Source organism: Copidosoma floridanum, unplaced genomic scaffold (genome assembly GCF_036245765.1).
Source record: "Copidosoma floridanum isolate Cflo_tuat_1 unplaced genomic scaffold, Cflo_Japanese_pri ptg000029l, whole genome shotgun sequence".
In the NCBI taxonomy this organism is placed as follows: domain Eukaryota; kingdom Metazoa; phylum Arthropoda; class Insecta; order Hymenoptera; family Encyrtidae; genus Copidosoma; species Copidosoma floridanum.
In genome coordinates, this window is record NW_028321906.1 from 8977236 (window position 1) to 9049324 (window position 72089).

The window sequence follows — 72089 nt, forward strand, 5'->3', positions numbered from 1 at the left end:
ATCTGTGGTGCATCAGGGGTACAGACGATGTTTCGATCGCTGTTAGCTTCTATAGTTTTTGTTAGTTATTATTATATTTCGGTCACGGGACTACCTTTCATTTGTTTTTATTAATAAATACGTCAGTAAGTTCAGGTGAAGCGGTGGTAACATGTACACGTGTTATACTGGAATGAAATTAAAAGAAAAGAGTTAAAAGTAGAGTCATTCAAACTCGAAAGAATCTTAAAGTTCGTTGAGATGGAGTCCGTGAGTCTGCCAGACTCCATCAAACGCACCCTCAAAGTGATCATTGAGAAAGTGTGAGATCACTCTAGTGAAAGACTCAAAAAGTCAACACATTTAGTGTTAAAGGAAAAATTTCAATTAAAGAAATTGAAAAAAGAGCAGGGCGTATCGTTAGGGAAACTGGAAAGGGAAGATATGGGCAAACTTTGTAGTAGAGACAGAAACAAGCAGTACTATACCTTGGCAATATAATTAATCGAAAGTTGTGAAAGGGCACAGTAAAGATACGGTTCAAAGAAGAAAATTATTGTATCAAACGAAAATGCGCGCTTGGACCATCGACGCCTATCGAACCATCGGATCCGGTCATGCCACGCGCGATCCAGAGAGCAATGTGTTGTTATCTCCGAAATTCGAAAACATTGGTTGAGCCCTCGCCGTGCGTATGTAATAACAATTTCACCACGCGACGCGTTTCGCTTCGCGCAGTTTTGATATCATTTCCCCCCCCCTTCCACTTCTCCCCCCCCCATGTTTTCGCTTTTCGATGTACCCATCCATACATGCTCATTTTCGGTCAGCGTACCCCGCACCATTGGTCGAAATTAACTGAGCCCGGTCCCTTTTCTCGATTTTGCAAGCGAGCCTCGCGGCTTTTTCAACGCGCTCGCAGCTGTTTGTTTTGACGGGCGCGGATCGTTGGATTATATTGAGCCTTGCCCAGAGCTGCGCGACTGATTGCATTTTTTTTGCTCTACGAAATTAAAAGGTTAACTCGACTTGACGGGTGTACGGGTGTAACGCCAACATTGTCCCAGGGCCCTCTGGCTAACAATATTTTCCCGGCGCCCCAATGGGGGTGAATGTACCTGCGAGTGTTGAATGGATTTTTGACACGTTTTTCAGCTCAAGTCTGGTGGTTTTTTTTAATCTAAGGTTGACTTTTTTCAGAACAATTTTTCCAATTTTCAAAGTTCAACATTGCATTTGAATGCACATGTTTTAATTAGTAAAATATGATTTTTCTTAGGTGATGGTTTATAAAACAATCTTCACTTGTATAAACAACGAGTTATAACCAAATTTTTTTTATTGATTTAGTTTAGTTGCTTGGATATTTTATTACGTATGGTTACCATTAAACTTAAAGTTATACCAGTAGTATTTTTAAAGTTGCAGAGAAACAAACAAAATTAATCATTGAATTATGGAAAACGTAAAACACACGGTAACGAAAGTGCCGACCAGCCCAGAGGGAAAAATCAATCGCACTCATCTCAAACGGTAATAAAAACAAAAACAGCCCTACGGCATTCGCGTGTAGCTCAAAGGGTGACAAAATGAATTTCGTCCCCTTTTAGAGTGACAAGCTGTCCATGTGCCTACATGTACTTTCGTGCCTCCCCCCTTTTTTTCACCATCAGTTCCCACAACAAACCGCGTAAAAAATCACGAGAAGCTGAGAACACGCAGTCCTTGGGCTTCGTCTCTTCCTCTCGTTTTTTCCAATGATTCCCCATGTGCTTGTGTTAGTACACGTGTACCAGTGACTCGTGCGCTTTAAAATCTTCAACCCTAAAAGTGTTTTACGCTCGGCTTCGTCCATTGATCGAATTTAAAAGTAATGTCGGAACGATTGTTGTGACGAGGCCTCGTGAAAGCGGTGTAGCTTTGACACCCGGAAGTCGCCCGGATTTTACAAGCACGCGACGGAAGCGGATCGAAATTTAGGGTTGAAAGCGCCACGCGCTACTCGCGCCAAAAAAAAAAAAAAAAAAAAAAAAAAAAAGAGGAAAGAAATCGTGCGCGAAAGAGTATAAAGAAACAGAGGAGAGGAGGGGCTGGTGGATGTTCAATTCGATTGGCTGCGCAGTGCGAGATTTCCTACATCAAATTCAAGTTTAACCGTGACGAATTTTATTGACGGTTCTTAATGCGCGTGGAGCTTTGTACGACTGTTGTCTATTGTGCCGTGAGCAAACTGATCTCATTCGTACGAAAACATAAAGAGTTGTGAGGTTTACGATTTTTTATGCGTTCGGTTGGAACGACCGATAAAAATTAATTGATTGCAGATAATTTGAATAAACTGAATAAACAAATACTGTGAACATGACGTGTCCCGCGCGAGATGACAATACACTTTAATAGCAATTTCGCGAGAGTAATGATACCATTTCAGTTCAGAAAATCCCTGCCCTCTAACAATTTTTGATTCGCCGAGGTTATTCGCAATAAAAGAAGAAGCCGGCTCGGAGAACGTGTGAGCTATATTTGCACAGCGCGTGCCTAATTTAGAAGATCGAGCATCACGTCTTTATCGGCTCCTTATCTCTTCCCTTTTTTCCTCTCTTTGAATTTTTTTTTCCGGCCTCGGCGAGCCAGCCCTCGTGCGTATTTATACGCTCGCTTTTTCATTTCTTTATTTTACCAGTGGCTCGGCAGTTTCGCTCGTAAAACTCGGGGAGGGGGGAGGGTTGGGGTGAAGGGTTCCCGAAATAAAGAGCCTCATTCGATTTGGCTGGTTCCCGTGTGACTGACAGTGTCGTGAAAAATATTTATTTTTATTAGAAGCTTATCTGACGAGCAAAATTGTTTTGTTTTCGCTCTCATATTCCGAGATGCAATCACGCGTCTGTCAAAATCATGCGATGAATACATCGTTCCTATAGCAATAAAGTTTCTCATCTCTTTTAATTAATAAAATAAAAAATAACAATCGATGATTTTACCATTAAGCGTATGGAATTTCGTCATGAAAAAATTTCAAACCAAAGCGTGATGATTATCTACAAATGTTAGTTTTACGATGACTCTATAGATTATAACAGTATTAAGACTAATTAAAAAATTAAGTGCACATCGGATCGTACCATAAATCAAAATGCTAATTATGACCAACAAACGCGGAGAGAGAGAGGGATGGAGGCAAAGAATAAGGAACGGGAAAGCTCACAACTCACGACAGCATAGGGAAGGGATTAAATAGTCGTAAGAATGAAAAACGCCCGGCTCTTCCTACTGTTTTAAGATATAAGCGGATATGCTCGAGCGCCGCTGTGTGTCGCGGGCGATGGTAATTCCGTCCGTTAATTGCCGGGAGGCCGTTTCTCGCGCCCTATCTCTCTCTCACTCTCTTCGATTCGAGAGCCTCAACCCAACCCGTTAAGGTTAGTGTTTACGAGGAAGAAGCCCAGCTGAAATTATGTACGAGCTGAGGAAGGAAGAAGCGCGCGAGCTTTCGCCGTGCAGTTTGGCGTGGATTAAAATCGTTAATTGTTATTTCCGAGGGACGCCGGAGATTCGCTTTCGTTATATTGCTCGCTGAGTTATAGCTCTCGGGCTCTTGACTCTGCACGACGGGATTCGTGTGTTGTTTGGATTTTAGCGGGAATTAAAAACTTTTTCATGGGGTACTTCAGTGTAACTGGGTAGTTCGTATTGTCGAACTTTATTTTGTCAGGTAGGATGCCTGGCAGGGGTTGTGTTTATCATTGATTTTTTTTTTTTTTTTTTTTTTTTTTTTCGTTAAAGCTGGATATTTTAATGAACAAAACGTGAACTTGTACCATTATTCCATGATAAAAATGATATAGTATTGAGATTCTGTGTATTTTACATGAATTTAAAAAAGCAATACAAGTTATTATAGCTTTGCTCGAGCTTTGCCCACACCAAATTGACATAAAAATAAATGTTCCAGAACCATAACACCGTGGTATTAAAATCTGCTATCCTGAAAAGTTTTTTTTTATTATATTTATTAAGACGTTATCGAGTTGTAATGAAAAATACCTTATATTTAACTTACATTGCGCATGAAAGAATCAAAAATTAAAAACTCGATCACGTGCATGATCTGCAAGTGCTACTTTGGGGCTTCCAAACGATAGATCTTCATTAAAAGCCAGCTTGGTGCATATCCAGTCACGCCTCGGGTGACTGGGTGAGGCGAGGGTGGGCTTAGCTCTATCAGCCATTCTCATTGTTCCTCGTCACGTACATCATCCTCAAAGCCGTGGTGAACTGCAATTGCCCTGCATGACTTGAAATTTTTTCCTCCCGACCGTATAGTGCACTAGCTTTTCTGAATTAAAGTAAGCAAGAGCCTCTCGGTTAATCATCTGTTTGATTGGTTCCATTACATACGTGCTTTGCGTATCATCAAACTAGAGTGTCTCGCAAATGTTTATTTCTAATCTTTATTATAATCAATTGAAGTGTATTGGTTTTTTACATTACATTGCAAGGGCAGGTGTTGCATTACTTTTATAATAAAATTATATATTACGTACAACGTGTGTCCGAAGAAAAGGAAGCTGTATAGAAAAGCCACGTATTTTTGTTAATTAAATTTCATTTGTGTACGGGAAAAAAGGAAGTCCATGAAATACATTTCCTCTCTACTAGAATTTCGAGTTACCAACCCAGCAAAAACAAGATTCGGACAGTTGGTTGTCGTATTTCTCTACTTTTTACGAAACCTTGCAATATCAGTGCTCGAGGGTCCAGTGCGTTTTATGTTTGGAGAAGCCAACAAATTTACATTTCAAGAGAAATTCGCTGTATGAACATGTGGTGGATTTTAATTTCATCATACCAACAGTTTTTATCATGAAAATATTATCAAACTAAAATTTTTTTATTTTTGTTATTTGAACGAATATGAATGTCCCTTTGTCCACATGGAATACATTCACATGTGAAATTATCTTCACATATGAGTTAACAAGTAAAAAGTTTCTTTTAATTGAAAAGTTCCTCGCGAGGAGCCACAACGAGTTACACGCTCTGCTGACTAAACCGAACCAGTCGGTGTCCTTAATTTCATCTGTTTTCTACTTCATTCAGCATCACAATTATCCCAACAATACAACGAAGTATACTTCAGAAATTTTCGAAATACTGCCTCGGTCCCGAGCAAATAGGCTGGATCGGAAGAAAAAAAAATCAGGTGCAGGCATCCGTAAAAACGTTAAGCGAATTAAGGCAAAACGACAGAAATCGAAGGGTTCGGGCGTCCGATCGAATTGCGAAATTGCTTTCGACGCACCAACAGTGGGCTGCATAAAAGTGCTGAGAGTGCAACGCGCGTGCAGAGGGCGGAGTATAAGAGAGAATCAAATTGTCGAGCGAACTCATATAAACCACTTAGTCGAGAAACTGCATTCGACTGCACGTAACTCGTTCTAACACGCACCGGTGCACCAGATGCGACGTCGCGACGTCTACGTGAATAGGTACAATGCTGTTGCACTTGCACGCATGGAAATTCAACCTTTTCCTTTATTATTTTTTTTTCTGTGCAGCGATGCATACAATGCCTTTTGACGTGTACGCGTGCATGCACTTATTTACGTGTAGTTTGGTTAAAAAGAAAGAAAAAAAATGTGATTTCCATTGAGCTTGGTTATCAAAAAGATCAGCTTTTCGAAAGCCTGGAAAATAAGATGAGGTGTTTTTCGCATTTCTTGGTTTTAAACGTTATCTTTAATCGATGGGAAGTTTTTTCTTCCTTCATCTTTGTCATAAGAAGGCGCATGACCTGCGTGTATTATTAGGCTGCGAAGGGTTCAAAATTATGCCTGCGCAAACTCGGGTCCATAAGGGACCGTATACGTAGGATGGGAGATGTGGGCGCGAAAGCGCAGATGGTTCGTGGGGGGTCGTCTGCTTTCGTTCCACACGCGTTGCGTCATATTGTAAGGGGAGAGGCGGGGATTCCCCAGTTGCGAGCTCGCGCTGCTGGAATTCTTCGCGCTTTTTTGTCGCTACATGGGTGTCTTTTTGCACATCTTGATGCACTTGACTTGCAGTAAAGAAAAGGGGTGACAGTTGTCGAGGAAATTAAATGCAGTTGTGATGCAGTTTCGGTGCACTTGCCTTTGTTTCTTTCGCTACTCTGATTTGGCAATTATTCTTGAAACCATAAATCATGTAATCTCCTACTCGTTGACTATTGTTTGTCATATTCAGTGGAACGAGTCTCTGTATAGCAAGGAATCATTTTTAATTGAGGTTCGAGAAATAAACTACAGTTATTATGTATTTCCATTCTTTTTCTCTCATTCGCTAATTGAATATTTATTTTATTATAAATAAAATGTAACTGTATTTGTACTTTCTTTAGACACTCTGTGATTATGGTTGATAGTGATTAATGCTATAAAAATGGTGCATCAATAAAACGATGTCTCTATCGTGGTTTGTATTTGAAGCATATTTTTTGTTTACTGTTATCATTTTACAGATAGTGTAGTAATAATAATAATAATAATAATAATAATAATAATAATAATAATATTAATTGTTCTGGCATTAAAATTATTAAAAAATTCGTGCAGTTCAAAAAATCATTCGTTTCAAGTTAGGCTATTTATTATATTTTATTTTAATAGTGCACGTATCATACTCTTCTTTCATCGACGTTCCGTTGATATTGGGGAAAGAAAAAATGATAGCATTCAGGACAAAAGAGGAATTTACGTGGATATACTCGTCACTATACGCTATGACAGACGTGCATATATCTGTTCGCACATGCGACACAATAGTAAATTCCTGTTCGCTCGCGGGTAGATTTTAATGTCACGTACGAGGTCATCGATCGATCGGGTGTATTGAAACACGCATAGAATATGTGGAAACGCCGCTCGGATATGGAAAAATTTCTCGTCGTATTTGCTGGTTTTAAATGAATTGAATACTTTTTGTATGATGTTGAAAAAAAATTTTACTAAATGAAAAAGTAATTAAACAATACTGTAGTGTTTCAAATTACTTTTGAGTACAAAGCAAAGTAAAACTTGAAGCTGTCATTTACTAAGTTATTAATTTTTATACTATAGAAGTAATATGATATTTCTTTGTAAAAAATAATCATCACTACCAAAAACTATGACAGCATGATCGAATATAAAAGGTATATTTAATAACAAAATTATAGGTAATGCAGCTGGTTATATTAGATCAGAAGATAACATAAATTTGTACACAACGCTTTAGTCACCCGATAACATACGCTGCATGTAACATTTATATATTTATAAAAAATAATAATGCTTCATATTCGTTTAAGCATCTTAAAAATCATTCATTTTTCCAAGTCTTTCTTACGTGCCCTTTGTTTTCTTAGCTTTTTATTGTAAGCTATGTTGATCCCATAGTCACTCAATAACCTTATAAAAATCCTGATGCTACGTATACAGGTATAGCTGCGACATCCCAGGGTGAGAACAGCATGATTTTTGATTATTCATGTTTTCGGAATAATTACTAGCATCAATAATACATTAGGTAGCGAACGAGGCAGAAAAACTGCGAGACGTTGACGGGAAAAAATCGCAAGCATTAAACTGCGTATTCTCGCAGAAATGAGCCCTGTTGGGTTTGATTTATTATCGGTAATCTCATTGATGCAAGCCCACCATTAGGTCGACGAGAGCTCTCAACCATTACGACGGAGATGGCCAACGAGAGTTACCTCGGCGTCCATGCTCCAGCAGACACATACCACGGGTGGAGATGTGGGTTTTTTTGCTGGTTGGGTGTAATCCAATTGAAATTCAGCTCTGCTTCCAGTACCCGTCTTTTTTTCTCTCGAATTCCCCTCCGTCGCTTGAGTCGGAAAATTGTCAAAAAAATCGAGGCTCACAACGCCGGAGGGGAGAGCGCAAAAATTAAATTAGGAGAGGAAACATAATTAGTCCCTCGATGGTGCAGGTGATTCGGTCTACCAGTAGAACAGAGATGAATGTTTGAGAATTAAATAAAAAAAAAAAAAAAAGAAAAATAATAATAGCATGAGCGATAGGAGGCAAAGAGACACCGAGTGGCGCACATGATGGCGTTATAGCCAGGGTGTGGGATGAAATTTTTCGGTTTTAAATTTCGGGGCGATTTGTCTCGTGAAATTACCCTCAATTTTAGAGGACTGGATGCGACTCGTTATACGCGCCTCCGAACCCTCTTCTCTACTTCTCTTTCCCTGCGCCTTTTCGTATACATGAAATTCATCTGTGAACAAATGAGCCATTTTAACTGAAAAATAAATCCATCAGAAGGTTATTATCAATATCAAAAATCTGCTAACTTGTATTTTTATCAATTTTTTTTATTACAAGCATAAATGCGTACTCATCTTTAAATAAAAGTTATAATCCACAGACAAGATTCATCGGACCTAATAAAAAAAAACAGAGCTCAATTTCAATTTTGGTATGTATAAATCTATGTAAAAAGAAATTAAATCGTTTGAATAAAGGGACACTAAGTTACTTGTCTGGTACTTTGAAACTAAATACTTGCCGACAGAAGAGGGCAATATATTTGAAAATTTATATTAATCACAAATCCAACCGAATGCACTATTTTTTGAAATCCTCAGCTGAACAATGGAGCAATGCGTAAAAGGAGTGTGAGAGAAAGAGTGAGACACATGCATACATAGAGTCAGATAGAAGGGAGCACATACCAGAGGCCTATTTGCATCGAAGATAACGCCATCCGGTTGCAGGAACAACTCCATTGTAGGGGCTAGCTACACTTCCTCGGTGCATCAATAGTCATTAAGTTACATGATTATTGAGCCGAGAGAGAGAGAGAGAGAGAGATATATATATATATATATATAATAGAGGATGCTCGCGTTAGACAGAGCATGTGTCTCGTCCGATCGACATCATCCCTTCTCGTTTCATTATCTCGAACATTGGGGATGTATACCTATTCGCCTACCCTCGTACGCGTACGCATTCACGATGAGAATGCCTCCTGAATTTGGATATGTGAGTCGCAATTATTTTCGGGAGCCCGTTTCGTGCCAACAATGAACTCTTTGCAAGGCTGACCCTTTTATTGCGACTCGACGACAAAATTTTTAATTATACCTTGCATGCATTGTTAAGCTTCAATTTGTTTTAATGTTCAGGTGGAATTTATATACCATTTGCATCATTTGAAAAGTACAAAAATTTAAAGCAAATGTAATTTAAATACATGCAATATCCACTTTATTAACGTGACACAATCAAAGATACTCAGGGTCAATTTTTTCCCGAAAATTCCATTAAAAAATATGTTTTCTTAAAATACGATAACATAACAAGCCCGTGGAGAGGAACATCTTCTCGTTATGGGCGCATTTTTCCACTGACGTTGACAAGGCCATTATAATATGAGCGTACATAGCAAGACAAAGTAGGTACAGTCGAAATACGCGCACATGTAGGTAGTGCACGATGATCGATGCATTGTGCGACCGAAAACGCGTCCGTGAGATATGCTCGGATGGCGTTGTCGTGAATAGCCTCGCTTGAACGAATGTTGCAGAAGGAGAGAGGGAGAGAGAGGCTGGTACCCCCCGGCATTTCGCTAACGAGGTATTTCGTTCGTCACGCTAGTGATTAACGAAAAGCTCGAGCGCACGTTGCCACATTTCGATTTCTCTTGGAATTCGATCATCCATTGCTTGTGCAGGTCCACGAACACGTAAAATTAACAAAAAAAGGTCCTTTCACTGTATTGAGTTTGGTTGTTGCGTAGTTGATGGAGCTTTCACATTTTCAGCATTTCGGCTTTTTTATTTCAATTTATTTATGTATTTATTTGTTCCTTTGATTAACAATTTAAATACTCTCTTTATCTGTAGCTTGTGATGAGATTGTGTGTCCTTAATGTTATTCAATTTTCTCAACAAACTGAAAATTTGTTGTTGAGCTTCTTTCAGAATTACGTTAAAAAATATACACATGTTAAGGGATAAAAAGGCTACAGGGAACTAGTATAGGCTATAAGAAAAATGTAGTATAAAAATTATAACGTAGATTGATGAAAAAAAAAAAAAAAGGAAAAAAGAAAAGACACGAGTTCGTGAGAGGAGTGGTCACAGTACAAAGCTAAACATAAAAGTTAACGTTGAACAGAAAGTTGAGAATAACGAACCGCGGGATATAAAGGTAACAATTAACGAGGATGAACACCAACAGAAATGTTCGTGTTCTAACGAAGATGAAGAAACGTTACGAGATTAAGCAGAGCAAAATCGGATTAATAAGCCGCGTAACAGATTGCAAACACTGGCAGAGATAAAGAAATTAGAGATACGTAAAAGAAGGGAAGTCAAGCCCAAGTCAAGCATATCAGCATGACTTGGGGAAAGAAATATTTCACGTCTGTTAAAAGAGAAGGAAAATATCCATTGGATAAAAGAGAATAAGAAATGAAAGTATACCATTTGCCCTTTTCAAGCATAATCTTCTCGCTTTTGTGGATAAGTAGATCGTCGAAACATACATAAATGATTAATTTATCAAGCAGAATCGCCTTCAGGCACTCGCCCAGACCAATACCCTTGAATATTGTATTTACTTCCTTTAGCTAGTCCATGACGCGAGGGAATGATACGCTACGCTTAATCCATGTGATGCAAGTCATCGGATTGATTCAAGTTGCATATGTGGTGGTCATTGAGTGTCGACTTTATCGAGATGATTCTGCACTATTTTTCGTCATCCAGACGAGTACCAAACAGAAAGATCAAAAAATCTTATTTCTTCTCGCATTACTTTCGCAATACTTTTCAAAGAACATTTATAGTTATTATCAAGAAAAACTATTGGGTGGATTTTGCGTACCTGAAGAATACGAAAAGAAAAAAATTATTAGGTATATAATAATATTCGATTGAAGTTAAGTACCATTTCATTCTTGAAAAAAATTTTCGATTATTACAAATAAAGTAAATCTTTTACGTGACGATAAAGACGACGTCCGATAGAAAACTTCGCACATTGAGGTCACACAAAAGACGTGCATAATGATAAAAAAGAGGAATAAGGTGGTAGAAGTAGATATATAGGATACGTAAAACTCTGGCAATGGATATAAGAGGAACCTAATACAATACATATTTTCTATAAAAATATAACAATGTAATATCTAAATGAATACTTGAACAGTAGTGCGATTATAACTACTGTCATAAGCTTGGCTATTTTTGTATAGAAAACAGCACAAAAGAAGCTGACCCTTTTTTATTTTTGAATATTGCACCCAAAGCATATCTGTCAGATACCCTGAGAAATTTATTGATCTGTTCAAAGCCAGCGTCTGCGGGTGGTTCCTTCCCAGTCACCCACGCATTACTGCAAGCGTCAGTTTTATGTGCGTATACCCTGGGGACACGATAAGGCAAAATATACGAAAACTGTGGCGAATTGTGTTATGAGTCTGAATTTTTATATTGGAAGATCGTATCAGTAGACTATTGGAGGGAAAAAAAAGAAGTTGCGCACAATCACCGAAGAAATAATCAAGTTCAAATACTTTTGGTACCTTTGTTACGGTCTTTTGTGAGGCCAAGTCGTATAAATCGCAATGCAAAAGATAACATTACATTTTCGAGAAATATTTAAATCGTCAAACAAATTTTTGTAAGTATTGAGAAGAACGTATTAATGTTTATTTGGTCGTTTTGTTGCCAAGTGTAGAATATATTTTTCTAATCGAAAAATTGGCAAATTAGAATAGTTGGTTCATCGTGGATGTATATTTTTTCTCATAAAAATTTGTTGTATACTCGTAACGGTTAATAATTTTATGATATATTTTATATAATAATCTTAAATACGATACCATCACATTACCTACAAAAAATCTTTCAATGTATTTCTGTACTACTATTTGACCATAAATCACTTTAAATTAAACACTAGATTAAGTTTCTGAAGAACTGGACACTGCAGTTAAGTGTATAAATTATATAAATGTAAAATGCCTCGTATATATATTATAGTGCCGATAAATGTTTATGAATAAAAAATTTTACAACAAATGTGTTCAAAGACAAAGTTACAGTTGATAAAACGTTAGTAATATAAAAATGTAATCTAAAGTATGTACACAAGTACTTTTTAAGTTATAGCGACAACGAAGGTAAAACTAGATAATAATAAAATGCTTACCATAAACTAAATAATCTCAATATTAACTATTTTTTATCCTTCCCTTTCATTTATAATAGTAAATACCAAGACAAACTAATACTTCAAATCGTTTCTCATAGAAAACTACTATTTTTGTTATCACTTTTTATGTTTAGCAATATTTTATTACTGTAAGTACTATTTATATTTGGTATAATGGTAAAGATGTTATATCAAATTTTTACTTATAGGTAGTACTTACATCTTTCGAATTGGTCTTTGAATTCTTAGAAGAGTTTCGATCAGCGCATTAACCCATCTGTAATTGCATGAATGAAGTGGAAATTATAACCATTAAGAACTAGGTGTCATAAGAAACAAGGAACCCTAATAAAATATTATGAAAGAAGCCATGACATATTATAAAAGAATAGTTATTTGACTTTCTACACGCAAGTATATATCTTAAGTAATATCTTACTTTTCTCTTCGCATTGATATGTCAGAATTCTTTTATATTTTATGAAAATTTTTTATTTTTATAGACTCATGTAAAAACCACTGTCTCTGTAAATATAGAGGTAGATTTTGCACTTACCATATTCATTCGTCAGCTATACATATGATTGTGAACAATGATAGATGCTCTATACAATTAGTGATAGTTTTGTGTAATAATTAAAATAATTATTTAGATGTATGTAAATATATTAAGCAAACAAAGAATATTTTTCCAAATATTTGTTAAAATGTAATATTGTTTGTAATTTTAGTATGATAAATATAAGATTTTTGAACATTACTTGCCATTTAAAAAAAAAACTAATGATTACTTATTAATAAGAGTTATTAGTCATGTATAATATGTGTATGAAAAAATGTAATTATCCATAATACACGCTATTACAAATGTAGCTCTTGAAATGATAAACACCTGAATACTTTTCCAATGCCTTTACTTTATAGATATCTCTAAAGCATCCCGCAATGGAAGGCAGCGTGGCCGAGCGGTCTAAGGCGCTGGTTTTAGGCACCAGTCCGAAAGGGCGTGGGTTCGAATCCCACCGCTGTCATAATTTTTTTAGATATTTTTGTATTAACAAATACAAAAAAGGTACAATTCCTAACACTCATTTTTTGCATTTTCAAGACATGAAGGAATAAAATTCAATTTCTATAAATTCTAGTTAAAAGTTGTCTAGTATGTAACATTTTTCTATTAACACGATATTATTGTAAATTTGTATACGTCTTACGCTCTTAAAAGTTACGTGATTCTTTTTCATCTAAATTTTGTCGTTTTTTAATAAAGAATATAATAAAAAAATAATACTGCAATATTTATTCTAGTCTATTAAGTAAATACTGTGTTTGTGAAATTCTATCTACCAACTCATTCTTTACTAGAATTTTAAATCAGGCTATTAAAATTAAATTAATAAAGACATAACACAACAATGAGGTTAAACAAACATTATAGAAGAGTCAATACAAGTCAATATCTTCTAATAGATTTTTTGTACAGTGATTGAAGTTTACTAAAGGATTGTTTAATCATCAATTGTAAGGATATTTTTCTTTCATTTGCCATGAAAATAACATTCCAGAAAAAAAAAGTTATAAATTTTTTAATTAACATAACAATGTGCTAAAATTTTTTAAATGAAGTGTGTAAGTGTAAATATTGAATAATTGTATAGCAAAAACTACATAGGTTTTTTTAGTCTTTCTAAGACACTTAGTAATTTTTAGCAATTTTTTATACTATGTAAAGTATTTCGTCAACTGTTTTAAGCAAACAATCCTAAGTATATTAGTGAAACTAAATTTTAGAATAAGATAGTTATTATTAATGTTATGATTAGTATTATTACTATTATTGTTATTATTACTATTATTATTATTATTATTATTATTATTATTATTATTATTATCATCATTATTCCTTTAGTTTATGTACTTATAATTTCTGTAATATCAAAACTTTCGTTATAAATTGTACGTACGTCATTTTAAATAAATATTACGATTCTGGCATGAACTTTTCCAGTATTTATAAACGTTAAAGATGCAAATTCTTAGATAAACAATTTTAATTTTATCTGTACATTAGTATTAAGATATCCTATAAAATCAATTCATTTTCTTTTCAATGCAAGTTCATTTTGGTGTTTATTTTGCAAAACGTGATTTTAATAAATTGCAATGGTCTACACAATTTTCCATTATCTTAGTATTTATTTTCGTTACCATAAACTGATATTTTAATACATTAATTAAGACAACCTAATATTATACTAAAATGTTCTCCGCAATTTTTTAATTTTTCTCTGTTTACATCACAATGTGGCTAAGTAAGCAATTTGAAGAACGAAGGAAGGATTATACTTCGAAGATGATGATAGCAAATACATTGATGATAAAGAATACTTGTTTATTACTACAATCCTCTAAAACTTCTTCTTTTTCAACCATTTTAAATTAGTGTTAGATTACTGAAAGCATTTCCTGTACTGCGAATTTCACCTTACTTCTGTATGGATACTAATATTTATGGAAATATAATAAAAAAGAAGGTCCCACCGAGATTTGAACTCGGATCGCTGGATTCAGAGTCCAGAGTGCTAACCATTACACCATGGGACCGAACGGGGGTCGCAGATCCCACAAATATTGAGGTTTCGGCGCAGTGGAACAGGTAGCCCACTGGCTTACTACGCAACATTCCTGCGCACGCTCAAGCAGCAGTAGAAATAAGTATTGATAAATCATAATTTAAAAAGTACGTACCTTCTGGTTGTATTTTTTTTACAAACTTAGTCGATACAGCTAAACTTATTCCATCATTAAGTTCATGAAAAATAAAATAATCTAAACTTTTTTTTTTAATAATATCAGCATAAACGACTATCATGGAAAGAGAACAAATTACAATGATATGATGCGTAGAATATATTTCGAAAATTAATGCCATAAGCTGTTGAAAAATGGCTTTCGATGTTACATTAAACGTGCAAATTATTTTTCTAATTATATTTACCTTAAAAAATACTGCTGGTAAAACTCAAAAAAATAATTTTTTTATAAAGATTGTACAAGTATTTTTAACCATAGTTTAGTAAGACATTACTAGCTAATGTTAAACAAGAAGTAAAATAAGTATAAGTAAATACAAAGTAAAGATTCGCCGTATTATTCTCATCCTTTACTTTACTTTCTTTTTCAATGATTATGTGATTACTCTATTCTTGTTTTTTTTTTTATTTTATCCGTACAAAGTGACTTTTACATTTTATTTCTAATCAGTTTCCTCATACAAGAGAACTATATACTGTTTAATAATACAATAAATTGAAGTACTCTACATAAAATTAACCATTTAATCTTATCTTTTTCAAAAATTATAAGTCACGTGATATAGCCCATTCGTTCGAGATTTAATTAGCATGTGCTGATAATGTAATTCATTCATGTGGGCAAATTTACAAGTGTGATTAAGAGTAATGAATGAAATGAATAAAAAGTTCTTAAAATTTTGATTTTTAATCAGAATTAATATAATTCAAAAAATGACACCTATAAAGCAAGTTTAATGTTAATTTTATTATTTAAAATACTAATTAAAATTTTTATAAACGTACAATTTTTAGTAATTAATGCAAAAAAATTTACTAGTGTTTAAGTAGCTCTTTTTTCTTATCATTTATAACTAGTATACTATAAAAGTATACTTATGTGCACACAGAAAATACAAGAAATGCAAAGTCTTTGTACAGTGAAAATAACAAGATGGGTGGAACAGAAAAATACAAGGGAAAAAACACTACACGTCTGTAGATTATACATGTACCTACAGCTAGTAGCTATAGCTGTAAATACGGCTCAAATGCGATGTAGGTATAGTATGAATGTGTAGTCTATACATGCGCACAGTGCACACACTAAAATCTAACGTTTGTTCCTTTTAGTACGTCAGCTGGTCAGCAATCAGCATCAGCTCTAGCTCTAGCATAAATGTGAATGTATGTATATAAATGTACTATTTTACAGTGCTCCTTATACGTGATACAGAATAATATAAAAGTTTTTCTAGTAAAACAATATATGATGCTTCATAAAAATAAGTTCTCAATATAATGCACCCTCATATTTACTGCCTTAGTGTACGTGTATAAAAATACATTTTTGGAAATATCAAGTGTAGTACGTGTGAATCATAGATAATAGTTGTCTAAGACATGGTCCTTCTGATATGAAATATAATGTAATGTTCTTTCTTACTGATATAATTTCTTAACAAATCAAATGAATTTGAAATACAAGAAAATTTGTAGTTGCTGAAAGGTGTATATTTTCTAACCTTAAAATTCGTTGTACAAATGTATCAGTAACTTTATGTAGGAGAGTAAACTTTCAACAAGAATCGGTTGTTTAATGAAAATTTTTTTATAGGTTTTAATATTGATGAACAATGTTACAAAACCCCTTCCAAGCATTCTTTAATTTTAATCTCTCTTAAGGATGATGAGATTTCTACAACAGTACTCCAAAGAATTATTTTATACTACAAAAACAAAAGAACTCTTATTTTATGATGGATACTTATTAGAGGCATTACCATGTAATCATTAAATTCATTACTATGCCATCCTATGATGGATGCATAACAAAACAGAAAAGTGCAAGGGACAAGAAGATTTTTCATTAGTTTACACAGTAAAGATCAGAATTTCTTCAAGTATCACATGAATGTAATTACATTCATTATTAGAGTTAAATTTGTTTCCAAAATAACTTAACCTTCGACGAATTTATAGAAAGATTTAGACTTAGTTAGAAATTTTTGTACTGTATGTACTGTACTAAAAAGAGTGTTATGAAAATGGGCATGGAAAAATTTGAACTCCATACTTAATAGAAGAATTGGAAAATTATTTTTGCAAACGCAGCCTTTTTAAGATTCACAAGATATTTGACAAGCTACATGCTTATTTTCATAAAAATTTTTTTTTATTGATTTACTCATAGATTTTTATTCTACATCTATGTTGATTTTTAAATGTTTTACTGATTTTACTTAATATCTTAACTTAATTACTCCGTAAATTTAATTAGTAGTTTTAATCACTAGTTTTAGTTGGTTTGTCAAACAACTACTTGTACCAAGTTCGTTATTCCATTTCATATACAAATTTACATAATTTATATTATTATTCAAGAAGATTGTCATTCTAATATCAATAAATTTAAAAAATAATACGTTTTATCCATTTATTTTTTGACGTCAAGTTACAATAAAATAAAATAAAAAATATCAACAGCATGTGAGAATTTCAAGCTATTGTATATATAGCTCAATGTTGTTTGACTTTGGTGATTAGACAAGAACCGGTATTTAGTGTAGTACGAACGTTGACGAGGATTCTTTATATTTTAGAGATTGTGAATCGTAAAAAAAAAAAAGTCTTTATTGATTGACTCGTGAAGGACCTAACTTTAAAACATGCTATATCGGGACTCGAGTCGTCAGGGGATGTAGCTCAGTGGTAGAGCGTTCGCTTTGCATGTGAAAGGTCCCGGGTTCGATCCCCGGCATCTCCATTTTTTGGATTGTTTTTACTAATACAACCAATACATTACTATCTCTATCTTCCAGTACACGTTACAGTGTATAATTAGACATTGCATTGAACTTGAGTTACTGGTTATTAGGACTAATGATCGTAAACTAATTATCTGTTTTACAAGTAGTATAAAAGAACTTTTAAACGCAGATAAACATACATCATCAAAGAAAATGTTATTTTTTGGTTATTTTACTCTGACATGTTCTCTATCATTCGATATTTTGTCAAAAATAGTCATAGTTTGTTTAAGTTTACTAATTTTTTCAACATTTGTCTTATTAGTAGCAAGGTTTAAGTGAAACGTACGAACGTGTTACTAAATTTTTAAAAAGTACTGTTGCACGTTACAGCAGAAAATATATATGACATTAGAACATTGCTTACAATTGCTTACAATTGGCGTGGCACTATGATGCGTAGAGCACGCACGTTTGATGTGTTGCCCCACATCACGGCGCTATGTATATATTGTAGCAGCAAGTCTACTATCAAAATGTTGAGAAAAACAAAAATTTTCTAGAATTTTTTGTAAGTATTAACACTATTTTTTGATTTGAAAACTAAAAAAATTATTAAAAATTAATTTTGTAGTTATTATAATTAGTATCTACTCTGAGCAATTAATTCTTTGAATCAAAGAATTTCTTTACCTTTATAACTGTTTAATATTTTTTTTTTAGTTGAATAAAAAAAAATATGTATAACAGTTAAATATTTGTGATTAAAAAAATCAATAAATATTCAATAAAATGTTTTTTTCAATCAACTCAAATATTTTATATTATATTAAAAATTATTTTTTGTCTCATTTTATTTTACTCAATACTTGCTGTGATAAAAAAACGTAGGTAATCTTATTTATTGGTTATCTCTAAGAAATAAATTTTTTTAATTTATAATGAATAGTTATTTATTAAATATTATTAATTAATCGTTTTACAAGAATTTACACTAAGCATAATAATCGCTACAAGACTTCTTCGCTTCTTATCAAAGGCTATGCAGTTATCGACGAAAAAAGTCCTTGGAAATACTGACGGGGTACTATACTTAAACTTTATCAGGGTAAGCATCACGCCAATGAATGAGCCATTAATGACCAATTGTGTAACACAAAACAAAGTGAAAATGTTAAGTTATTGTTTATTCTAAGAAAATCGGTAATTTTATATTTTTATCGAACATACAGAAGTAAACATAATCTTGCTAAAGTTAAACATTAGATCAATAATTACTACGAGTATTTGTATCTAATAAATTTTTGAAAGAAGTTTCTACCAGTTAGTTTAAAGTAGTGTTTTTACTCAATTTTTTTATAAATAAATGAAAGTTCCATTGATTATTTAAATTACTGACAAGTATCATAAAAAGTTTTTTAAATCAATTTTAATACTTAGATAAAGCGACGTGTATTTTCTAATAAAATTTAATGTTAATGTATTTAGCACAAATGCAATTTATTTAATTGAATCATTCATGTCATTGGCATGATTTGCTTTTGTTATTTTTCTCCGAATATTATTGCTCTCTATAGTCATATATGCGCCAGTAGCTTTGGCTCTCTATACGCTTAGACACTAAAGCTGCCCAGAGATTTATGTAAAAAAAATCGTAAATTCGTTCCACGCTTTGGAATCTAATAGAGTCAAGCGCGTGATTCAAGTGAAGCTCGGGAGTAAGGAAAGGAAAAAAAAGGAGTGAGACGTAATAAAGAGGTGGACGAGAAAGATAAAAAACGCGTGTCTTCTCCTATCCCCCTTTCCATCCTCTTGTCAGTCAAGCGTTATAATATCCTGTCCACCGGACATATCCCTATCCTTCTCTTTCTCATATCTTATTTTATTTTAGGTCAAACATTGCCGTGGTACGCGCCAGCGCATAACTTCGTGAAAACAACATAAAAATCTCGGATGTGTTTCGGGGTATTCTGACACTGCGACTTGCGCTTAGTGGTGGTGCGTTACGAAGGGTATGAGAAGAATACAGTCCGAGGCGAATGAAGGGTCAGCACTGGAGCGTGCGACCATTTTCATCGCACCCCAGCCTCGAGAAATTCTTTACTTACGAATATATTCGAAGATTTCGCGAGATTCTTATTTACGCATCGATGCGCGAGTTATATGATGCGAACGGAATTTCTATTGCTGTTTCTTCAAGAAAGCTGACGATTTTACGTGTTTTGCATCTTGGTCACCTCTGTAAGTGTCTGCTCTTGAAAAAAAAAAAAAAAAAAAAAAAAAAAAAAAAAAAATCACAAAGTTGGACACATAGTTAGTTTTCAATGGAAAATTTTTTTTGTAAATTTGAAATTCTCGCGATCTTGGCAGCTCCTCACAAACCAGCTTTTATTAACATCGCGCATTCGCCGAAGCCAAAGGAACAATGACCCTCTATTTTTTGTAAAAAGTATACAAGCACGGCTGCAAGTCCAATTACGGCTTATTTAATCAGCACTCGAGCGCCCTGCTGTTCCGTCAGCAAAAGCCGCGCCAAGAGCTGTGATTAAAAAAGCCGATCAATTATTAACGCGAGGGATCTCCGGTCTAATAAGTCTCGACTCTTCAGAATCCTCGCGGAAATTTTTCTCTCGGCTAATGCCACTGTTGTGCGCGATACACAAGAGCGAAGGAGGTTTGGGGAGGGGTGGCATAAGCATAATTATCCAGGGAAGGAAGCCCCCTTTGTGTTGGTGGCGTTGTGGAGTTCGCGAGGGACGCGCAAAATAAAGAAAAAAAGAAAAAGGGAAATAAAGCAACGAGAGGCATCAGGCCTGCAAGAAAGAGAGCGAGAGAGAGAGTCGCGTGAAAGGTCGGCCGGGACAGTTTTTCCTTCCCTCGGTCCTCCTTGCCAATCGTAAATGTTTAATATCGTGATTAAAGGCGTGGCGTCGGTGCCTCGTTATTATTTCAGTCCGACGACGACATCCCTGATCCTCCTGCGTTTTTCTATTCTCGTTTCTCGTCCTTTTCTGCTCGTTTATGCCCCCCCCCCTTCTTCACTCCGGGATTTCTTTTAAGAGGTAAGAAAAATCTTTCTCTAAAATTAGCTGGCTAAATATTTAACGCTTGTTGCTGTGCGCGCGTGAGATGCATCTTGAATGAAAATTAGATGCAACAAAAGAGCGAGTCGAGCGCTCCCAAGTTGGAACCAAATGCAGAGACTCGCTGTCTGCATATCTTCTCGTTCTATTGTCTATTCTTTTTCCATCTGATGGATTTCAGAGTTGGGTGCTCTTTCTTTTTATGTCGTGGTGTTCGTTTTCGCGCGGTGTTCACCTTAGAGTCGCTACTTCATTGTTGTACCAGAGGAAAACGCTGAATAGGGTGCGCGCAAGGGGAAACGCTGGTTGGGATATTTTGTTTACGATCGTTTGCTTAACGAAAAAAATAGGAGGACAAAAACTCTGTTGGTGGAGAGCAGTGATATTTTTGTGGAAAGACGCAATTTTTTTTTTAATATTCAACTCTTCTATGACATGACTCATGTGAGATATGGAGGGTCGAAATATAAATACTTTGAGTAGAATAAACGAGTCTACTGTTAAGGGAATTGTACGCAGTGCACGGAATTTTTTTTATTTGTGTTTTTTTGTTGATTTCAAAACAACATTTTTATTCGACAAATTTTTGTAGAAAATCATAAAGAAGCTTTTGCTTATGTCAATTTAATGTAGATTTATGCACAGTAAGAAATACAATGATATACAATACAACTAACCGTGTACTGATGATAAAAGCTAACTTTGAAAAATCAACATGTGGGGCGTAATGAGGCATGACTTGATCGATGATTGCGATTAGTCTTTTTTTTCTTGTATTTTCACGAAAAAGCAATCCCGTAATAAGCGAATCAATTTTTTTTGTCAAAAAGACGATTTCCTCGAATAAAAATCGCCTCGCTCGCACCGAGCCGTAATCACTTTCAGCCTCTATCGATCAATATATTTCTCGTATTCATCTTTGACGTTACATGAAATAATATTGAAATTTTCTGGCCCACGATGATGTCACCTTCATGTATCGAGCAAAAAAAGGGGAGCAGTCGTGTCATCTGTAAAAAAATCATTTTTCCATGACCACGAGATCGCATCGTCTGTTGACACTGGCCAAATCGAGAACCAAATTATCGAGGCTAGTAATATCGATGCCAGCCAACGGGGACCGAAATACTCTTCTGTCTCTTTCCTGTCTCCGTTTGTTTTGCCTTTCCAGCAATTTATCATCCATTGTCCGGCGACGTGTAAGCACGCGTGTTAGACTGTCTCTTTCGCTTTATTTGTTTTCCAACCACCCGATCGTTATTTATGACTTCAAGACTTACTGATGAATTTCCTTGGCTCAGCATCTCAAAGCTGCATTTTAAAAACAATTCTTTACACAATTTGCTACCAACAAAACATACGCATTTTTGCCCGTAAAAAATTTCAGATAAAAAAAAACATCTCACCGTTTCAAACAACAAGTATAAATATCTCGATGAATTTATAATCACATGCGTTTCGAAATCAATGAATTCAGCAGGATAGTGGTTAATTATTTTCCTTTACCAACATCCACTGTACTCTGAGAACCCTCGACTTTATGAATTTTCATCGTTTCAGTTTTTTCCCTCCCAATCCTCGTCCGTCCGACTCATCCTTCGTCAACATAGTATCACGACCGGCGATCCTACACACACACACAAATATATATATACGTGTCGAAGGTAGGGGATGGACGAAAATTCAGTAATTCGATAAATCTATCTCAGAGACGTTGTCGACTTTCGCGCGTCACCGTGGAAAATAGTCCGTCCCTGGTCCTTTCCTCTGCGTAAAGTGATTTCCATTTCTTTTTCTTCTTCGCGATGCTAGCTGCTCCCTCCCAGACTCGTGCGAGAAAATCGCATTTGTAATGCTTATGGGTGTTGCAAACATCTTCCGCAACGTGCTGTGAAATCGCTTTACCGAAGAGCAGAGAATAGGATTATTAAATTTGAACCTTCCCCGCGGCTCTGTCTTTTATTTTTGACAAGGACTTTGAGAAATGCGATTTACATTCGGCAAGCGAGCTGCTACGGAGATTTGCGCTGATGAGCCACTTGACTGAGGTGTGGGAGCGAGAATTTGAATTCACGTGTGCGGTAAAGAGATAAGGTCTTTGGAATAAAACCCTCGATATGAAATCATTGACATATCTAGATCATGAAACGTTTAGCTTATAAATTGTATCAATACAGTTACCAAATAATATTCTACTACACTAGACATCCAGTTATTCACATACTTTTTTCGCTATTTACTGAAAATTATCACTCATCAGTCCTTACTTTCAGACATAAATATAACATCATACATCGACTAAATTTATTGTTAGCCTTTCATTTTTCTGATCTTAAATAATATTTAAATAAAAGCAGGGTAGATAACAAAAAATAATAACATTTATAGTGCAAATCAATAAAAAATATACTTTATTTAGACGAAGAGACGATGATGTAAATTAGTGAACTTACGATTTATGTTTATTGTACACGACTTTCGTAACTATCAATTTCATCACCTATCCAATCAATAAAACTAGATACTCTTGTATATACGTCAGGATATCCCATAGCGCAGGGAACACCAAAAGAAACAATGCCTATTTGTTGTCCATCGACGACAAGAGGACCACCTGAGTCACCCTGAAAAATCAAACAGTATTTTTAATTTTCCTCGCCTACAAGTAAAATGTGCCACTTTCTAGTTCTCCAGAGCTAGTAGTGGTTAAGATTTTGTAGACAGATATGATATGTTGAGCGCGTTATCTTATAAGTAAAATGATCCACATAGAATCCAAAAAATTATTTGCTTTTTTTCGCTAAAAATTAATTTTTATAGAAATGAAATTAATTATAATAAAAAACTTACGTTGCATGTGCCTTCTCCGTACTTGTTAAGAGTGCAGACGTGTGATTGCCTTATGACTACCATAGTTTTCAACAAATTTTGACATTTGTTTTGATTGATTACCTTAAGAGAAATCTCTTGTAGAGTGTTAGGACTCTGTGCCCACGACTACTTGAAATAATTTATTTTAGAATACTTTTGAAATCACTTGAAAAACAAGAAAATACTTTATCATTACCGAAAGTCTGCCCCATCCAGTCAAATTAGCTGAACGATTGTCCAAACTAAAATCTTCAGCTAAACTGACATATTGCACTTTGTCATCAAATATGATATCACGATCGACGCGAATCAATCCTATGTCGTTGATTAATAATGTATTGCCATCATAGTATTTGTGATAAACGATGTATTCCGAATTATAAATTTGTTCGTGGCCTCCTTCAAGCAAGTTTGTACCAGCAACAACAGAAATAAATGTACTCCTAAAATATCAGTACAAAGTGCATTGAAATAATACGTGGTTTGTTACTTGCTACAGTCGAATAAAAAAAAAATTTTGAAACCCATTTTTATTTAACATGTGACATGATTGTATGAAATTTTGATTAAAACATATGTATGTAATTATACTGTGTGATTTAATAAATTAATAGTAAAATTTCGGATAGAAAATTAAAAATCTATTAAGAACACGTACCCTACGACACAGTGCGCAGCCGTTAATATCCAGCGCTTATTGATGATCGATCCTCCACATAAGTGATCCATTGTTAGTGGATCCCTTAGAGATACTTGGTATGGATATTTGCCATCGGGAGCATCTGTTCCCCCAACAACTCTTGGAGCAGCTGTAATAAAAGATTCGCCTATTACTTTAGAATAATTTTGACGTTGGTTAATGAAATAGACTTTAAGATGAAATAAGTCAAGTTTGAGTAATTTTTCAGATTTCATTGGAATTTGGCATAAACTTCCAGCATATAAACGCCCTTTCAGTAGCATTATTAAATTTTTGTGACTTTTTTTTTTACTTAAAAATTATTAGTTTTTCAGTTTTAATATTAGCTTAGGTTAACTACTTTGAACTTGAAGAGCGCATCGTGTTGCGACTATATCTCGAAAATGTGTCATGATTTCATAAGTGATTGGCTTATCAAAATTAAAAGTATAAATTAATATATTAACAAATAAACAGCTAATGAAGTACAAAAAATAGACGGATGAATAATTAAATACGAAGAACAAAGTAGTACCCAATCCCGAGACAAGAATGTGGCATGTTAAAATTGAACAAAAATTATTTTGGTAGTTTTGAGCTAATAATTTGACTCACCAAAAGTTGCTGTGGCAAGGCACAGTGTGACTGCAGCAATAATTAGCTTCATTCTTGCTACTGATCCGAAATGGGTTTGATTGAGTAATAAGTCTACTTTAAAATTTGATGCTGATTTATACTTTTTCTATAATCTTGATTACGTAAATATGTCACCAAGACATACTATTGAGAGAATGTTATTCGATAAGAAAGTACGTTAATGTAAATAATCAGATTTTGCTGCAGAGATTTATTGATAACGAGATTAAAATTATGATTTATTTTACGTTGTATTATAAATACATAACCTTAAAGCACTGCTAATATAATATAATATAATAATAGAGATTCTTTTGTCTGTAAGTTTGGTAAAATTTTTGTCGTAAAAATTTAATAATTTTTAGTAATCTTTGTCTTTTCTGCTGTAGTGAAGCTGATCGGATAGTTGAGAAGTATTTTAATTACGTGTAGTGGGTAATTTTTCTAATTTTTGACGCTTTAGCAAAATTCAGTTGAATCCTTGGTGTTTCAGTAAATCGATAAACTTTTTGTATTTAATTATCTGATGATTCGAGAAATAAAGTAAAAGTACGCAAGTCTGTGTACGGTATGCAATGATAACGTTGATTGTATGGATTGATGTGGCTCTATTTTTAAAAATTGAGGAATTGAAATTAAAGCGATCTTTAATTTGAAGCTTAAGCCAAATCGCGATCATAATTGAATTATACGTCAATTACAGTTTGTGCTTTAAAAAAAAATAGACGTTTTACAACTCATTATTAGCTCTTAATAAATATTTCACAATTAATAGAAACACTCTCCCTAATTAATAGTTAAGATTCCTTTGTTTAACATAACTATTGATGGATACCACTCACTTCACAATTTAATCTCATCAAGCATACGAACTTACGAATAACCTAAACATAATTAAAAAATTATAACTTGTGCAAAAAGCACATGCATACGAACTGCTTAGTTTACATAATTTTTGCCATGATACTATAGTATTATACGTTAACAATAAACAAGTTTGCCAGATCTTAACTAATGCGTCGGTTCATTAGGTATTTGTAAATCACGTACTAAAGTGAAGTATCCAACTTATTATTACTATACTACTACTAGCCAAATTCTGGAATTACTTCAATAAAGTAGAAATATGTTATTGTTAGCTAAAGTCTGCCCTATTCAACCAAGTTTGCTAAAAGATTTTTCAGACTGTAATTTCTTTTGGTATTTTAGATTTTGAAAAAATGTAGTCTCAAACTCATGTTGGTGTTAAAATCATGTATTTACTTAACCAAAACTGACGTACCAAACAAAGATAAACTGCAGCGGTTAATATCTTTATTACTGTTAATTTTTCTAATAGTTTGAAACAGATTTCCCCAAATGATACGACTACTGTATGATTTAATACTAATATTTGTACTCGTACAATCTCGACTTCAGAAGCGTGTCGCCAACAAATATTACTGCACAAATAAATTTGATAAAACAGTACGAGAACGAAAGTTATCTGATTTGGTGTAAATATTTATTGATTACGATTTTATTTTACTTTTTTTTCACATGATTGTGTTATTTAAATTAGGGTTGGATATGTACGATAAATACAATATTTTAAATCTAAGGTTTTGTATTTTTCAGTTTTGACAATCATTGCAACACTAACAATACTACATACAGCTAAAATTTTTTTTTTCTTTTGTAAAAACACTTTATTTGTTCTTAATGAAAACTTTGCAATGGAAGTTGCATGAAATTGCATAAGTGTTATACAATTTTTGCACTGAACTGATTACTATTTGCCAATTACAACACAAATAAATGTAATCTTTTAAAATTAATATTGTTTTTTAGGTAGGGTTTCATTATTTTACATTTCAAATTCGTTGCGTAGAAGATAATTATACTAATAATTGCCTTCCCTTAATTCATTATCATTGTATATTTTAAAAAACGATTACTTTATGGTATTGTATAATAATGATTACACCGAGCCAACGAAATGTTGTATAGAAAGATTTTATCAGGTAACCCATTAATCTTTCTAGAAAATAACATTTTATGAATGACTGTACCCAATACAATCAACTCTAAATAATACTCTTATGATCCCTCAAACAACAAGTTTTTTTAAAAGATATGTTATAAATCACTTCACATTAGCATAATTGTCTCGGACAACAATGAGAAAAAAGAGTTAAGTGTAGCGCAAAGTATTAATATTATGTATATGAACGCAAAAGAGGGATAAAACAGGTCCGAAAATAGATGGTGAGAGTATCACTTGAGCGTTGAACAATAATCGAATAAACGCAAATCCCTTAACAGATAGAAAATCAAGTGGCCTTTTGTCTGTCTCTTCTTGAGCGTGAATCTTTGCAGAGTCCGATTAAATATGTATATGTACTACTTGTCAGTTAATCTCACCCCAAACAACCAACTCGTGCCTTGAACTTGCTCTAAACGCACGGAATACAAATCACCCCTCGATCACGGTCGCGTACGACATACACCCATTGTTACCGTAAGTATACATCGTCTCGCCTGCTTGTTAGAAAAAAAAAATCACGCGCACTGCAAGTTTGGCTCCCAAAAGCGCATCCTAGCGTGGTGATTTTCAGCCCTTAGTCTATATTTTTCGACGGCGTACACAGTCGAGGAAAAAGCGATAGTCATTATACGCGGACAGGGCGTGGTGGTAACGTGAGCGCGACAACAGATGCGATCGTAGTGCCAAAGAGTTGCGAGTGTGCACCTATGCTCACCCGACACCGCACCTCTTTTTACCCATCCTCGATAAACTCTTTTCGAAAATAAGGACCATTTCTCTTTTCCCCCCCCCTCTCTCTCTCTCTCCTTTTTTATCCGCACCCTTTTTTTCACCGCCCCTCAGGAAATAAAAGAAAATAAACGCTCCTGCGTAATTCCATTATTGAACGGGTTCTCCTTTTTCTCGCGCTCATACACGCAAGTGACTGTTGCGAAACAATCGGCGTGAACGTCGAGAAAACACGCGCCATACATGTAAGTATTACGGCACTTGACGCTCTGTGAAGAGGGTGCGAAGCGAGCGCGCTTGTCACTGACTTGGCGCAGATGGTGTCGCGAGCTGGTTCCTTTCTTTTTTTTAAAACGATTCTCGCGGCTCGATGAGCCCGCAACAATGTTGACGATGATAATGATTCGGAGGTCGGAGAAGGGGAGGCGCGAGGTGTGATGTTTGCCTGTCGAATTGTCGAGAGCTCGTGTGTATAAATCCGCCTGGCGATTACTAGCTGGTGCCATTGGAACTCGAGTGAGTTTAAGCTTTCGGGTAAATATACTACTGTGCGTTATTAGGCAGCGACGTAATGGTGTTGGATCGTGTACCACTTGCTTGTAAAAAACAAGATTTTCTCGCGTTAAAAAATAGGCCAATTGATTTGGATAGATTGATAAAGTATGTGCATTGATGTTTTATTGGGCCGATAATACAATATTTTGATACCTTTCAAACGAGCGATTTTTAATGATCTTCTAGCTAATATTGTTTTATTGATGCCATCATTAGTTACCATTAAAAATTAGTTGTTGTAGATGAAAATGTCGAGTTGCGTCTCGTTAATTTATGTAAAGTCAGTAGTCGAGTAGCGCTTCAGTCAGTCATTCAAATATATGGTTGCTTCATTAAGTCGATGATTTATGTCAATTTTTTTATTTGTTGTAAGTTATGGAATTTTGCATCAGTAAAAAATAAATACCACTTATTCGAAAAACAAGTTATACGTTTGGATTTCTCAAGCTCTTCATAGACAAGAGTTAAGGGTTGAAAGTGAACAGTTGACACTTGCCCAAGTTATCTAAAACTTTATTCGAAATCATGAACAGGCTACACCCCACAAGCATAGAGTGGATGAAACAACGCAGACGAGTTTGAAGTAACATAAGGCCGTCAGTCAAAACAAAGGGTATTGACAGTATAATTTAATATTTATATTTCTCAATACTTGGTGTATTAATTTTTAAAATTATTATCAATTTTGTACGTTTGCTGTTGTGCACAACACAACCAATCAGTCTTAGAGAGTACTTTGAATTTAGGCTGATTTAAGTGAACATCAATTAGGTACATCATAAATAGAAGAAGAGACAAACTTTATCATCACTAATATTTATTCTTATTTTTAAATATACAATAATGCATCTAAACTTATGAAATACTTTGAAACATTCAGATAATATACGTTTGAACCAACGCACCAGTGAATCAAGTTTAACTAATTATGGGTGCTTGTAAACGATTGGATTGAAATCACGTGTTAGTATGAAATCTTATTAACAGAAATCTCTGTGTCAATAAATAGTTGTAACATGACAAGAGAGTATTGTTTTACGTACAATTGCATGATAAGTATATGGACGCGTAATGTTAATATTAAAATTTCTTTAATATTTTTGGACAAGACAGTGAGTGGGTCAATTAACAAATGAAACAAGGGAAAGTGGAAAAAAAAGTTTGCTAAGTGTGGGGTTCGAACCCACGCTCCCAGACGGGAACCAGAACTTAAGTCTGGCGCCTTAGACCGCTCGGCCAACCTAGCTTGCGAGGCGTCGGGCATACATATCGTAGATTACCCACCCGGTGTGTTAACAGGTAATTCATGATTTTTGCTTTTTGCAACAAATCAAATAAAACTATATATACAATACAATATTCGTTTTAAAAAATATTGATATAGTTATATTGTGGGTGAAATCACATATTTCACGAGGGAAAAATTATTTAAATCGACAAATCTTTATCGTAATTCTTAGCGATTTTGTAGGATTAGTAATTAAAAACCATAAACAATTTCTTGTATAGTTTACCAATATTCTTAGACCATGAATACAATTTTATACATGGCATTTCAAGATTTCATTTTCTTCACCTGTAATATAAATAAAGACAGTGACATAATGATAAAACTTTAGTGCATATATTATATTGACGAAATGTAGATTAAACTACGTTTTCCACTAACCAAAAATATGTAGTAAAATCACATCCTGACGCGAATGGGTATCCCTTTTACCGACACAAAGCTTGCGATCAATACTTGCACGCTTGTACGATTACATACTGCATTGGTAAGTGTGCTTAATTTTTAACATGCGCTATGCATTGCCATCATCACGCAATCGCAAAGGAATGATTTAAAGTTTAATGGATGATGATTCTAATGCTTCCTGACAAATTTTGTATACATGTTAACACAACACCACCACTGTAGTAACGATGTGTCTTGTGTTCCTCAATTTTGTTTGCATTTACTCAAAAACATTATCAAAAAACGATATCGCAAGTACATTAACGTAGTAAATAAAAGTCGAATAAAATATGCTACTACTACGAGCCATTGTTTGGACTTTGATGTGTAGAAATGCATCACACACTGTAACTCATGATAATGGACTTATTAATATGATATATCCTACGAGCTGTTCATCAACTGCACTGTTGATCTTATAAATATTCAATCACCGATCACACCTCGCGAGCGGCCAAGGGTAGCGCTTCCAGCCATCAAGTCGATCGCTCGACATTATCGCCATAATTCCCAACAACGTGCGCATAATCAACGTGTTGCAAAAGTGTGAGACGCGTGTGCGCGTTTCAATGGAAGATATAATGACCGTCAAGCCAACGCACGCTCAACCGTGTAATCTCGATTGATTGGAATCACATGGGGAGATAAAGCTGCAAACGGTGTCGTCGCACAGGCACGTGTGTATACCTTCAATAAAAAATGCTTGACTACACGTTGATACATGATTAAATTCCAAGCATATCTGAATTACATCACACGCCGCTTCAGGTGATAATACTCGAGAGCGGTTGCTTTTTGCTTTATGTCTGGTGAACTTAAGTTCAATATTTAATTGCTTAGTGACGATTTTGGCCTCTGTTTTCTTTTAACTTTCGGAAATTTTTCAGTTTTATGTTTTCCAGCTGTACAAAGGTTTTTGAAACATTTTTCACATTTTTATTTTTAAAAAAGCTTTACCGAGTGCACAACATCATTTTTTCTATTTGAGCCGTACTACTCAGTTTGCATTATTGGTAAAAGAGGACTTTGGCGAGATTTATGCACCTGGAATACAAAATTTCTCTTTGATACACTAATTGTTAATGTAAAAACAGAAAATTTTTTACAAACAATGTAAGTAATATAGAAATTGTTTTTGGAATAATGATTTGATTATTGTTTATTAACTCCCATATTAATCCCATATATCTAACATATTTTAATCAAAGGGTTAATTAAAGAGAGTGGAATACTTAAAAACTAATGTATGTACTCCAAATGGACATATTCTCTGGAATTTTCAATTAAACGTTTATTATTTGAATTAACCAAAACCTCGAAAACTTTTAAGAAAAACAAAAGTTAGCAATTAATTTATAAAGGTTTTATTAACTCATCAAAATCCACCACCACATGTGGTGAATAATTTTTACCATCCTAATCCATCCAAATTAAAGACGTACAAAAGAAAAATAATTCCTATACCAACAAGTCGAGCGAAATGATGCGTGCTGTTCCAGTGAGTCGTTCGCATTAATTCCTTAAGAAAAGCTCGCCTGCGTAACCAGCTTAATGGCACGAGGAAGAAAGTTCGAAAGTCTTGGGAGTCCGAGACAAATGGTTTCCGTTTCCTTTGGCACTCGATTTGCGTATAATTCGATCTGCTCTCGCTGCTTTGAAATGCTGAAAGTTAATGTGACGACGGCCTTTTCTTTGGGTAGCGATCGTTTTTCCAGAAGTGGATAATTTATCAAGCAGTGTCGCAAGGAAGAGCTTTATCAGGTTTCTAGTTGATTTTTTTTTCCTGACTACATTTCCATAAGAAATTAACAATTGGTAATTTACCAGGATGATGAAAGTAAAACATTCAACAGTGAGTGCCTGTAGTTAGCTGGGAATAAATATGTACAAATTCTTGGCTATCAACACAGCTTTATCATTGTTATAAAAATTGAGGTTAAATACTAACTTTGTGCCAGAAGTAAATTACTTTTCCAAATTATCCATGCTATCATCATCAAACGTATTAAAAAAATTTTTTTACTTCTAAGAATATGATGGTTTGGTTCTAGATGATTAGTGCATAGTAACCTTACAAAGTTAGAGAAATTCAGTAAATTGCCACCACACTTTAACGTTGAATTAACAATTAGGTCTGATGATTGTAATTTATAATTATTTCCAAAGTTTGAGAATAGAATTTTGTTTTCAGTATTATTTATATAATATCACAATCTTAAAACAGTACCTTATATTTATGCAGCTCATCTATGTTTAATGATTTATGCTTTTTTCGATGTTTCCGATTGAACTTTTGTTAGCAAGAACACTAACGTGACTTACTACGGGCATAATTATCTCATTAGGCGATTGAAAAAAATACATTGAATAATCAAAAGTGAAAAGTTTTTTATTTTCTTCAGACCGTGACTCCAATCCGAAATTGTCAAGATTAGCAAGGCTGTGCATCTCTAAAATCCGCGTAAACGAGACACGGTTCTTTCAAAAGATTGCGATGACGTCTGCAAAAGTACACGAGAGAAAAAAAAGCCGATCTGCTCAGATCAAAAGGAAATTTAAAAAAAAAGTGCACGCAAACATTGGCTAGACGCAAAGCCTGCTCGGTAAAACGAAAAAGAGACGTCCCGAAGGATTTCCTCGGTGGCAATACCCTGTCGTGCAAAGGCAAGCGCGCATCTCGGCCAAAAGTAACAATAAAGGGTCCCCACCCAATAGTGAAAAGAGGAGGAGGAAAACGAAAGGATTTAAATCCTTTGACTTTGTGCCCTGCGCATCCGAAGGTTGCGTATTATGCAACGGCAAAAATTGGCTATTTTGTATATACGACGCACGTTATTAGCTCTGGCGTGAAGGGTTGTCGTTTCATGTTCCGGCGGGCAGAGCATTGTTTTCTCGGGGCTGCGCTGTCTTTTATGAGCGTCACATCAAAGTGACGCGTCCGCGCTTGGTGGAAGGGTTACAGAGTGCGCTAAGGTGCACAGCGCGGCTTGACGGTTCGATGCAATTGCTAGCTCATTGATGTCGCTTCTTTTGTGCACTTGGTGCCGATGACCCTGTGGTGCTATGAAGGAGTTGCTTTTTCACTCTTGCTTGCATCCATTTTTTTTTGTTCATGCTGCTTTGAATATCCTTCTGTTGCAGATGTGCTTACTGAGTCGAAAATTTTCTTTTTTGCATATACGTAAAATTCTACAAATGGCTTTTGGAGTCAGGCTGATTGATCAGTTGATTAGCTCTTACATAAAGATTCTACATGACTGTATATTTTTTTAAATTTTAAATGATTTTATAATAATTTTATTGAACAGTTTCCCTGATCAACCAGGTTTTTTTTATCTTAAAAAATTCTATTCTCAAGTAATTATTTCTTGAAAACCAACAAATCGGAGGGTAACTTAAAATTGTATTTCAAAACAAAATAGTGGATTTATTTATTTGACAATTTAATTAGTTTCTTTCACCGTAGATTGGATATTCTTGCAATTTCCGTGCTGCTTCCGTAAAAATCAGACATCGTCTTTCGATATATTCATCAATATCCTGGAAAACTTCGATTTCCAAATAGAAATTTTTTTAATGTTTAAAAATATACTCATCAGTTTCTAAATGTATGTAATCTTAAATATATTAAGTAATAAATATGTATGTAATCTTAAATGTACAAAATTAATATATTATAGTTTACTCACACTTCATTGTTAATAGACGCAGGGTGAGCCCTGACAGCTTGCGCGTGCTCCTGATCGGACTAACCACGCACACGCACGCCAACCGAAGCGAGAGTAACGCGATGGTGAATTTACTAATCAGCGCGGGTTACTGTTGTACTTCTCGTCTTTTAAGATTATTAAAATAAGTGGGTGGAGAAAAAAAAGGGGTGAGGGCTGAAAACGGCAAGCCTTCAAAGTCCTCAAAGGGTTAATTATCTTACGAGATGTTGTTAATAGCTGGCTCGGCTGTCCTAGGGGACCTGCGTAGCACGACTCAGAGATAACATAATCCCCATTATTGTCGGGCAAAAGATACTTTTCAAAGTTTTTTTTCTATAACGTATAAATGTTTTTCAACTATTTTGGTGGGTGATAAGGTATACACGCTATCAACTGCTGAGATGCATCAAGTGCTTGTAGATCACGCAAAGAATGTAAAATAAAAATTACTTAATACTCCTAATTCATTTAGTTTACTCGTTTGACTTAATATCGTATAAAAATATATAAAAAATTAATATTACCATGAATTTTAGAGTAAAAAAAATTGCAACTTGATTATTAACTTTCGATATTTTTTAAGTTAGAAAATATGAAAAAAAACAGGGTATATTAATTAAAAGACAACTGTAACAAAAATTATGAAACAACTCATAAAAATACTTTATTTAGTTACAGTAAAATTATTACTAAGTGGCACGTCACTAAACCTAAGGCTAATCATTCGATCATTATAGATTGCTTTCATAACTGTTGATTGTCTCATCTATCCAGCTAACAAAATTAGATATTCTTGTGTAAACGTCTGGATATCCGTATGCGCATGGTACACCGAAGGAAACGAGGCCTATTTGTTCACCATTGACAACAAGAGGACCACCTGAGTCACCCTGAAAAATTAATTAATATTTTACAATCACGTATGAGATTACAGTTCTGTGTGCATTTGAGTCAAAGTCAAGTGACCGTGTAAAGTGCACTGTGTAACAGGGTACTTGGTACTGTACTGGTAGTCTACGAATTATACCAGATCTAGATGATACACTACAAGTATAGTACCAATAATTTACTGATGCTTTCTAAAAATTTTTCAATGATATCAATGCTAGTTAAATAAAATAACTATTACTCATTCTTGTAGTAACTACTTTTGAAACTTAAAAATTTGATTAAGGTAAAATACTTACATTGCATGCTCCTTCTCCTTCCTTGGTAAGAGTACACACGTGTGATTCTTGTATGAGCATCATTTTGTCCCAAAAACTTTTGCATTTCTCTTGATTAAGGATTTTTACAGTTATCTCTTGCAAATTGTTAGGAATTCTTCCTCCATTCTATTATGAAAATTATCTTTTAGAACGATTCAGGGATTCATTAAATAATTTGAAAATATTTATTATTACCGAGAGCCTGCCCCATCCAGTCAAATTTGCTGATTCATTGTCTAGACTATAATCTTCTTTTGCCAGTCTGACATGTTGAACTTTGTCACTAAACGTGATATCACGATCAACACGGATTAATCCTATGTCGTTGATTATTTGTTTCATACTGAAATCTTTGTGATGAACGATGTATTCCGATTTGTAAATTTTTCCGTTTTTTCCATCAAGTAAGTTTGTTCCAGCAACAACAGTAATCGATTTTTTTCTAAAAAATTAGTACAAAATGTATTAAAATAATACGTGCTTCGTAACTTGCAATAGTAAAAAAAATACACATTTTGAAATCCACTTTCATTCAACATGTTACACGATTGTATACAATTTTTATTTATATATGAATGTAAGTATATACTGAGTGATTCAATAAATTTGTACTAAAATTTTAGATGAATAAAATACTCCTTAAAAAATATAGAAAATTAAAAATATACTAAGATCACGTACCCTAAGACACAATGTGCAGCCGTCAATATCCAGCGCTTATTGATGATCGATCCTCCACAAAAGTGCGACATCATAAATGGATCCCTTAGAGATACTTGGTATGGATATTTGCCATCGGGAGCATCTGTTCCCCCAACAACTCTTGGGGCAGCTATAATGTAAATTTCGTTTATTTTATTAAATTTTCGACATTCGATTTATACACTTTATTAATAGATTACGACACTAATTTATAGTCTTCTTTTTTTTAATTTTAGTTTTTTTTTATGTAACATTTCTTAGTTTTTTAGTTTCAATGTCAGCTTACATTAAAAACCCTGAATTCATACTCATTTGCTAAGATTATAATAAGAATTTAACTTAAATTTGGATATTATTATTTTTGGATTGACGAAAAATTGCTTGGCACAATATAATCATATGTATTTTTTTTTTATAATAAATACTAAACGGATTCAAAGCTAAAATTTTGTCTAACAAATGAGCTTTGCAACTTTAACATTCATGAATTCTTTAAAAATAAGAAAATAAATAACTTATATATTAACTATCAAATAAATAATTGAGTAATAAAAAAGTAAATGGATAAATTATTAATAATAATAGAAGAGTAAAAATGTACCGTTTCTTGGTAACATACATGTAACTATGTAAAAATTTAATCATTATTTAAAAAATCACCAATTGATGTTAGTATTTAAATTATAGTTTAACTTACCAAAAGTTGCTGTGGCAAGGCACAGGGTAACTGCAGCAATAAGAATTGGCTTCATAGTAGTGAGTAGTCCAAAACAGGTTTGACGAAACAATAAGATTACGGTACAATTTAATGCTTATTTATACTTCCTCTATGATCTTGATTTCAGAAATATGTCACTGACAAATTCTACTGCGAACTCGATAAGAAAGTACGTGAATGAAATAAATCAGATTTCGCTTAGACATTTATTGATGATGCGATTTTGATAATAATGTAATTAAGTAAATATACATCGTCAAAGCACTGTTAAACACACACTTATCGTACCTCAAACATTTTTTTTTTTTTTAATGTGAACATTTGTTACGCTTTCAGCACGAAAATTAGCACGTAATTTTTACTTTTCACTCATGGTAGAAAATGTACTATTATTATTACACTTATCTTTTTTGCATTTGAAAGTTTTTATGATCATTAAAATTATCACTATACTTTTATTTAAATTAATTTTACCAGGGATGTCATGTGTTTTTTAAAACTGTTTTATAATTATATGACTTTCTAATCGAAATTTTCAAAATGGAATAGTAAAAACTTTCTAAAAATTCAAGGATTCTCTAGCAAAAGGTTTTGGTAAAATATATTTGACAAATGAATTAATATAGACTGAGCGATGTATGTCAACACTTAAACGATACTTTATTGGTAAAGGTCATCAACTGTGATTGCATGTTCATAAAATATTGATATGAAATTTTTTTTTGATAATGATAATGTACAGTAGTAATTTCCGTGCCTTGCACACTATTTTGACAAAATTTACTTGATACTTAAAAAGTATTTTCATTGTAGGGTCAATGTTTTTATATACTTTTTCAATGTACTTGTACTTGTTACATGGGTTACTTGAATTGTAAACAACACTTCTATTGTACGTGTTACCCACATGAAGTCCATAAAAATTGAATGAAATCATAAACTATTTGCATAAAGTAAAAATATATATTTAATAATGTTAAGTTTATAAATTTAATGACACACATAGGCAAGTAAATTGGTCAATGACGAATATACTGATATAGTATTGATTGATGTGATTTTATTTCTTGGAGTTGAAAAACTTTTATCACATCGATCTTTCATTAAATGCGCAAGATAAATCCTAAGTTCCTTAGCATATTAAACTTTGTTATCGTAAAAGATATAAGTTTCATGAATTACTTTTTAGCTCTTTTTACATATCAGATAAATATTCTCGGAAATAGTTGAGATTCAGTTGATTGGTTACCCTCGCTTGGTAAATTTGTCCCGTAGATACGTCTTAAAAATTGTAAGAAATAATATACAAATACAAAACACTTTTTTTTTTACCATTTGGGATTCACAAAATAATGACAAAATTCCTTACAGTAACCTTCACCCTCAGTCATTACTACTAATAAATATGCTCTATCGATAATCGTATTAAAAAAAAATAAAAAAAGACGATGACTATACTACAGTTTAGCTTGGCTGTCGAAATTATGAGAGCCCACCATGTGAACGAATAAAAAAAACAACCGAGTGTGGTCTGAGCATCGACAAAACGAGAGAAGGAGAGACACTCTCACCCCTAATGGCTCGGAAGTGAAACGAATACAAGCGTGCACGGTTCAGGAGCGCACAATACGTCTGATTCTTTGATTTAGTATCTCTCTTTAACACAGATTAAGGGCTCCTGCGTTCTTTTTTCCCCGCATTCCTCCGATAAAAGTGCGCACGTCAAAGAACTAGCCGCCTCGAAAACGCTGCGTAATTAACGATTATCAGTCTGCGCCGGACGCGCAACCCCTCGTTTCTTTTTTATCCTCCGAGTCCTCCCCCTCTCGTGCTCCCCATAACTTCCGGAGCTTTGATGCTTTCATCCATTGTCGCCATCAGAGACTCCCTCCGCATCCAGAGGCACGTCTGTTGCTTTCTACGAAACGGAACGGAACGAAATGTTGATTGAAGCAGCTCGAAGCTTTATTTGCGCTCTTTTTGCCTTCTTTCTCTCTTTTGCGGAGCTCTTATCATTTTCCGTGCGAGAACGCTAATGCAGCAGAGAGATTTTAATTTCTCTGTCTTTCTCTTTTTGCGCGATGCAAACTTTCGTGGTGCTGTGCCTTTTGTTGCGAGTAATGATGCCGTTGATGCTTCATGACCGCTTGTACGACTTTCTAAGAGTCAAATCGTGCTTGTTAGTTGTTATTTTTTATTTATATTTTTACCCACCAAAAATTAAAAAACTTTGTAAAAAACTCTTTCATCTGTGTTACTTGATGAATGTAGACAAAAAAATATGCCCATCAAATGCTCAAGTTTGGGGCAAACAATTTAATTACAGTCGGAGCAACAGGAGTGCGCGTACTTGCAGTTATAAAAAGGTCCGGAGGACAAAGCAAAAATTAATTCCCGAAACGAAGAAGCAGCGGAAAAAGACAAAATGTATGAAAATAAAGGCAGCGGCAGCAGTAGGAAATTGTGCGCCCGTTCGCCTCATTAAAAATCCTATTTCCCGGGCTCGATCCTCACGAAGGCGCGAAATAATGCACGGGGAGATGCTTTGACGCGTCTCATCTTTCGGCGTGGCGCCACGGGGATGGAAACCGAGCGCACAGAATGAAACGCGCCGACGACGTAAGTGCGTCGACTGCTGATTGCCACCCGGAACGCGCGACTGCCTAATATCAATTATCGTTGTCGAGCTAGCAAGAAGACCCCGTAACTTTCTCCTCTTCTACGCTGATCTTGCTCGAAGCTGTTAGTTCCGTCCTTGAGTGCGTGGAAAGTCATTGTCAAAGTTTCATGATTAAGGATGCTGAGGCGGGGCTCACTTGACTTTTTTAAAATAAAAAGTTCTCTTAACAGTTGCGTTACCAGAAGGTTATTTTTTGTTGTTTGTATTTTCTCATACTTTACATTTCTCTTCCTCAAACCGTACGCAATACCTACTCTCGCATTTCTCTCCTGCTTATCATTACGATAAAACAATTCTCATGCCTCGTGGCTAGCGTATTTTCCTTTTCTTGTATAGGGGTAACTCTCAGCACGATGCTATTGAAATAAGAGTGAGCACGCCTGACCGCAAAAAATGCAGTGCCCGCGAGTCCAGCTCTTATCACGAGTCTGCTTCTAAGAGGGAGTGGTAGTAATGGTAGGGAAGACACTCCTATTCCTACTGCTGAATCTTGGAGTTGAAAGTTGTTGCTTCTTGTTGTCCATAACAGTACTTGTTCGTTTTACTGCGAATTAGTTGATACATTTTTTATTTGTCCTAAGGTAACTTCTACTTTGGACAAATTTGATTTATCATCGATGATTGAATAATGGTCATTACCCTATAGTTTTTTTGTCAAAGCTCAGGTTCTACGTATCAATTTTGCTCAATTGAGATCAATCGTTTCGTAAAAAGAAAGATTACATCTTTAATAAGGGACGAAATAAAAAAATCGGCAGTAGTTTATTTGATCAAGTGATTTCTGGTAACGTACGCCAAGTCTATTTGCGATTTCGCTTCAAGACATCCACTAATTCGGATAACCTAACAAAACAGATAAGAAGAATGAAACAAATGAAAGAAGCCGCAGAAACGAAGAAGTCGTTCGTTGCAAGATGGTGATTATACAGTAGAGGAGCACGTAACTAATCGCGCTTCTCATGAGATACAGCTACGTACAAGCTATTGAGAATTCAGTATCGATCTCTCGTAGAGAAGGTCGCTGGAATCGAGCGTACAACTATAGTGTTTTTTTTTTTCTATAGCGGAATATGGTACATACTGCATAGTATGGATGGTGATTTACAGTTATGACGACCGATACCTATGATCGATCTTTATCTACTGGTATACTACTGTACTTATGGCACGCTATGTTTATTCGTACGAGTTTTTTTGCTCGGATCCATGTGATGAGTGTTTGAAAAATAATAGTAATGGAGTTACAGGTTAAAAAATGGAAAAATTGAACGAGACGCAGGTGCAGCTGACAACGTTACATGGGATTGTTAGCCTTTACGATTCCAGGAAATTGGACTTTGATGATGCGTAGCTATATCAATTGACAATCGTTCTAGTTTGCGGTTCATCGTAAAAATCAATCGCACAGACGTTTTTACCGAGGCATCGTCCAGGGGAATTCCAAGACTCAAACCAATTTTTATTCAATCGTGAAACCTGATAAAGAAGATCCGTATCAGCGTGATGATATCTCTGAATTATAAACCCAAGTGTAATATTTGTTGTCACTCGTACAATAATGTAAATATAAATATTTATTCTGGAATAAAAATAAGAATCGTGAATTTTAATGGACTTTATCGATGAAAATTATTCATAACTATTCAATTAGTATTCAATCCAACAATACAAAATAAATGATTGAAAAACATCGTTTAGTGCGAAAATGTTTCATTTCAGGTTTAATTCGCTTACCATCGGAAACATTCATGTGCACATGTATATATACACACACAAACATACAAGCACGAGGAAAGAAGGGAGATGAGAAATAGAACCACAGGGGAGCTGAACTGCATTGTTTTTCCTGCTACTGCACCGTTCATTGTCTTATGGCTTTACCCCTTTTCGCTACGGTGTTTCTCCCTCTACGAACAATTAGCTTAATAATTCGAAGTGCGCGTATACTCGGGAAAATTCAATGTGAGAATGAGCCCTGCAGCGGCAGGTGCTGTTGTACAATAATTTACAGTATTTCTGAAAGAGAACTAAAAATATTGTGTGAAACATGTACCCTTCAAATATTTGTTACTTCGTTACATTATGTATGTTGTTTACTGGATATAATTTTTGCATTTTTCGGAATCTTGAATGAGACCTGTTATTGAAAAAAATATTGTGCAATATCATGTAAAAAATGGTAATAATAAATTATGAGAGTTCGAAATTAACTAGGTGCTATTAAATATAGCCTCAAACAAAATTAGCGAGTGTTGTTGCAAAGACGTGGGAAGAACTCGACTCGACACACCCTTTGTGATTCTTGGTTCTTTGGCAACGACATAAGGAACGCATTATCGCATCACATTTCGCTTCCTCCACCTCCTCGTGTAACAATGGCTGCGAAATGAAGATCCAGCTTTCACTATGGCTGTTTTTCACTTAAGAAAATGTTTTGACTACCTTTTTCCGCGCAAAATTAAGTACATTGTTTTCTTCACTGATGTTTTTCTTAGCCTCTTAAAAGGTTCATTGTGCAGACTATGTTTATTTTAGTATTTTCCACGATCACAGTAACATATTGTTGTTTAAGAATATAAGGATAGTGTGGGATGTTTATTTTATAAATTTTTTAAACATTCTCCGTTATGAGTTAAACTCCTCTTGGATAATTATAATCTTATTAAAATCTATGAGAATCGCATGAAAAAGGAAATTTTAATTAAGATGAAAAATAAAAAATTAAAATAAATATCTCACAGCAGTCGTCGTCATCCACAATGTCAATAATGATTCAAGTAAATATCATTTGTTTCGAGTCAAAAAATAAAAAAATCACGCATATTTATACATTTGACAGCAAACCCGATTGAAATTCATAAATTTACCCAGCCGCTTCTCTTTGAAATTTCACGTACTCGTGATATCGACCCCCGGAAGCGCTCTCATGACGCGCAAAAGCTCTAATCCGCCCTATATGAGCTACTAGTGCGTATGCTATATTATACATAACGATACAGGGAACGTGTGGATTGAAACCATAGCCACGAGACTTTGCGTACGTGCAGAATAGAAAGTATTGACGGATGAATTATGACCTGCTGGTTGAAGATAGCTCAGTGCTAATAAGCTGGACTGTTGAGTACCCCAAACACTTGTACCAGAGTAACATAATCTGAAGAGTAGCCTGGACATAACTACCCTTGAATTTGATTCAATCTATAAAAATTTATCATCGAATGTAACAATATTGTATTGCGTTGCTTCATCACATGTGTGCATCTCGGCCTTAACCTTTTTATATCTCAAGGAATGCCTATACCTATGCTTGTAATTCATTTTTCTCGTATACGTTACCGTTTGGATTACAACTTCACCGAATGAACTCATAATCATAACACTTTAATGCAGCACATCGTCGACATTAACGATGATACTGACAACAGCCCGTGTACATACCAATAATAATTAGCAAGGGCTTCCATTTCGCCGAGACATCCGCGACTCGTCTTCCACCCTTAATTGATACAAGCCCATAACTACGTCACCAGAGCACATAAACCATAACAGTGAGCTAATCCATTCCAATTTTTTCACGGTAAACTCGCGCAGCCGGTGTTGGACGTAAAAGGCTCCCGAATCGCGTCTAATACCCCTTCGAGCGGGGGATGTGGTGCCATTATTGTCTATCCTGTCGCTCCCCGGCTCAGACACGCACACGCAAAACGATAAAGATTTTATAGGTGGCATGCACGAAATCGCAATTAGAAATATTTCCGCCGTGCTGAAATGCGTAGTTTATATCTTCACTCGCATGAGTCGTGATCGCTTTGCCCCGCACGCACGGTTTATGCCAGAAAATTTTACGAGGACGCGAGAATTATTTATATTGCATTTGCGACTACGACATCTATCTCTTTCGACCAATACAATAATAGGGTATCAATATTTGTTTGTTTTTCGTTTCTCGTAATAATAAACCAAAAAAAATTACATCACGTGTATTTCATACCATTGTCAATTTTAATTCCAAGCGAACGAAGCAACGCAAAGAAACTCGGAGCTACACCGATACGCTACAGCACCAACCGCCAACCTCGTAATAAAGCAATCATCGACGCTTAACGTAATTTAAAAAGGCCATATAAAAGCTGTAAATTCTCCCCCGTAGTCAGCACGGATGTAAATGGAAAGTCGAGCGAGAGAAGCGAGAGGCAGAAGGAGCGCCCGTGCTCGAAATTGGCAAACAAGCATAAATAACGGGGAACAACGGCAGTCAAGGCGATTCCGCATTAAGAAGTCGTAAAACTAATTAAGCTCCCTCTCTTTGGGTGTGGGCGAGCTCTCGAAGACTAAACAGTAGCAGTAGCAGCAGCAGCAGCGACGACAGCACCGACATGGCGTTGCGGTGGCGATAGCGGCGGCAGATCCGCGCTGAAGGGTTGATAAAGCTTGCCAGCGTTGCGCCTCGAGGGAATACGCTCGTCCCTCCCTCTTTCCCTCTTCTTCGCGGAGGAGATAGCACGGCTCGGTGACGAACGGGGCGATAGCCATGTATATATAAATTAACCCCTCGGTGCGTTGACGTTTAGATTAATTGTCCTAGGCACGCGTTTCCGCTCACGCTTATTGCATAATAATGCTGTTGCTGCTGCTATGCATGTATAGGGGGTGGAAAAGACAAAAAAGAAAAAAAGAAAAAAAAAGGAAAACCAGATAAGCGCGGATTAGGTATACAATGGGGATTCGAGATTGTCGCCGGCGTCGCGACGCTTATTAGGTGCGTTTTTACGGCAATGGAATGATTAAGGCGTTTTACGGCCTCATTTTATTTCTCGCCAAAGATTTATGAATTCATTTACGAGCTGAGGACAGCGAAACGCTGCGATGTGCTTTTCATTACTCAATTTCTTTTTCACGGTGGAAATGCGAAAATGAAATTCTTCTGAACTTCTACGGTCGTAATTTATTATTTACCCTTCGGAATCTGATGCGGAAATATTCAAGAAAAAAAGAAAAAAAATCGAAGCGAGGTAGTTTGAGTGTTGACGAAATAACGCGCAAAATGAGAACAATGGATTATTGTGATGGGAAGGGATTCATGTTACCACCACCAGTGATTAGTTTTCAAGCGCGAAAAGAGTGCCACACGATTCGCGAATCTATGCAAACTTAGCTTTCAGTAATGACAGAGCGACACGTGCTATTGTCGTGAAATATGTTGTGTTCGTACACATGGGTGCTGTACTCCTCGGTAACTTGCGACTATGCATATGTTACATCTTCACTCGACTAGCGAGTGATATGTAGCGTAACTTATATCTGTAGAGACAACATGACACACTTGCCCAGATGCAGTAGTGTATCATCAATACATGAGATTTATAAAAGTCGTAAGGGCAAAACATATTGTTTATAAAAAAGAAGAGAGCGATATGTCACGCATTATGAAGAAAAGTTAAAAAAGGTGTAAACGATAATATTGTGTTTATTTAGATAATAGATATCTTTTTGCACAACTAAATATAATTAATAAATAAAACGTGTCACTGATGCATCGAAATAAATTGAAGATTCTATATTTTTTTCTGCAACAAGAACCAAACTTGATGATAAGAGGAAATAGACGTATCTTATCAAGGCAAGACTTGATATCAATATCAAATTTCTTGACAATGACTTTGCCTCTTGGTTACTTCAAGTATCAAATACGTGTTTAATTAATAGATACAATTCATTTGATTAAAGAGTTGACTGAAAAAATTTAATTGGATCTGATTGCATAAATTATGATTTGAAAAAAAATTTCTGTCATGTAATGTACACCTGATAAAATTCTCAGTTGACGACGTAAGATCCGTAGCTTACCTAAGGGCCATTTGATGTTCTGATCACTCATAAAAGATACAAACTGCTCACCGATTTTATGGTGGAACCTTTCAAGAACTAGTGAAGGAAAAGGTGTTTGCCAGACGCTATCTGCTGATAAAAATGACCGATGCATTCGTTAAACTGGAACTGGAGGAAAAAATGCAACTCGAGCTAAAAACAAAATCCAGCCTCGAACAAGAAACTATGCGAATCCGGGAAGGAAGTGCAGAGCGCGGGAGGAAAGGGAGCTACTGCAGGCAGCAGTTGAAAAGTTTAACTACCTTACAGCTCATAACTCCGTTATGGCCTGATAGCGCTGTGGTACTCCAATCTCGTCGTTTATTATTTTCTTGCGCCGGTCAAGAGAAATATCGTCTAGACGCCTGCACTGGCCAGCGCGACAACGAGAGTCTGCATCCTCGCGTCGTGCTTTTATTTGGAGTATCGCCCTCCATTCACGCACGCGTATCTTTCTCTCTGCGTGCGTCGTTTGCGTCGGCGTTAAATTTTATTTTTGGCCGATACTCACGATTTATAGGACGACGTACGGTGAAACAGAGACTTTTTTTGCCCGCGAAATATCAATTTTCCTTTGAGAGGTTTATCGGACTAGTGCGGAGCGCTTTGGTACAATTATTCGGTTATTTAAGACTTTTTATTTCCGTGTGCGTTGAAAACGCCACAGCCGGATGTTTACGCTTATTCTGAAATATAGAATAATTGTTTTTTTCGTTTCAAGAAATAGAGGTTAATATAAATTAGATTTTGGTTTTTCTCCATCAAACTTCATAACAAATAAGACAACAAATTCCACTATCGATTAGATTTTTCTAACTGGCTCGTTTATCGTCGGCAGCCACGTAGCGAGGGTAAATATGACCTCGGTCTGAAAAATGGATTTGTTATATTAGTATATACAGAAAAGAGACAAAAGATATCGTCGTTGTCGTGGTCGCACATTTTTACGTCAGCTAAGGGCTGAAATGACACACGGGAAGAAAAATAAGGCTCCTGCTAGTAAGGGGAGAAAAATAAGCTATTGTGAGCCTTGGGTAAGGACTCTCAGGTTTCCGCCTCGTTTTCTATTTCACGGACTCCGTTGACAAAAAGAAAACATCATAAAAATGTACTCTTTTGGAAGTGCATAGCTTTTATTGAAAAATCCAACCTACGCTATGTCATGGATGTATAATTTTTTGTACTCATCAATACGCTGTTTTAATGATCTACCTATTTGGTATTTATGTATTCTAATTCATAAATATCGGATTGGTTTTTTTAACTTGATTTGGTCGACTGAAGTGGTATTACAAAAAATAAACTCAGATCGTATCGATTAAAAATCGAATACCGTCCATCTATAGGAAACTACCAAGCTTCAACGCACGAGTACAAAAGTTCAAATACTTCATAGCCGATCAAAAACATCAAACTCGACTGTCGAACCCCCCCCCCCGCATGTCAGAGTTTCTCAATGGAATGCGTTTCGGATTGCGGGCTCTCATAAAAAAAGAGAGACTCGAATCGTTTACCCCGACGATGGTCACTTTGATACACCGTTCGACAAAAAAAGAAGAGCCTCCACTTCTAAGCCGCTCGGAAAATCCCTTTCTTCGCTTCGGTCCCTCTCTCTGCTACCCGGGGCGCGAGAATCCCGCCTCCTTGTTATGTCAGCGGTTCTCGCCCCGGGATGTACCCCACTCGTGTACACGGCACTCGAGCTCAGGGTTGACTCCCTCCCTCGACATGCGGTCTGACCTCATACAGACGCGCCGAGTGTGAAAATAACAAGATGCGCTCCCTCCTTCACTTCCCAATTTTATTTATGATATCTCGAGAGTGGGAGGGAGGGAGAAGTGGTGCTAGGTGTATCGACTTGCTCGGCGCGGATTATGCGCGGGGGCACTTACACTCGCTCTTTTTTTACTTTGCCTCATGCTCTTTCGAAATCTACGATTGAAGCGCGCCCCACAAAGGACGCTGTCGAGTTTTTTCCCCCCCGAATTTTTCTGTTGTTCGCTGCGGGTGATTTTCTGGCCTTTTCATTGGTCTTTTTGTAAGCCAGCTTTGCTACCTCGGATATTGTTACATGATCATTATGTGTCATCGAGTTCTACGAGCAGCCAAGAGACAGCATCGTGTCTTTTATGTTCAATTATCATTGAGAGTAAATTTTTTTTTAAAACTGTCGTCGATTTGAAAAAAGCTTCTCATTACCAATTATAGATTCCTAAAATACACTAAAGGGTAGGTTGTGATTGAAACAAGTCAATTACAACTTGTGCAGTGTTGAAATTTCAATCATACACTTGCGTTACGCGCCCACGTCCTACATCCATGACAATTTTAGTTTAAATAATTGACACGCCTGGTTTAATTGCTGCTTCGTGATGTGACGTGGCCATTTTTTCAGTGTCATTTTACTTTTTTCATGTTTACTCGCGTCGGAAAAAACTCAAAACAACCCCTAGTGCCACTTTTTTTCTCAACCATATTTCCCCTCGATTCTAGACCGCAACATTGTCGACCGCAACCACGCAATACGTGCGTGCGTGTGTAAGCGTAAGCACACGCGTTAAGAGTAGTCAAACAACGAGGCCAAATACCGAGCCCGGAAACTATACTAGATCGTTCGGCCACGAGATCAAAATACTCGATAATTACTCGTATAATCACGTGGGGCGAGCGTGTTTTCCGACGATTTCCAATGGATGGATAACAACGTCGTTCGTGTTTGTCCGATCGGAAATCACTATGATGATATGATGTTTGTACGTAAGCGGTGGTCGTTTGCGCAGTGCTTATCAATTGCGTGTGGCTGAATTACATCTTTTGTAAACAACTAGCTGGAATACGATTAGAATTCGGCTGGTTGGACGAGCAAATACAAACAAATTAAGATTTGGATGACACGTGAGGAGCTTTTTGCCGGGAAACCCTTGTTTTATTTATTAGTAAGTTATTATTATTTTTTTTTTTACCGCATTACTGATTCACTGTTCTTAATTATGTCTGTTTCGCTAAGACATCGGATATTCGTCAATTGCCAGCTCTATTGCCGCAATCCTCTTTGAAAAAAAATAAATGGCCATGGAAAACTTGAATCGAAATTCGACCACTAACCAGATAGCAAAAAAGCCTCGAGGTGTCATTTATCAAATCACGAATCATGAGTAGAAGCCACTCTCAACAATCAATCGACCACTGTCGCCGTTGATAAATAGATTTTCTCTCGAATCCGCTCAAACAGCGCTAATACCGGAGAAGATGTGGAAGGAAAGTAGAAAGAAGATACCCGAGAGCACAGTTTCAGTGGCCAAATTAAATCTGTCCATCCGAGCTGTTTCTCTCTCTATCTCTCTCTCTCTCTCTCCACCGCGTTGGACCATTTTTCAATTGATCTTTTAAAGTGCAGCCTTATGTCGCGGCGCGACCGAATCCCCTTCTGCTCTGTGCTTCTACATTCTCTCTCTCTCTCTCTCTCTCTCTCTATTTCTTTCTCGTACTTCTCAATGTTCAATGGAGTTATCGTAAAATTACTCGGCGCACTGGATTCGCTATCGCACATAAATTTGCCGCCACCACTACGCCTCGGCTCGCACATCTTTTCCCCCCTTTTTCGCTCTTTTCCCATCCTCTTTTTTCGCCAATCTCTCCTCTGGTGGACTATTGCAACTCTTTTTTCGATGCATTTAATAAATTATGTTTCATTCGATTGATAATTTTTCACAGCAATTTAATGCCACGCTCCCTACTTGCACTCTTCATGAGAATCGATGTCAAACAGAGCAATTGATGTATTGTAACATACAACGATAGCAGATATATTATAGCATTCTCAGTTCTTGATGCATTGCATTGAATAATCAATAATCTCGATGTGTTATTAAAATGCAAATACCTGCAGTACTGGTACATCTAATTTGCACATTGTTTTGTGTTTGTTTGACGCGCGGAGTTTTCATTCTACCGATAATTAGACCCAGTTATTTCCATTCCCGGTAGATAGACGATGACTCCCTTTAGTTCTATGCCTGTCTATACCTACTCATACGCGATGGTGAGACATTGCAACAACAGAGTTATCTCTGCTCACCCTCGCGTGAAGACGAAGGAACGGAGCTTCGTGATGAGTCAGAGAAACGTCAAAAAGCACTGCTCCTTTTGACAGCCACTTTAAAATTACATCGATAATGAAATTGCGCGCCTCATCGTGAACCCCTAATTCCTAAGCTTACCCCGGCCGCCGGTACATGGTTTGCTCTCGCGTGCACTAAAGAGGGGACTCGATTTTCCCTCGTTCTAAACCCCGGAAAAGGAGAAGGATGAGCTCGCACGTATGAACAGATGGGAGGACAATGGCTGCTGGCGCTTGTCGGTGCAAAATGAATTTAAAGTCGCTGGGTTTTTTCTCTTTCGACACCCTCACCCTTCTTTTCCATTCTATTCTCTCCCCACCTTTTTTTTTTTTTTTTTTTTTTTTTTTTTTTCTTGACGCTACGCTTGGGTGTGTGTGTCGGTGGAGTTGACAATTATTACAAACTGATCGCGCGTAAAGGATATCGTTAGTTCGCTGGTCGTTCAAGGGATGTTGTCTGTTGGCTGCAGCGCGTCTGTTTGGCTAATGGCTTGCTGTGCAATATTGGTCACGGCGTGTCGGCTCGGATTACTTTGACGTCGCTGAGCTTAGTGCGAATATTATCTTTTCTTTTTCTTTTGGGTGGCGCTCTTCATTTCTTTCACATTTGTTTATTTTTACTTATTTTTTTTTTTTGTCTTTTGTCATCAAACAATATTGTGTTAGTCTGTGCTGTTCACTATTTTAGTATGAAATAATATATATTTTTTTTTTTTTTGAAGGAGCTAGAATTTGATTTCCAAACGTGCAAAGATATAGCAGAACGTCATAAAACAGAATGTTATGAAGAGCCACGACGTGATGATCAATTTATGGTTTTCAAAATATATCACATGGAATGAACTCCACGTGACTGTAGAATTAATTCAGAGTTTCGTTTAAAACAATCTCAGCTCTTGTTCGTCTTTGTTTCTAAGCTTCTATATCCCCACATATTGATCTTTTTGCTCCAATAAACAAGCATTTATCTTTTTATCGATTGTTTATGATCATGTTGAGTAATTAAAAAGATCTACGAAGAGACATACCGATACGCAGAATAAGAGTCACCGAGATAAATAACGTGAAGATATAGGATAGGCAATCATAGATAGCCCCTACACTATGGTTTTGAGTTAGTCTTGTTTATGTTACAAATTTTGTAATTGTGTTTTTACGTTAGTATCGATGTCAGCAAGTAAATATGTCACCTTTTCAAAACCATCTCACCTATGCTTCTCTTTCATAACTATTTCTATGTGTCTACTTTTAGTCTTCGTTTTTTGACTATATTTATTAGTCTCGGTATGTATGCTTGATCTTAATTTCTTTTATGACTGTGATTCTGAATTTGAGTGTCACTCTTTGATATTTGGGCTGAGTATCTTTTTATCAGATTTTGTATCTTTTTCACGCATATGTTTTATCATATTCATGTTTCAATCCTTGTACCTTTTATTGTTTTATTTTAGGGTATTCTAATTATTTTTCAATCAACAGCCAAGAAGCTTGATTATGGCCAGCTTTTTTTGATCTCGTGAAAAATTAAATTGTTCAACGTACGGGCGTTCCAAAGACAAATAGTCCGTATAGAGTAAATATTTTAACACAAGTTATTAAAAAAAAAAAAAAAAAAAAATCAAACAGTGCTTTGTTGCAAACGTCTTACGTACAAATAATATCCGTAAAATTAAAAGCAATGGTACACAGACATTGATGCGACTTTTTTCCTTCGGTCCCAAACACAGTTCAAGATGTAGCCCCAATATGATCGAACAACAGTTCGTTTTGGTGTATCGCTTTTTCGTTCCACTTGAGTTTCACGTGCAATAAATTTTAAAAAGAAAAATACAAAGGGTTTTGCCTTTGCTCTCCAGTGAATTGCAGTCAGCCGAAGCTCTAATCGCAATCATTAATTCCATTTGACTGACTCGCTTACACACTTTGCAGTCACGGGGGCTCGCAAATTAAAAAATTGGTCCTTCGACCGATGCGAGTGTGATTTCGAGGGGTGGTTTTAGATACCGATGAAACTTTATCAGCCGAAAAAAAAGCCAATGCAGCTAATGTGTACCTCGTGTCTCGGTGTGCAGGTCGTAAATTTGTCGATGCTCTTTGCACTCGTGTCTTTGTGTCGCGGATGAGAAAAGGGTGAAGTTGTAAATATGTCTTGGGAGCAATAGAGGTCTGGTGGCGGATGCCAATAACTCGTCACTCATGTCACCGAGCTGCCTTTGAGCTATGGAGGCTTATAGGATACCGAATGGCGCTCTTTCTATCAAGCTGCGAAAAATTTGCGCTTCGGTGATTCTAATGGCTCGATTTGTAGGATAAGTAGTTCTAATGGAATAGAAGCGTCGTGGTTCAAGCTGTTTTCGTCCGAGCTCAATGTTGCAAATGGCAGGGGGCTTTTTTTGCAACTTCATCGCGCAAGTTGGGTAAGTTTAATCAGAGCGCCCGATGCTTTTGAGGGAACCGCGTCGCGTCTGGAGATAATGCGGTGCATTTTATTCATGCCCCGCGCGTGACAATGAAGCACCGCGTGATTCGGCTGCGAGTTTCTGGAGCCGTAGTTGGAAGTTTATCGCCGAAAACCGCGACGCAGCTACCGTCTTTCTTACCATATCCCTCGGAGATTCTCCCACCCAACCCTTCCGCGCTTGGTTTATGATGCGACTAGACGCGGCTCTTGCGTTCTGCCATGGTAGTGGTCTAGACTCATATTAGGTGAACGCGCGCTAGCGTGGATTTATGAAGCTTCAAAGACTTCTGCTTGTTTGTATGGTAAGTAGCTTGAGCATCCATCGCTGAGTAGGGATGAACAAAGTTATGGGCCTGTTAGGTGCTGTTTTGGAAATACTTTAACTTTCGTAATTTCAGTAAAAAAAACAAATTTTTTTTTAATTGGACTTGAGATACTTAACTGTTATATTCTACCTCTATTAAATAGGAAATTTATTTTTTATTTATTTCGTGTGTCTATCAAAGTTGTTGTGATACTTTTCAAATTTTTTGTTTAATATTGTGCTGAGTATGGCCAATGGAGAGGCCAGAGATGGGTTTGTTGATGAGTAGCGAACTCAACTTCCCTAACTTTTTCATCATTTTTATTATTATCGATGAAATCCATGAAATTATAATCATATGCCGATAAGCCATTTTAATCATATGTTGCTACAGTTGTAGGAAGTAATTTCGATAAAAATAAAAGTTGACAATGCTTAGTTGCGTCTTCTGTAATAACAAAGTTATGTTCAAAAGTAAGACTCATCCTGATGCAAATCGAAAAACATCTTAATTGTTTTGTGGGAATAAAGAAAGCAAGAGATAAAAAAAAAAAAAAGTAAGAAGAAAAAGTCAAAGGAGGAACAAGGGGATGGTGTACAGCAATAAACGTCAGACGGAACGAACCATAAAAACAGTCGAGATTTTCGGAAAAGCAGTAGCGCCCGAGCTCGCTGTCCAATTACTTTAACACCCCCGAGGCTCTAGAGGCACATGTAGAAATTATTCTCAACGCGTGCGTGTGCACTGCTGGTTTGGGTGGCAATAAAAATCTTCAATTTTTGCCACACACCGAGAGAGGAAAAGGAGGAGGTCGAAAGGCGCGGATATAAAAATCGGAAATCCGCCGAAATCGGCAGTAGCTGGAGCGATAGATAGCTCTCAAGCTCGCAAAACGTGTGGCCATAAATATCAAAGAGACGTACGGCCGCAGATTCGTCAGTGAGTGTGCGCGCGGCAGTAAAAATCACGAAACATTATACAGATTTGTCGGTCGAAGTGCTTTTACGATTTTTCACCCGCGACTCTCATCCTCAGTCTCATCGCCCTTTTTTCTTCTCCTTTTCCTTATTTCATCTCTTTCTCTCTCTCTATAGGCGTAATTTAATTATCCCGGCTTTACGAGCAGCCTCAACGTCTGAGTACTACTGTGACACTGGAATCTCGTCTCTGCAAATAAATCTGCCAGGATATTACACACTCACGCGTCCACACACACACGTACAAAGAAAATTCTCTCCCATATAAATGCCTCTGGATAACCATCCAAAGATTTTGATCCCACAGATGCGTTAAAATTTGGGTTCAGGCCAAAAAGACGATATTGGTATACGCAAATACTCAAGGCGGATGAACGTAGTTTTTTTAAATAAATTGTATGCAAATGCACTGTGGTGTATGTGAGATAAATCAACTTAAAATAAGGGTTAATCCCATAAAGTGCATTGCTGAATAGCCCAGCTAAGCTTCTACAAGAAATTGAAGTATGTTGAGTATGATAAACAAGGAATTGAAAAAATGTCATTAATTTTGAAAGCTTACGCTAAACTCATACTTTCTTTTACAATTAAAATCAATGAAAATTTGCTTTCTCTTCATGATACTTTTAAATTCGATCAGTATGATGTACATGTAAATTTTTATTTTGTTATCAAAAACTGTATGATTCAACAAACTTAACTTTTAAAGTAGAACCAACCAATTTTGTGTTCACTTATAAATATCATCAGCACTTACAATACCTAGAAAAATAAATTTTTTGGAAATCTCTTACCTTACCGTCATAAAATCGTGGGGTCAACTTATACACACATACGCATCATCCAAACAACTATGTGCACTCATCCCATTCTTTCTCGTATTTCGTTATTTTGCTCGAGGCCCCTATCATGATCCACACGGCAGCTTTTTGCTTCTCCATCTCTCTTTTTGTCTTAACGAATATCTGTATCATCGAGGACCCTTCACGCAACAATGCGGGTGGCAGTGGTATCTTGCTGTCCGCTACACATTGCAGAAACATAATAATATCTCTCGAGAAAGTCTTAGGAAGAAGAGAAGGGCGCGATCGTGACGAGATCAAAAGAAAGTGTTTTGTCCTAATGATCGTTGGTCCGACCGAGTTTCATCTTTTTACTTATCTTGGAGGGCAGATAGTCGATGTCGTCCTTTTGTTGTAAGATCCTTAAAGTGTCAGTTCGTTTTTTCCTCATAAACAATTTAAAAAAGGGAATTAAGTGCCATTCTATTATTCTTATTACATTATTGTTATTAATTGGATATTTGTATGGTAACTTAAAAATAAAAGAATTATTTATGCAATCGACAATATTTCTTTATTTGTACAATACAGCATGTGTCAAGTAATTCCTTATTCAAGTAAATCTCTCTTGCTATCCTCGCATATCTTTACTTTCATTGAAATATGTAACAATAGGCTCAAACATTATTAAGTCATTCTATCTGATTATTAATTATTAAGCTTCTATCTGATAATAACCGTATATTCCCCAAGATAATTAACAGGTCATGCAATTGCAACTGACTCACGTCGACGTAATACTAATGCATTACTAATTCATAGAACACTCTCGACGTAACTTCTGAACTGTACAACACACAATAGCCTAACGCACCGGAAGTCTCAGCGTGTACACTAGTCCGACGGTGCCGCTCTTCCACATACACAAACCGCATATCGTGCGCCCACGCACCGTATACCAATAAAAAAGGACTTTCTCACGCTCGGCCATGCGTATTATGCCCTATACATACATTTATATTAATTAAAAGTTCGAAAGAATGGCCACAGTAAGAGAGAAGAAACTATTAAGTAATAATTCAAAAGGCCGACCAAATGGAGCGCAACACGTGCGTGCGTACCTTCCTGTGCCGTGTAAAAATAGTGCGTGCACGCACTCTACGCTTTTTGTGTACACTCGTCACGCGGTACATGTACTACACCTTACCGTTTGTTGCTGCTACACTGCTTATTATCAGCAGTTAGTGGTCTTTCCCTGAATGCCGCAATTGTTTATACCATGAGCGAACGATGTGATTTCTTGTACAGTTCGTTTCAAATGTAATTATATAGGTGCACAAGTGCACGAGTACTCGGGATACGCCTTTGATACCTCTCACTCTTTTGTTTGTCCTTTAGATTCACGTTTCGATTCGCAATAGTCGTAATTTAATATTAAAAGTGTATACCTGTCACAGTTTACAGTATAGCCACTTTACGATACACAGCCATAAATATTTTACAGCGAAAAAAAATATTTCTACACAAGCCACGTGCACTTAGCACTTCCCTCCCTTACGGGGGATAAAAAAAGAAAAATGATGAAAAAACAGTCCTGTACACGCGCGTACTCGGGGTTGTCCGCTCAAAAAACCTCGGGTGATTTGAATAAAATCAATTTGCCACCTCTCTCTCGCGCCGGAACGCACGAATGCGCTCACGTATTTTTTTTTTTCCCCCTCGCGCTCGTGTCCACATATACATACAATGAAGCGAGAGAAAAAGGTAAGCCGCAGGCGGTGGAGGGTTCGGCAGCGCGTCCCTCTCACGTTCCCTGCAATGGACACTTACGTACAGCGCGCAATATTGTATGTATACCAGGTGGCATGCGACGCGCCGGAAGTGGCATTCCGAATTCCGATGTCCCCTCACGATGGATGTGTGCGCGTGTGCCCCGTGGCTGTACTAGCTGCATTAGCTCATCCTCACCATGTGCATCCTACCACTTGGCCCGAGGTGCAGTGCAGCGTATGAGTTGTATGGAAATGAGGTCAGGCGATTGGGGTGCAGACGGGGAGCCAAGAGAATCGAGCCAATGAATCGGCAGGAAAAGTGTACGCGACATGGGAAGCCAGTAGGGTGTCATTGTTGCGTCTGTTTGCGCGAGATTTCATTGATTTAGGGATGATGTAAAAGCTAAGTGGACAAAGGGATCGTGGCGTTATCTCGTACCTTTTTTTGAGCGTGGGCTGCTTACTTCAGGAAGAGAGGGTTGATGGCAACATTTACTTTTGGAAACAATTGAAATAGTGATAATTGATATAGAAGAAGGGTATCGTGCATGAAAACATAACTGTTGCTTTGATAAGCATCTCGCCGAGCTGCCTTGTTACGAATGTGAGAACATGTTGAAATCATACGTATAAGGGGCGGTATTTGAGATTAAGGCGTATGTTTTTATTTTTTTATTTTTTTTTTTTTTTTTTCAGGTGCAGAAGGAAGATGATACATTATCATTAACGCGATACGATGTACAGCCTCGAGAAAAGATCATCTTTCCATCATCCCCCGTGTGCACTTAAAAACACTAGCATTGACCACTGTGACAGCCAATCAAACACGTGCCGAATAACAAAAAAAAAGTAATGGAACTTTTCTGGACTTGTTAGTATTAGCCACAGTGTGTGCGCATTGTGCATGAAAACTATTGGGGAGAAAAAAAAAAAATTCGAGCGGAATGAACGATCACCGTAACGTGTCCGACAAGGACGCTCCCATATATATATTCATATAAGCCTATACAAAATACTCGGCTAAAAGCCATACATGAGAGAAGAGGATAAAAAAGCCAGCTGGAGAAGTGGAGAAAAAAAAATAGAGTCGGCGAGGGAGGGGCTTGGTGGCAGGAGAGCAAAGAGAAGAAGAGAAAAAAGCATGTGCGCGAACGAGCTAATGGTCAAAACTCCGAGTGGGGTCAGCAGCACAATGCGCATGCTTTTGGGGCTTCTCTCCAGAAGCTGTAAACGATAACGGAGCCGGGCGCAACAATACGAAAATGTATACACGTTAGCGGGAGTTCATCGTATTGTCGTTGGTCGGTGCGCATAATTGGCAGCTAGCTCGTGCAAGCCAGAGGTAGGTTTGATGGTTTGAATGAAAAAAAAAAAAAAAAAAAAAAAAGAGAGAAAAGTGAAGGAAAAAACAAGCATGTATACACACACGTGCCACGCACGCATTATTGTGTACTACGTGCCACCCCTTGCTTATTTCTGACCAAGGGTGATCTTGCTGGGGGTTTTTTTTTTTTTTTGTGCTTCACCTCGAAATCGTTTCAAAATGGTTTGAGATGCTCGGATGCACGTATATTTTGTACACATATACGTGCTTGCGTCGGATTAATCGAACATAACGAGGCCTGCGTATCAACGTTTTGTTTGCAGTCAGTCATCGGTCGGATTTACTTTTTTCCCCGAGTCTCCTTTTTTCCTGCTTTTTTCGGTGTATACCTAAGAGAGGGAGACATTATTCGGCTTTTCCATTTTACAAGGTTAAGAAGATTAGTTTCGTTTTAAGTTACTAATTACGTCGACGTGAATGGCAGCTTCGCTATAGACTGCTGTACCGTAAACGATTGTGTTTACGTTTCATCCGATCCCGTACGAAATCCTTTGATACACGTAGGTATATACCTTTGTGCAAGTTGTAGTAAAACATGGAATTACGTACATTTCTACTGTTTTGTGTCATTTATACAAACATATGATATTACTTGCTGATACTTAATTTGTAAGATGTAGAATTCGTCAATCAAAGGGTACCACCCTTCTAATTAGCGTCAAATTAGGGCTGAGTCGTAATTGCGTAATCACCTGTTATACATCATCGTGGAATTAGAACTGTTAGTTATTAACAAGTAACTAATTTGTAACATCGAGTGACGTTCTAATCTCACGATTGTTGTTCTGCACGGTAATTTTTATCCGGGAATTTACCATAAAACTTGAAGAAAATTTCTTTCAGTGGAGAAATGGAGACTGGATGAGACGGTTTAGAGAAATCATCGTCATTTCGTCAAGCCCTAGCATTCCAGCTCAGAAGTACTACTTGATAAATATCGTGCGTCATCTCTTCATAGCTTCCACTTAATTTTTTTTCCTAGTTCTTCACAATCCATTTGTCCTCTCACTTCGTTTCATCCAACGATTACTCACATCTCTTGTCGCAGACTAATTTTTCCCTGAGCATTTTCCTCATACACGCATATGAGCCGCACTCCTTCACCGCACAATGCACAAAGAGTACACATACAAAAAGACGACTGCATCCATACACACATCATCCCCGAAAAAGATACGAGCAGCGAGCGAAAATTGCGTGTTTATGCCGCGCATAATACGATCATTTGGCAAAGAGTCTCGACGCTCACGCGCTTATCCATCAATGCCGCGAGAAGACATTACCGGTTTCATTTTCCTACCGTATCATCGAGGACAGACAGATACTCTCGCACTCGTGATACTTATTGCCATCCGGTCTGACCTTTATCCATCTCGAAAGAAGAGGCACCAGGATATAGCTCAATTTTTTTTACGCGACGTTTCAGGAAGGCTGAGGATGAGTTTCCCGGTGCTTAGTCAATCTATTGTAACCCCAGATACAGTGCAAGGGTGAGTCGGCCATGAGAGAAAGAAATAAAGAGTGCCGTAGTGGACAGTGGATACGGGAAAAAATCAAGGGATCATGCAAATGTGCCCAGCCGATTATCGACTTTTTATTCAAAGTTCGGCGAGCGAATCGCCCTCTCGATTATTCCACCTCCTCGACTACTCCTTTTTTTTCGGTCTCCTTCGCTTGAGTTGCGGGAACGGGGTTGCACGTCGCAATTCTCTTATGACTTATTAGGTCGCTTTAGCATTTCTGTGAATGGAGAACGCCACGAGAAGGCCGGATGTGCGCCTTTTTTTTCTTCTCCTTCTTCTTCTGCACTCAATTTCTCGTGCCTTGCCGACGACAGCCAACGATAAAAGGAAAAATTGAGACTATTTTTTTTGGCCCCCTTTTTTTTTGTTTCGACAAGATGATATACTCGGTTATTCAAAATTTTTTTTATGCGTGATTGTAATAAAATTTATCTCTTTCTTTCATTGTAAGTAGTACCCGTGTGTGTGTGTGTTTGGTAATAAACGAATTTGAGGTGGTATAAATAATAGCATTATATTTTTCTGTGAATACAATTATAGTATCAAACTCAATCATGGAGAACATGATGAAATCATGTAGTTAAAAAATTTATAAGTAAAACTATCAAGCATCAACTGTAAGTGATGGATTAATTTTTATGAGGGCAACGTTAAATAATCTAAAGGTATCCTCTCGAAAAAAAGTCAACTTTCTTTAAGTAACAAATTCAATCAGTGCCTAGCAATTAGCCGATTGGCTGTTCTTTGCTCCTCAAGGCACGTCTTTGCTACAAGAAGAAGAGGAGGACAACTACGTGTTCTCGTTTTGTCGAGCGATAAAGTGATTCACTGATTGAGAGAATGGAAAACCAGTCAATGGGAAAAGAAAAGTTCTTCAAGAAAACGATTCCTGTTCAATTATTGATACTCCAAGAATTAAAAAAAAAAACTTTATTAATTTGTGTTAGAAGCGATTTTATTTTATTTTTCATTGGAAATGTCGAATGGATGGTACTAACTAATCTTAAGAAGGAAAAATATGATGGGAATAGTTAGTGCCAAAAAAATTACGTGTCTTGGTTTTGCTCCTTTCAAGAACAAGCTGTTGTATCAATCAAAAATAAATCCAGCCTAGTACACGGACTTATTATAAAAAAGTTGATTGTCGAGCTCTGGATTGTGACTACGAGAGTCAAATGACTTGCTTGGATTTTGCTTGACGAAGAATACAGCGTAATCAAGGCATTTTTACTCAAACGCTCAGTTAACACTTTGTTGGATTCGCTTGGAGACACATTTTTTTCCCAATCATCCCACCTTCAATATCTTCGGTATTCCCCGTAGCGTTCCTTCTAATAAAACTGTCGATAGCCGGACACCACGGCAACGCGCGGGGACGATAGACTTCCCGCATGTCGAACTCGCATATAATACGGACCTTCCTTTCACGGACACATGGATGCTTTATGTCGTGTATCCCTTCATCCCCCTGTCCTTTTGTGACGGTGGCCAGCAATTTAGCCCCGCCGCCTATTGTGCACAACATATATACGAACTTTCACTGGACTGTGCAATACAACTGGCTATTTCTGATTTTTTTTTTTTCCCTATTTTTTCGATGTTGATGTGCATGAACGCTTTTTTATTTATATTTCTTACGTGTTTATGAAAATGCGTTGCAAGATGCGGGCGCTTTTGTCGATTTTTTTTTTCTGATTATGAATGAGATGTGTGACGTGACCTTTTACCCGAGTCAACGTATGAATGGAATATTGATTGGTTTGCATGATTTTTCTGATTTTCATATAAACGAACAGGGAACAGTTTTTTGGGAAACAGGATGCATTTGTTCTGTTGACTCATGACACGCGCAAAAATTTAGTTGCATAATGAAGTGAACACTTTCTTTCATTTTTCCCTTTTTTTTGGATACACATCATTTACAACGATTAAGTAGAATAGTAGTACGTTATGTTAGGGCAGCTGTATTTACTGAGATGTGATTTTTAAGGTCTATAAAACATATTATACTCTTATTGTTAATAATAATTTATTTGTTAGCACGTGAAAGATAAATTAATTTTTGCTTCATAATAGTTTCATAAGCTTTAGTTGAACAAGTATCAACCATATCATTTAATTTACTAAAGTTGTTGCGTTTTAAAATATGATTTAAAAACGTGTTATCTGTTCACTATATTTATTTTTTGAATATTTTACACCGCGAAAAATATTAAAGACATTAAATTTTATATAATTTTGTTGGAAATGTATTATTTTCGTTGTAGTCATATGGTAAATTATAAATTTGTTATGACAATTACTAATAATGATTGGTGTTCTAAAATAAGCGAAAATGCAAGTTGTGTCATAAAACGAAACTCAACAAATTCATTCAATAGTGTCTGCACGGCTTTAAAACCAAGCTTCCACACAAAAGCTCCACGAAAAACCTCTCTACCCGTTCTACGCTAATATCGCATTCCAACGATTTCATTTCGCGACTCAGCACGCGAAATTACGTCGACGATTCTCTGTCTCTCTCTCTTTCCCTCCTCCGTATACCTTTTTTTCCCTTCTATTCGTCGCTTGTCTACCGGCCCGTGTCGTTTTAGGCGCTCGAATAAAATCTTCCATAGGTGATACATACAACTCTCACAATTGTAATTGGACCATTGGAATGGAGGAAGCCAAGAAAATCGAGATAAAGGGGCGAAAAAGAGAGAGAGAGAGAGAGAGAGAGAAAGGCAAAACAAAAAAAAAGAAGTAACTGAAAAGGTGGCGATGCTCATAAGCGTTACGATTACAGCGGAATTCGCTCTCTAGCGGACTTTTATTTTATTGTGCGCGTAAGGAACAGAGGTGGTGCGTCGATTGGATTGAAAAAATGCGAATGCGAATTCTTCGTGTCCTCCCTCTCTGCTTTAAGTGAAATTGAAGCGTTGGTCGTTACTTTAGTCCAAGCAGTGGTATTGCGCCGTAACCACGAGTAAAAGTTGTTTAGCAAATTGATTAGAGTTCTACGTTTGATGAGAACGTTTTTAACATCGGTTTCAATTGATTTTTCCAATTGTTGGGGTACAGGTTTTACTTTAATTTTTTTACTATGTTAAGATTTTTCAAATATTTACTTTTTTGATAGTGGATGCATGTTTCAAAATAAAAACATAATTGCAACGACGTTTGTTGTATGTGTGTACACTTAAAAAAATTTAGCCCCCTCGAATAAGTACGAAGTCTAAGTTAGAATTTATCTCACAATAAGCTATTTTTCCAACATAAAATACATTTTGTAATCAAAGTGATTTGATTTCATGAATTTAACTTGAACAAAAGTGTCGACTACATCAGAAGTCAATGAAAGAATGAACTTACTTATTTTTTAGAATAAAAAAATTATTTAATCACGATAAAATATTTTCTTTTCTATAAAGTATGTGCTTATGATTTTAAATTTCATCATAACTTTTTAAAACCTATTAAAGTCTACCTAAAGTTGTTCCATAGTTAATGTCATTAATTTCACGATAATGCGCGAAGTTCAGTAAAGCTCTCACTTGCAACTACAACTCTCCAAAATAAAACTAGAAGGAATTAAATTATTATTGGGTATACATAATTAAATCAAAGCGGTAATCTCAAGTTTCTCACATTAAATCAGCTGTTTAACCACTCTCACTGTTGTCTAGTTTCATCTTTTTTATAAAAACTTATAGTCTTGAAAATAACAAATCGAAACAAAATTTTAATTTAACAGATATTTTTTGAAATTTATTATTAATTATCATGCTGGATGCAATACTGAATCCAGATGGAAATAAATTATAAAAAAAATGAATTTAAAAATAAATTTTTTGTTTAATCTTAGAAACTACCAATTTATTAGACATAAAATCGATTTCGGTAAAGAAAAGTCTGTTTGGAGATGGAAGCTTGTAAAAGACGGTGATAATTAGTTTCGCTTCCCTGCACGCTATGAAGCGCTTTTAATTGCCATCAGTAAAAAGCTACTTACTCGCGAAAAAGAAACTGGTATTCTGAAATAATGGTGACAGATAAAATGGCTCGTTCCACTCGGTGCTGATATAGAGCAGTGCTCGTAATTTTTTTCTGTCTTTGTCATCCATTGCTTCTCTTTTTATAGCTTTTCTTCTCTGGCGTATCTCTGAACGCTTGTTTATTTCGCTTTTTAATGGGGACTGATTTGTGAACAATAAAAAAAAAAAAAAAAATAGATTTGTACAATTCTAAGGACAAATTTAATCATTAACATATGATTAACATAATGAATTGTCAATTACGTACTGGTATTCAATTATAGTTATTATTTTTCTACAATTGTGTTGATGGTAATACAGTTCTTGAAGAGCACAATTTTATTTTCTTTCTCTGTGTAAACTGAGAGTTCTGATACCATACCCCTAATAATCTTTCCCCCTATTTTAACGTAGCAACTAGCCTTAGTTTACGTTGTAGTATTTTTTTTCTAATTTTAATATTCTCCTTCACAGTCAAAGAGAGCAGTCATTTTACCCCTTTGTGCTAAAGATAACCTTAGTACATGGACATAAATTTGATATTTTTACAGCCGAAGACCTTCCGTCCGTTAAAGTGATAACAGTATCAGTTACTTAAAGAGGCTTTCTACCAAGACATACTCTAACGGTCTAATAATAGGGTTCAATTCGCTGCTAGTCTATAGACACCGAGTGAAAGAGTTAATAAAGATTAAGAATATTCCTAGAGCGATCTAGTTTCCCATGGATTTTGTAATATTTCAAAGTTCAAAAATTCACCAAGGGTTCAAAGATTTATCACACATTATCATATCGAGTAAAGTTCGCCTTTTTATGTGTTCATAAAATTATGTTACGAGGTATTCTAACCACAAACCAAAATCGTTACAGAAACTTTGCTTGTACTCTTTCAAGACCTTCACGGTCACTTCCGCTCGAATACCATACTCAAGCCATTTAAAGAAGGAAAAAAGAAAACTATAAATCAGGTCGTTACTCCTTAAAAATCAATGCAGAGTGCGTGTACTAGTACGACAGCGCATTTAATTCCATAAAAAATCTAACGCTATGCAGGACCAGAGTGACATGTGTTTACGTGCTCCTTTTCGTTACGTTTTGCTTACTGGCAAGGTTATAAAATTTCAAACGAAAAAAAATCTTACGTGTTCATTAGAATCGCTTGGAACCGACGGAGCAAAATGGACTAAAGACTAATGAATTAAAATTGAAATATACAGCTGTGTGCCACTCGACTTGACGAAAAAGTGCTTTCAATTAAAGGGACTAGAAATTTCTCCATCAAAATCGACGAATATTGTGACGATTTGCACATCATGACTTTTAATTAAACCAAAAAATCAAGGATGGCTATCCATGAATTCGATACCCAGGGGTCTTCACTAGATACCTACTCGTCATCTATAGGAGGACTATATTCTCGAGTAGCAGTGTTCTCCTTGCTACATGTTTGAATCAAGTATATATACAAACCGTGCCAGGTTTCTAAGCTCCTAAGTGGTGATCTCAGAAGTGATAAATCATTATCATCAACAGTTTTATACTTGTAAAGTTTTGTTTACATCATAGTATGTATAATTCTAGCACTGTGTGAATATTACAGCGATTTCAGCGAATATATATGAAAAATAGTAAATGAAAAATTTTAAAATCGATATAAAAGACTAAAGATTGTGATTCTTTGCCACCAACCAAGTATTCTAGTGATTTTTTCTACTTTGGGCGTTTTTTTTTTTTTTTTTTTTTTAATATTTGGGCGTTCATTGTGCCTTTGGTAGGAGAAATAGCGTTTGCCACTGATGAGTATTCGACCGGGGCGATCACAACAGTCCCTCGGGCCCAGTGTCGAGAACTACTACTTCGATATGGGGAGAACGAAAAAATCTGTAGTCATCGCGGCTTGCGGACAGAAAGACCGGTACCGCTGTATCAGCAGACCACAACTTTTCTCTTCGTCACCTTTGGGTGTCTCACCTTTTGGGTATGCGTATACAGTCATGACGACAATAAAAACACATGACAGCGACATCGTGCGCTTCGATCGTTAAAAAAATATTCCCGTTCAGAAACCATTTGAAGGTATTTTTTATCCTTTCTGCTTCCCAGAGATAATGATCTGCTGTTGTAGTTTGTGAGCGTTTATGATTTGTGTACGACAGTAGTGTAAGGTACTTAATAAGATCGCACATTCCCGTGCGATGTGTGTGCGAGCGAGCTTGCACATACTTTAAAAAAAAGTTTAAGTATATTTTTCGATCGTTCCCTCTTCTTTGTTGTCTTTATTTCTCTCAGCATATATTTTGACAAATATTGATGGTCATGTATATCCTTACGCATCGAATTTTATGAGCCTTATAATATGCTTTAATGATTCATTTTCGGATTATCATGCTTAGAACGCATGCCGTGTATGATGCGATGTTGACTGAGGTGAAGGGTATTATAAGAGCCAAGTTATTCATTAATATTGATACCTGTCTCTCTACGGGTAATGAACCATAAAATTCTATTCCAACTCTGATTGGTCGAGAAAGTTTTTTGTCGTAATTTTGACAAGTGGATCCATGACACTTTGAAACAAAGCCACGAAAGAGCCTCGAGAAGACAAAAAAAGACTCTAATCAAGCCAAGCAGTCCATGGCATCCTCTTTTATATATTTTCCGGCCACATTACACCCTCTTGGTTCTCTTCGAAAAAAGCACCACACACGCATGGACATTAGAGCCGGACAATAGTCAAAAACCGGTTAGAAAAAAAGTGGTAACAACCCAACGCCTGTTCCAGCATACATTTCGATGCGTTGGGGTTCCTTCTCAGCTTTCCTCGAGCACAGAGAAACATAAAAGACTTGACTAGATGAAGAAAGAAGAGAAGGAAGAATAAAGGGATTGAGGTTGACTGATCATTGAAAAGCAACTACTCCTACAAGGGTCCACGAGTCCCTCTCTGAGGTACTGGTGTATGTATATATGTGCAGCTGGGACGTCAAAACGGTCCTTTGTTTGGTGACGCTATACCTGCACCTACACGTATGCCAAATCGGGTCACGCCGACAATGGATCGATTTAGTGCACTTGTGCTTGAGAGAAGAGTACCCACACATGTATACATATACACGTCTCACCCACCCATCATCTTACTCCCGCTTGGCAGGATCTACGCTATGATATCTCTCGGTTGTGCCTCCTCGATCACGGGCATCTTAAGTCCATGGCAGTGTTCCCTCCATGCATGCGGCATAATGGATTATGTAATATAAGAAGGATTGTCCCCATTGATTTTCAAATGACCAATGTTTATTCAATGCGAGGGCAAGCGAGTAAGAGTACGCAGAGAGACGAGGGGTGATCGTCGTCGTGTGACCGGTGCGGAGGATTTATAGGCATCGTCTCACCCCCCTTCTTTTTTTTTGCCGGGCATCGAGCGAGGATTAAGCCCTCCTCGTCTCGTCTTTTTTTTCTCTTTTCTCCCTTTTCTTTACCCTTCGTTCTAATGGATACGTGTTGTGAAAAGTGTGAAGTTCGTATAATGAATTCGCTTGTAATGGTTTGTCGATTTGGATTACGTATGGGGGAGTCGTTGAAAATGGGATGACGACGGATGGTGATGTATCTTTTCATCCACTTATGGATTCTCAAGCTCTGCTGCGATGCATATATTACAATAAACTTTTGTTGAACTAAATGCTTATTGCTTTTTATTCAATCGTAACTGTATACTAATACGTAAGCTCTTTTTTTTTTTTTTTTTTTTTTTTTTTTTTTTAATTCGAACAGTTCATTGAACTATAAGCTATTGATTTTGAAAAAAAATTAGTGGGTGTCAGTGCATAAGAGCAAGCGATAATGAGTCTCTCTTCGAATTGGTTTTCAACAATATTTTATGATTACGATGCAAAGGTGACTGATGATCCCTCCCTTACAGCGCAATAGTGTTTTTATAATCATTCAAATAAAACTGACTCAAATTAGTTTTATTAACAACCATGAAAACATATCTATATCACGCTGGATGCACGTGTTAAATAACCATTTAATGTATTTATCTTTTTTTCATTGATATCAAGCAGTTGGTTCTCCGCTTGTGTGATTTTTTTCATACTAACTTCAAATCAAAACATACAATTGTTTTTTTCAACGTTGAGTGAAATACGCTGGATTTTTCACTGACAGATTTTCAGAATGTGACTCTGCCACAGGTTCTTGATGAATTACGCGTTAATAATCACAAAGCGTTGTTTATCACAAGATAAATAATGTGATGCGTTACTCACTACTGGTTTCATTAGTACATCGACATCGGCAGCATGACCAGAGAGAATAATGCATTTTTGAAAAGTGCGCTTGTGTAAGCCGTATGGTTCATAAAATTAACGTTTCACGATAAAGTCACTGTAAAAGCTTTTGTAAATTTTTGGAAGGCTTGGAAATTGGAAAACGCCGCTTTTATCGTATACACATGATGTAACGGGATGCCAACATTGAAGATTCTTTCAATTTTAAAATCAATAATTACACGTTAAACGAAAAAGGTCCTTTCCACCGGAAAACAATGTTACAACGATGTGTTCCCTCCTGTCCGAAAGAGAAGAGAAACAAAAAATTTCCAGCGTGTCGCGTCCGCTGGACAGAATTATTAATCACCGAGCTACAATAAAGCTTGGTTCGCCGTTACATCGCTATGCAAGCCCTTTATTTTTACACTCAGACGACTTTTGCAATTTTCGCCTGCAATTTCGCGCTGGTAAATCGAGCCCGCGAGGTGTGAAATAGATTGAAAAAAAAGGAAAAAAACGGAGAGAAGGAGAGAGAATTGACACGCGCGTACCTCTCGAAATTACATCGATAAAAAATGTAGGGTGAAAAAGTCCCCCTTTTTTTTGGGAACTGTGAGCGAAACAAAAGGTTTGATGCAGCAAGGTACGCGAGAGATGTGCAAAGGTAAAACTAGTTACGCACACGAGCAATATGAGGCTTGTCTGATGGATGGAGTATTAAAAATATTTTACGAGAAGAGGCTGCCTGTGCTCTGATTAACTCTTTTCGCATCCCATCCGTCCGTCCTCTCTTGTCCCTTTATTTTGCTGTGTTTCCCTTCTTTTTGTACACTTGTTTCTTCAATCTTTTTTTAGGTTCTGCCTGCACATTTTTTACATTATTTTTTTGTTTGTTTTATTTTTTTGATTTCTTTGTTTTCAACAGTTTTATCATTATTTTTTTTTTTTTTTAACAATAGAAAACATTAATTTACGACTCTTCGAAGTTGTGTAAATTGTGCTATTATAAATTTTTGGTAGTAAATTTTTTCAATCCAAATGAGTATAAAAGTGCGAAAAAGAACACTGCTAACCAGAGCTCGCCGGTAATGTAATTCTGTAGATGTGCCGATTATTATGCAGCTAGTCATATCGCATGCCGGGGCTGGCTCTGGCTTAATAAACGGCATCTGTCACGGCACGTTGCATTTCCCGTTTTATGTTTTACGATCCGGTTTATGTTTCGCACCGTACGTGCCAAAAGAACGGAAGGGGAAAGGTACCTCTTTCCGTACCTTGTGTGTGCTCGTAATTATACTGCCCTGTGGAATACCTTTTTTCATTTTACTACGCTCCTCAGCTAATTATCGGAGGCTGCCTTTATCTTTACAAAGACGTTTTTTTAAATTTGAATTATTTTGTTTTTATTGTAAGTCATTTGTTTTGACAAAACTCTCAAAGTTTCATTTATATAAATAAATTATTTTTGTACTTTAGAAGCAAAAAAATTTATTTATTTTTGCTCTTTGTAATCGTATTACAATAACCGGCGTTGAAGGTGCTCGTGTGACAAAAACTACCATTTTTTTTGGTTCATCATTATATTTTTCCTTTTAAACTTTTGTTTTTTAGTTGATGCTGCTTTAACTTACGATTTCGATCTTAAAATTTATAAAAATATTGTTAAAATTAATTGTATCAATACCACCACCCCAATTTCTATTATACTACTTGTCGAGTCATAAAGTGGTTGGTTAGGAGACATTAGAAAGCTGAAAACTTTTCTAATTCAATGTCGTTACGCCAGTTATCCAGCCAGCCACGAAGATTACTCGACTTTTCTTGACTTTCAACCCTCGGCTTACAACCTCACGGTAAGAGATTGAAAAACAGTATAAAGAATGTAGAAATAAGCTGGGAAGACAGGATTCCACTGTCGCCGTCGCTCCGAAGATATATTATATGTAAAGCCGTGTTTGCGTGTCGCCTTTGTACGAGATTTACACTCATGGATCCACCGCTGAACTTTCTTGAGCAGAAGTGATGCTGATAAAGAAGATCAATTTCGCGCAAGTAAGTGTAGCCAAGTTTTTAAGCCAAATGGATTTTATGCGTGATTTCAATTTTGGACTTGAGCACTCGTTACATAATATACCATTTGTCTCAAAAACAAACAACACGATTCAATAATATACATTAAATACATTACAAGGCCTCGAAAAGTATTTGTCTGCGTCAGACAGCAATTCCTCATATTTCGCTATGATTGGCTGCCTTGGGCGGACTGTAATTTTTTCATCTCTCAACACCGGCGCACACTGTTTAATGCTATCAACTGTCAGGTATTTTGAGGTGCTAATTTATTCATATGTTCATAAATCATGACGAGAGCGGTGGTATAGCAATATCGTTGCAAAAAAATTAATTATCTTCATCATGACTACACTGGCTCGTCGGTTCGTTGGTGGCTGTTTGGTGAGTTATTAGGGTCTTGAGGGAGACTGAGAGCAGCGAGACATAAATTATTCTTTTGAGTAAATTGAAACACTGCAGAAGCGTGAAAACAAAAATTAAGTATGCGCTGTCTTTTTTTTTTAATTCACTCTAGTATTCATGAATACATTTGAATGTTCACCTATTATATGTTAGATGAGAGTATAGGAGTGCGTATGTATTCAGTGCGGAAAGATAATAATAAAATATTCGTACAATTGTCTGTTAGTCTGAATAAATAAGAAACGCTGTTTTTTTTATCGTGAATTATTTTTGTACAAACAATTGTTGTTTGCATAAAAGCGTGAATTTGAAATTTTCAAAAAGAATTTGTGATTTAAAGTTTTATTTATAGTTTTGTAGTAGCAGTAAACTTAATACGATTGCAAGTAACGTTTCTTGGTAGCAAGCAGTTGCTAAAAGAAGAAAAAAAATTGTGGGTCATTCTTCAATATGTACATAAGTAATATTTACTAAATTTTTTGATTTTCTAAAACTAATTTAGACAAAATCTTGTATTTATTGTGAGAAAAATTTTGATTAATTTCAAATGTTACATATTTTCATGACAATCATCAGAGAAAACTCAAAAATTTAAATTTAAATTAATTCACTACTTGTCACGCGCTTTCTTTTTCATAATGTAACGGGGTTATTTTAAAAACACAATGCCAGAACAATTTGTTTGGCAAACTGAGGTGAAAAAAACGAAGAAAACTCACTCAACTTAATTTCATCATGAGAGGTTGAAAATTAAGTGCATAGGGGCTCTCACCTGCGGACCACACGTGTTTTCTCGGTGTCGGCAATTAATTATAATCTCCCTTGGTGGCACTTTCTCTCTCTCTCTCTCTCTTTGGCCGCAAAAAGGGTTGAGGGAAGTGGGCCTGGCCGCATGTATACACACAGTAGCAGTCACACACGATAGTCGGTAGCCCTTTCGGGGGCCACGCAGACCGCGGTGACCGCAAATTAGCGGTAATTCTTTTTCGTAGCTCGGCGGCGGCGGCGCAAGAAGAATACGGGGAAGGAAGATTGCGTCGAGTCGGCTTTTATAATCGAAGTGCGGATGCCTTTCCCAACCGCGACGGCGACTATGGTGACTGCGCGACACATTATTTATTTGTTTAACGCCACATTCAATTACGTTGGCCGACCCCAGAGACGATTGCGCGGTAGAGGAAGCCTATTTACATGCTAATGTTTGTTGCTACCGCACCCGTGATGATGGACCTTGTGCTGCATGGTATAATTCTAGCTTTTGCGGCCAAGTGCACGCACTATGATTGCGTGGAGCTGAGAATTGGAGGTTGCGGAACAAGTAGATACACTGAGGTGAGACTGATTGTAGATTTAAGGGAGTCAGGCTGTTGGAATATTTACCGTGGAATCAAGTTGATTTTTTTTTTAGAAAAAAATATGAGTGATTTCGTGTTGCTTGAATATTGAGTGACTGACTACAATAATAACTTTAGTTCGAAACATAGTTAGCATAATATTTTTTAATCCAAGAAAATGTTTTTTTTTTTTTTTTTAATTTCACTGTTAAGCAATAGTCTAATCTTCAAGGGCATAATGGAAACAGAGATGCTGTTTAGTCTTATTGTTAAGATAAGTAAACTCCATTAATGTACGACCATCTCCTATTTTTATTTATTCAAGTGCTTAATTGAGTATAAATATTCGACTCAATAAAATAAAAGAATCGAATCAATAGAGTCTTTTCGACTCGCCAATGACTATCGCAATAATTTTATTTCCAACTCGCAACAACCAAAGTAAAAAATGTCCAACGAGAAAAAGCTTCACCGCGTCGCGAAAAAAGAAACTGTCAAACTGCCGGCTCGTCGGAGCAAACGAAGACATTGAAGAGGAAAACCCCTCGCTCCTACAGCGACAAGAGTGTGGTTCTTTTTTTGCACGCTCCCCCCTTTTCGCGCCAAGAAAGTGCATAGCCAAGTGAAAACGGCGCGCACCTTCCCTCTTTTATTTTTTTTCGTTAAAAAGAGCTCGCCTCTTCGTTGACGACTTCGATCGAAGTCAAAGCTACAGTAGTAGTAAAGGCCAGAACACGTGCGGACGAAGAGAGGGAGAAAAAATTGAAGGGGTAGAAAGCGAAGGAGTATACGGATCTCGACTCGAGTTTTCCTTTGAAGATCCTTCGTCGAATTTCTATCAGCAAAAAAATGAGGGTGGTTCCTTTTCAGGTTCTCCCAAGCAGCTCCCAAGCTCAGCCATTATAGTGTAGCCGTAGGGTGTCCCGCTGCGGATGGGCTCGTGCACCCGGCACACACGTACACGCCCGAGCATGAGAAAAAGAAGAGAAAAGAGCGAACGCTGCCTCACCCCCGGAAGAGTCGATTGTTGACCGAAAAGTCGCCAATTTAAAAGAGCCCCTGGCGCTCCCGTTTCTTTTCCTTGCGCAGAGCACACGCTAGCTTTGTGTACGGATTCACCGATGGAAAATTGAAAGGAAGCGCGCGCTAGAGAGAAAGAGAGAGAGAGAGAGAGAGCTGACTTGACAGAGCGAGTAAACATCGCGTCGTTACGGACGGATGTTTACAGCGGGATTATTGTCAGTGGCACGACAAGCTTCCGATGGATACATGTGTACTGACCAAGTGCCGAGCCCACTACTTTACGACGTGGTTAATAATATCAATTTTATTCGAAGAGGAGGAGACGGACTAGCTAGGCCCGAGGGCGCTGCCTTTTATAGCCGGGAATATGATGCCGTGGTGCGTACGACATGAGCGTTACATCACTACGAGCTACCGCTTAGCCACGCGATATCCTACGGGATCTTTTTTTTTCTCCTGGTGTATCTAAGCAAAGTGAAGAAGCAATTTTCTCGGCTTGTTAAATGGATTTGGATGGCTGATACGTGGCTGCTTTTAATCATAGGATGCGATGCTCTAGTGATTTATTACTTTGGGACAGCGATTGCTGACCTTGTCTGTCAAGAGGTGAAGCCACAATACACTTTTTTTAGCGTAAAAAGTTACCATTTAAATAAATAACTAGTAAATAATGTATAAAAAAAAACACTGTAAAAATTAGGTAATAT

General features: G+C 36.4%; 2 protein-coding genes and 4 non-coding genes across 6 annotated transcripts; 2 read left to right on the plus strand and 4 right to left on the minus strand.

Moving 5' to 3' along the window:
* Positions 1-13145: 13145 nt before the first annotated feature.
* Positions 13146-13225, plus strand: TRNAL-UAG (transfer RNA leucine (anticodon UAG)). Its single transcript has one exon. It is a non-coding gene; the product is annotated as a tRNA-Leu (tRNA).
* A 1501-nt stretch (positions 13226-14726) lies between these two features.
* TRNAQ-CUG (transfer RNA glutamine (anticodon CUG)) lies at positions 14727-14798 on the minus strand. The gene has a single exon. It is a non-coding gene; the product is annotated as a tRNA-Gln (tRNA).
* A 2883-nt stretch (positions 14799-17681) lies between these two features.
* On the plus strand, positions 17682-17753 carry TRNAA-UGC (transfer RNA alanine (anticodon UGC)). Its single transcript has one exon. It is a non-coding gene; the product is annotated as a tRNA-Ala (tRNA).
* A 5528-nt stretch (positions 17754-23281) lies between these two features.
* LOC106644677 (chymotrypsin-2-like) lies at positions 23282-25036 on the minus strand. The gene is made up of 5 exons (XM_014360304.2): positions 24985-25036; positions 24343-24499; positions 23887-24133; positions 23670-23816; positions 23282-23443 (listed from the first exon to the last, which is right to left on the minus strand). The coding sequence occupies exons 1-5, from the start codon at positions 25034-25036 to the stop codon at positions 23282-23284; spliced, it is 765 nt and encodes a 254-aa protein (XP_014215790.2).
* Positions 25037-29477: 4441 nt separating this feature from the next.
* Positions 29478-29561, minus strand: TRNAL-UAA (transfer RNA leucine (anticodon UAA)). Its single transcript has one exon. It is a non-coding gene; the product is annotated as a tRNA-Leu (tRNA).
* A 4930-nt stretch (positions 29562-34491) lies between these two features.
* LOC106644679 (chymotrypsin-2-like) lies at positions 34492-36422 on the minus strand. The gene is made up of 5 exons (XM_089595989.1): positions 36368-36422; positions 35650-35800; positions 35164-35410; positions 34948-35094; positions 34492-34650 (listed from the first exon to the last, which is right to left on the minus strand). The coding sequence occupies exons 1-5, from the start codon at positions 36420-36422 to the stop codon at positions 34492-34494; spliced, it is 759 nt and encodes a 252-aa protein (XP_089452115.1).
* Between the last annotated feature and the right edge of the window lie 35667 nt (positions 36423-72089).

Bases quoted from the DNA above. Each gene is read 5' to 3' on its own strand.
- LOC106644677 (XM_014360304.2), bottom strand. From the start codon at position 25,036: ATGAAGCTAATTATTGCTGCAGTCACACTGTGCCTTGCCACAGCAACT. The intron at 24,134-24,342 runs GTTCTTAATAGA...CTGATATTTTAG, and splicing joins CACTGTGTCGTAGGGTACGT to GAGTACATTTATTTCTGTTG. The intron at 23,817-23,886 runs GTAATGATAAAG...TATTTCAAGTAG, and splicing joins CTGGATGGGGCAGACTTTCG to TCGTGGGCACAGAGTCCTAA.
- LOC106644679 (XM_089595989.1), bottom strand. From the start codon at position 36,422: ATGAAGCCAATTCTTATTGCTGCAGTTACCCTGTGCCTTGCCACAGCA. The intron at 35,801-36,367 runs GTAAGTTAAACT...TTTACATTATAG, and splicing joins CCTTGCCACAGCAACTTTTG to CTGCCCCAAGAGTTGTTGGG. The intron at 35,411-35,649 runs GTACGTGATCTT...CTAATTTTTTAG, and splicing joins GCTGCACATTGTGTCTTAGG to AAAAAAATCGATTACTGTTG.